General features: G+C 35.5%; 7 protein-coding genes across 8 annotated transcripts; 3 read left to right on the top strand and 4 right to left on the bottom strand.

The window, feature by feature from the left end:
* The first annotated feature begins 13,891 nt into the window (after nt 1-13,891).
* LOC132622685 (calmodulin-binding receptor kinase CaMRLK) lies at nt 13,892-18,660 on the top strand. Its single transcript, XM_060337338.1, has 2 exons — nt 13,892-15,580; nt 17,555-18,660. Exons 1-2 carry the CDS (start codon nt 13,927-13,929, stop codon nt 18,160-18,162), a joined length of 2,262 nt encoding a protein of 753 aa, XP_060193321.1. The 5' UTR covers nt 13,892-13,926; the 3' UTR covers nt 18,163-18,660.
* Nucleotides 18,661-29,778: 11,118 nt separating this feature from the next.
* LOC132621621 (uncharacterized) lies at nt 29,779-38,603 on the top strand. Its single transcript, XM_060335958.1, has 8 exons — nt 29,779-30,306; nt 31,319-31,379; nt 32,178-32,416; nt 35,557-35,758; nt 36,593-36,724; nt 36,835-36,893; nt 36,979-37,073; nt 38,016-38,603. The coding sequence occupies exons 1-8, from the start codon at nt 29,836-29,838 to the stop codon at nt 38,080-38,082; spliced, it is 1,326 nt and encodes a 441-aa protein (XP_060191941.1). The 5' UTR covers nt 29,779-29,835; the 3' UTR covers nt 38,083-38,603.
* Nucleotides 38,604-44,377: 5,774 nt separating this feature from the next.
* On the top strand, nt 44,378-48,760 carry LOC132621900 (nucleobase-ascorbate transporter 2). The gene is made up of 14 exons (XM_060336372.1): nt 44,378-44,692; nt 44,810-44,907; nt 45,497-45,673; nt 46,053-46,153; nt 46,254-46,329; nt 46,453-46,512; nt 46,750-46,934; nt 47,053-47,149; nt 47,243-47,329; nt 47,518-47,576; nt 47,657-47,748; nt 47,836-47,913; nt 48,012-48,172; nt 48,266-48,760. The coding sequence occupies exons 1-14, from the start codon at nt 44,599-44,601 to the stop codon at nt 48,476-48,478; spliced, it is 1,578 nt and encodes a 525-aa protein (XP_060192355.1). The 5' UTR covers nt 44,378-44,598; the 3' UTR covers nt 48,479-48,760.
* A 137-nt stretch (nt 48,761-48,897) lies between these two features.
* Nucleotides 48,898-52,811, bottom strand: LOC132621899 (O-fucosyltransferase 8). 2 transcript variants are annotated; one of them, XM_060336370.1, is made up of 10 exons: nt 52,271-52,811; nt 52,029-52,115; nt 51,824-51,917; nt 51,593-51,675; nt 51,107-51,195; nt 50,484-50,604; nt 50,253-50,396; nt 49,763-50,103; nt 49,432-49,672; nt 48,898-49,341 (listed from the first exon to the last, which is right to left on the bottom strand). In XM_060336370.1, the coding sequence occupies exons 1-10, from the start codon at nt 52,658-52,660 to the stop codon at nt 49,036-49,038; spliced, it is 1,896 nt and encodes a 631-aa protein (XP_060192353.1). In that variant the 5' UTR covers nt 52,661-52,811; the 3' UTR covers nt 48,898-49,035. The 2 variants fall into 2 exon arrangements, with proteins under 2 accessions (XP_060192353.1, XP_060192354.1); XM_060336371.1 differs by having other exon boundaries at nt 51,593-51,663.
* Nucleotides 52,812-53,947: 1,136 nt separating this feature from the next.
* On the bottom strand, nt 53,948-54,592 carry LOC132621902 (probable LRR receptor-like serine/threonine-protein kinase At3g47570). Its single transcript, XM_060336374.1, has one exon. The coding sequence runs from the start codon at nt 54,590-54,592 to the stop codon at nt 53,948-53,950; it is 645 nt and encodes a 214-aa protein (XP_060192357.1).
* A 12-nt stretch (nt 54,593-54,604) lies between these two features.
* On the bottom strand, nt 54,605-55,408 carry LOC132621901 (probable LRR receptor-like serine/threonine-protein kinase At3g47570). The gene has a single exon (XM_060336373.1). The coding sequence runs from the start codon at nt 55,406-55,408 to the stop codon at nt 54,605-54,607; it is 804 nt and encodes a 267-aa protein (XP_060192356.1).
* Nucleotides 55,409-55,895: 487 nt separating this feature from the next.
* LOC132624519 (receptor-like protein kinase) lies at nt 55,896-57,884 on the bottom strand. The gene is made up of 3 exons (XM_060339286.1): nt 56,969-57,884; nt 56,557-56,847; nt 55,896-56,398 (listed from the first exon to the last, which is right to left on the bottom strand). Exons 1-3 carry the CDS (start codon nt 57,882-57,884, stop codon nt 55,896-55,898), a joined length of 1,710 nt encoding a protein of 569 aa, XP_060195269.1.
* Nucleotides 57,885-71,136: the final 13,252 nt, after the last annotated feature.

Raw genomic sequence — 71,136 nt, 5'->3', positions numbered from 1 at the left:
TACCAAGATGAATTAGGTTTTTTTTTCCATCAAGAAACAGATTCTTAAGAACCTAATATAACTCAAACACATTAGCTAAGGACTACATAAATAATAGATAAGACTTATAATTCCTTCTGGCTAAGTTATTCTTATCATAACAAATTACGAACTATTTTGCTATAAATTTGTAATAACACACAATGGAGTCATTAAAACTTTATTTAACTTCTCATGTTAGGATACAAATATATCAATTAATTATTAACAATTTAATTTATTATTAATTAATATATTCCTTCAAAATTTTGCTTAATTATCTATATTCTCTATGTGTCGTATACAAAATTCACCTGCAAATAAATAAATATTATATCATAACGCATAGCAATATAATTCCTAACAGTCTCTCATTTTAGACTCTCCATTAACCATAACTAATAATTGAAATAAATATTATCTAAACACGCGGTTAATACAATGTATCTCAATAATGACTACTAAAATATTATCCAACACCAATATAATGACATTTTTCTAGAAATTAATCAAAGGTGTCTAATTTAGGTTTCTCAAGAGAAACCAGAAGGGAGCTACATTTTCTAGTCTTCATCAGATTTTTCATTCTCTTAATGGACGTCAAAGTCATGATAAAATATCTAGTTATGATTGCAGTTGCAACATGTCAACATATATTTTGAGCTAAATTATGAATTCTTTTTATTTTTTATGGATAGATCGTGAATCTTGTCTAGGTTATGATTGCAATTACAAAAGTTCAATATATAATTTTGAATTTTGTGAAGAAAAAGAAAAGGCATATTTCGAATTTGTTTTTTTTTTCCATATTTATGAATAGATCTTGAGTCCTTGATATGGCTTGTTTCATAGAGATGAAAGTAGCATTAATATACTACGTAAGTAAAGAATCGATTAAATAAGAGAACGTTGGAATTGGAACTCTATTTTTTCGGTTTATGCGAAAACGTAGAAACACAAACTTGATCTTAGCCTGCCGTGGTCATTCATAAACTTTAAGATGTTTGTATGAGGAAAACATTTTTTGTGCTCCAATTTCCTCATTTTTTGTTAGTTAAAATGTTTTGGATTTATTTTCCTTCGGAAAATAACATCTGTGGTGAGAATTTGACCCTCTAACAGCCCATCACTCGAATTGGCAATTTAAAGGTGAAAATGCGCCATAAATCGATTGCGCACTTTCTTCATTGGAGATTCAATAAATTATAGAAGACAAAAGAAAAAAGGTATATATTTCTAGAAGGGAAAATGACATAGGGTACCTACTTAAGACTCTTTATTACAAAATATATAGATAGTTTTCTTTATTTACAAAATATAAATATATTTTATGAAACATGACGGATTTTCATACATTTTTTTTCTTCTTTTTTAAATTTTTTAGGAAAATTATTTTTTTTAAATATTTTTTAAAAAAAATTAAAAAAAAGTATTTTAAAGTGTTTTTTTTTTTTTTTGCTCAAAGGCTTAAAAAATTACCTCAAATTTTTGTGTATGAAAAATGTGTGAAATGTGTATGTGTGAGCGAAATTTTTAATATAATTTTCATACGCAAAATTGTGAGCGAAAACTTTAATCCTTGAATATTGTATGAAAGTTATTACAAATGTTGTTGTAGTTGTATTAATTTTCCAGAAACCTAATATGAACTTTATGTACAAAAAATGTGAATGAAATTTTAAGTCTTGAGCGAGATATACACATTTCATATCATTCTCATGCATAAAATTTTGAGTGTAATGTTTAAGCCTTGATCGAGATATACACATTTCATACGCGAAATTTGAGCGAACTTTTTAAAACTTGAGTAAGATATACACATTTCATATACAAAAATTTGAGCGATTATTTTTAAGTCTTGAATGTTGTATCAAAGTTGTGTACAATGTTGTTGTAGTCGTATTAATTTTACAGAAATCTAACATGAATTTTATACACGAAAATGTGAGCTAAATTTTAAGCCTTGAGCCAGATAAAAATTTCATGTCGTTTTCACACACAATTTTGAGCGGATTTTTTAAGCTTTGAACGAGATATATACATTTCATAAATTTTTCATACCGTTTTCATACACTAAATTTTAAGGGAACTTTTTAAGCCTTGAGCGAGATATACACATTTCATACATAAATTTTTGAGCGAAAAAATAATTTTAAAAAAAATAAAAAATATTTTTTAAATAAATAAAAATAATATTTTAGAAAATAAAAAAAATAAAAAAAATATTTAATTTGTTTGTTTAGGGTTTGTAATGTTATGTTTTTTAAATAGAAAACTATCGTCATATTTCGTAAATATTTTTAATATAGAGAGAGAGACACATATACACACACGTACTTTACCCTTTCTAGAATTGGATGTTACTTTTATTTCAAAACCACATAATGCTGGCTCTTTTTCTTCTCCTTTGGACCTTACACCATTATGATCTGCTTCACTGCTTGGGCTCAAAAATGTTTATGGTGTGGACTGTGGAGCATTTACTTCGTTTTTTTTTGCACGGATTGGCCTTCAAAGGCGCTGGTATTTAATTTTTGGCCCTTAAGTTGCTGGTCTTTAATTTTGTCTTCACTTAAAAAATTGGCAAAAAATACCACAAGATTTTGGATTCGAACAATTGCTCAGTCAAAAATATAATAATTTTAGATGCGAAACAAGTTTCCCTTAAGGCAGAATTTGCCTTAAAAGGCAAACTTTTGCCTCAAGGCAGACTTTGCCTACTTTTGCCTCAAGGCAGAAGTTTGCAAGGCAATTTTTTTTTTCTCTTGGAATTCTATAAAAGTTAGGCTCGAATAAGCCGAGTGCTGTTACGAAATTTTGTCTTGCGATTTTTTTTTTACTGAGCCGGAATTCAAATCCAGAACTTCGGGGTATTTTAGACAAAGGATAAAAATTAAAGACTCCTCGAATAAGGACAATAGTGCAAATTGCCCTTTTTTTTACTGATCGAGGTTGCTTAACTTAAAATTGTTTCCTTATTAAGTAATTATACGATATGCCTTCAAATGAACTGGTCTTTAATTGTTGCCCTTCAAATGGGTTGGTCTTCAATTCTTGTTGTTTAAAATCATACTTATGCCTAGCAGGGGATAAAGACCAGCACAAAACAGGGTAAAATTGCAAATGACCCTTTCCTATGTATTCCAGTTTGGGAAAAGGACACTGTGTGTCCACTCAGCTAAACTAATCCCACATTTAATCACTATCTGGGCTTAATTTCACTAGGTGTCCGTTCGGCCCAAAATAATGCCAAAAAATGGCCGGTCGGCCCAAAATAATGCCAAAGCCAGCCGACCTAATAGCCTAGGCGTTTTTTTTTTTTTTTTTAAAAAGACTTTTTGTGGCGACGTCGCCACTAAAGGGCTGCTACAGCATATACACATATGTTGGAATTATATATACACTTTATATACAAGAATTATACATTTTATATACATATGCTGGAATTAATCATACATTTGTTTTACATAAATTATACGTTAATTATACATTTATTATACACATATTATGCAATAATGATATGATTTTTTTTTTTACATATACAATAGTGATACATATTATATACCACAATGATACGGTTTCTATTATACATTTTTTTATACGTATGGTACACTTTCTATACAAGACTGATACAGTTTATATACACATGCTGGAATTATATATACACTTTATATACAAAAAACGATACATATTATATATAAAAATGATATATAGCTTAGTGATTCATATTTTATACAGTTTCTATACATTGCAGATCGGTACTAATACATATTTTATACACAAATGACACATATTATATATAAAAATCACCTCAAACATTTTTGTGCTTGGGTTTTTATTTGAAAATTGCCTTATTTAAGGTTTGGCTAATGGATGAGATTAGTTTAGTGGATATAATTTGGGTTTAGAGGAATTGTGGCTAGCGGGTGGAATTAGTTTCACCCCACCGGCCAATTATGTCCTTTTCCCTTCCAGTTTTTGACGCTTCTTGTGAGTTATGGGCAATCTATAAGCAAGCCCATACTAATATTAGAATATGTTCTACAACTGTTTAGTAAAATATCAATCTTTTTATCTTTTGTAATTTATGGACATTTTGGATCACGGCTGACAATTTCCTTTGAATAAAATGAAAATTTAATAAGAAAATGTTAGACTACAGTTTAAAAATTTGTAAGTTATTACAAACGTTAGACCATAATCTAATGTTGTATGTAATATATGAGCTAACATGAGATCTGGTCTAAGATGTCCAGAAGGGTAAGTTCTCCAACGCTATATTTGCATAATTTTCTTAGAAATAAAGGATAACATTAAAAAAAATTAAAAAAAAAAAAAGAATATCTGTGTAAATCAGTTGATCCTAAGATGAATTTTTTTGTGCGGATTGCCCTTCAAATGCACTGATCTTTAATTTTCGCCCCTCAAATTGCTGGTCTTTATTTTTTGTCCTTCGCCTAATACCATGAGGTTAGAAGTTCGAACCCCGGCTCAATAAACAACAACAACAACAACAACAAAAAAACCACAAGGGAACGTTTTATAGCAAAATTAGGCCTTAAGGCAGAGTTTTGCAAAAGTCCAACTGAGTGTTAAAAAAAAAATTGCCTTAATGCAAACCCGCCTTATACCCGAAAGCAAAACTTTGCCGCAAGGTAGAGTTTGCAGTCAAATTCTACCTGACCAAGCAGAGTTTGAGTCAAGCTCTGCTGATCAGGTAGAGTTTGACTGCAAACTCTACTTAAAACTCAGCCTTGAAGGTAGCAAAACTCTGCCTTGCGCATCCAAACTCTACCTTGCGAATTTTTTTAAAATATTTTATTGAGCGGGGGTTTGAATCCGAAATCAAGGGGTTTTAGCGAAGGACGAAAATTAAAGACCACCAATTTTAGGGTCAAAAATTAAAGTCCGTCGCTGAATAAGGCCAATCATGCAAATTGTCCCCGAAGATGATTTGATTAGTGGCTCAATAAACTTTTGTAATCTGCAAGACAGCCCATCCAGACTAGAACCCATTTGTACAGACCCATTTGTACAGAAAATTATAAATGGGCTAATAACAAGAGGATTATTTGCAGTCCGTCGATATAAGCCCAAGGAATAATCATTTTTTTTTTTGTGCGGAATGTCCTTCAAAGGCACTGGTCTTTAATTTTTTACCCTCAAATTTGCAATCTTTAATTTTTGGCTTTAGCCTAAAACCCATGGGTTCGAACCCCCGCTCAGTCAAATATTAAAAAAATAAAATTGGAAGGTAGAAATTTGTAGCAAAGTTAAGCCTATTTGGGCAAAGTTAGGCCTATTCAAGCAGAAGCTAAGCGTTAAGATAAAGATTTGTAAAATTCCAACTAAGTAAAATAAATAAATAAATAAATAAGGTGCAAAACTCTGCCTTGAAAATTTAAACTCTACCTTGCAATTTTTTTTAAATTTTTGACTGAGCGGGGTCGAACCCGAAACTAAGGGATTTTTAGTGAAGGCCACAAGTTAATGACCACCAATTTGAGGGACAAAAACTAAAGCCCAGTGGCTTTGAAGGACAATCGTGCAAATTTGGGTGGTTGACAAATAAACCCAAGAATTCATACTGGGCAGATTCATATACCTAGGCCCAAGCAACAAGTTACTCGTTTCTTCTTTTTCATTTTTCCATTTAAATTAAGGATCACCTAAAACTTCTAATTTAAGTTTTTCAAACTTGTATTTTTTTCAAGTTTGAAATCTCTGTTCCTGCTCTGTTTCATTTCTTAAAGGGAGGAAGTGAATTGGCATATGCATTACCAAGATGACTCTAGTTCTATACTATGGAGTCTTAAAATCATTTATGCGGAAACAGATTGACTATCCCTCGTCAAGTTAATCAATGATGAAGATATATAATATCACTTTCTGAAAATATTATTGAAGATATTACAAATATTTGTTGGAAGCCTACAAGGTAAGTAGGTAACCATTAGACATATCTAAAAGGAGGACAAAGCAATGTACCGATTTTCTAGCAAACGATGGGCACAAACATGAAGGAGATCGCTAATCTGAAACGATGCAATCAAGGATAAGTATCTTCTCCGAACAGAATTAAATATTTCTAGTTCTTTTCAATGTATCAAAGAAAATTCACAGCAAGTGCTGGCAGTGAAAGTCATGAGTAAAAGATGATATTTTATTATTGCTTAAACAGAACACTTGAAAAAGTTAAGCACATTATAATGATGTCCGATATTTTGAAAAAATTATACCTATGATAGAAACGTATTCTATCAAACACTTTATAATATCTTCCTTTCTAATCCAAACAAAATATTGTTTTTCTCTTTCAAGTTTCTTTAGTTGGAATTAGCATATGCACAATTGTTGTACGTTGGAACATGTACACTTAGGGAATGGTGATATTGACTATTAAAAAAGCTATGTGAAAAGCTTTGCCAATAACTTAATTACGTTGCTCAATATGCACTCTGAATTGATTTCTTAATTTGACCAAAACAAATAGGATTGAGGAGCAGATGCTTATAAATCCCCTCTCAACTCAAAATGGAAAACCTAACTCCAACTTTCTTCAACTTTTCAACTGCAATTCCCCAAATCCAAAAACCAACCCCAACATTATTGCAGGTCAAAAAGGAGAAACTATAAATAAAGCAAGTCAAACATCGAATAGGAAATAGAAAAAGAAAGGAAAATAAAATTTCATCAACCAAGTGGGATAATATTTAGTGATTATGGAAGATGGTTCATTGAAAATGGAAAAGGTGAAAATAATGTTTTCATTTTCACATTCTATAGTTCCTCAAATAGTGGTAGTGGTAGCACAAATTGGTCAGCAATAGAGGGAGAAATAAAAAGGTGGGAGAATAGTGATACTGCTTCACATGAGTTTTCACTTTAAATGAAGCAATACATTTTGAGAACTCGACTAGTAAAACGGAATAAATTTATTTACACAGATTGTGCAAAAAAAAAAATTGCATCATTAGATCATGTAAGTACGGATAAATCTCTATGATAACATTAATTGGCAAGCAGATAAAAAAATAACTAATATATTATAATAGTTCAATTACATTGATCATGTAAAATATCTTTACAATGTATTAGAAATCTTTAATTTGATAATGAATTTCTGGAATAAACTGTTAGTATATAAACTAGAAACGTCATTGTGCTCTAGGAGTGTAATATAATTATAAACTGGACTATCTCTTACTTTAACAAAAAGAAAATGGAAGAAATTGTATACAAAAGGCAGAAGAAAAGTTTGAATAAACTAACTATTGGTACTACTGAAAGCAGCCAAGGGGTCATACTTGTACAACAGCGCAAACTATGAGAGAATTAGCGGCATACAATGCTCTTGAATTTATTAAAAGTACTCTAATTTTATTTTGTTAAAGCATCTGCAGTGACTCCAAATGGGGAATCCACTTTCAGGTAGATGGTTTGGTATATTTGTATTTTTTAATTATAATTCGAAAAATCTTAGTTGTCATTCCATTTGGAGGTTTAGGTTTGGCTTCACACGGGTTAGGTGAAGTCATTAGCTATTCATTATCATTCTCTCGGAAATTAATAATATAATAGGGGTTCGTTTGGTTGGGAAACAACTTATCCTGGAATAAGTTATCTCGGGATTAGTTATTCCACCTTGAAGGTGAGATAAAATAAGGCTACAATCCCGGGATAACTAATCCCGAGATTAGTTATTCCGGATTTTTATTCCAACAAAATATGAGATAAGGAAGCACTAAAATTTTATCCCGGAACTATTTTCGCTTGTCCTTCACACCAAACGACCCCTGACAGCTTATTCTTATCTAGTTTACAATAAGGCAAAACTGTGGAAATATAATCAATAATTACTCGTTGTAATTCAACTTAAGTGGACGAATTGCTTCCTTTTGTTCAAATCAATGTCATTTCTTTTGTCATTTTATGTTATACGGTTTACCACTTTATAAATTAAGCCATCATGGACTGATTCGCATCAAGCTTATCAAGATTAATAATGATAAACTTGTAAGCTTATTACTGAAACTTGTACTTGATATAATGATGTACTTGATATAATGATGAAACTTCTTTGTACGTACATGCACCTAGAGTCAAATTAATTAGAATTTGAATTTTATAAGTCTGGAAGGCTACTGAACCCAGCGATCATTTGAGTTACTGGATTCAAACTTAAACAATTTGTATAATAAGGAGATTTTTAACACTTATATACACGATTTGAGTCAAAGTTGTTGGATTCGGCTCAACGCGTATCTTAGCTTGTATATTCGCCTATGTTGCCATGCAAGTAAAATATAATTTGGAGCATAATCCATTGATTGGAGCGGTCATAGTAAATTTGAAAAATTGAAAGTAGTACTTTTTGCTATTTCTAAAGCATCAAATATTAAAACACGATTAATATTTGAGACTGGATGAAATATTAATTTTTTCCAAAGTTTTCCCCGGGTAGACCGACCTCCATCATATATTTGTTAGTAATATTCAATTCAACTTTTTTGGAGGTTTGCGTATGAACGTAAACATGGGGTTTGTAATTTACAACTACTTGTCCACTAGAGTTTTTTGGTACAACATGAGTTTGATGGAGTCAAGGTCTTTTCTCAAAAAATTGTGGCATGATTATTGTCAGTATATGCTTGACTTGTATTACTTGAATATTCTTTTGTCCATATATTTAACATCCTCTTCCAAGAAATAATCTCGCTGCCTCCTTTGTCAAATAGAGTTGCAGAGTAAAAGAAGAATAATGTGTTTTTGAAAAGTAGTAGATTCAAGTACTGACGTCTCTGATGATTAATTTGATTATTATTAACTTCAGCAGATATCACATGATCAACATTAACTAATCTTTGTTAAAGTCACACAAGAGAGTGGCTTTGAAGTGAATATAAATTCTTAAGTAATTATTAATTATTAACACCGGAAAAATTTACTCGCACCCAGAATTTATACTAAACGGATAAATGACAGACAATTCTCACATAAGATTAAGTAATATGTTATTCCACTTTAAATGTAAAACTTAAAATTAAATTAATTTGCTTGGTACTACAACTAGCTAGGAGCATACAATCAATGCATTTTAACTAAACCCAAAATTTTAGGGAGTCCGGAGCCTAAAGGGTATAAAAATACACGGTATTTACCAAAAGGGGATGCCCAAAAATTTATATACCAATCAACGAAAAATTAAAAAAAAAAAAAAATTTGAACGTATAACGTGCACTGATCCACGTTATACAATATATTTTGTATAACGTGGATCAGTCCACGTTTTATAAATATATTTTGTAAAACGTGGGTTGATCCACGTTTTACCTCAAAAGTTTTTTTTTTTTTTTTTTGCGCGAGCACTAAAAAAAAAAAATTGGTAAACTTTTTTTTTTTGTGCAACACTTAGTGTGTTTTTTCATACTTTGACCAATGATTAATCGTATGTGAAGACTCTGAAACGTCAATATTTTGGACGAACAAGAAGTATGATTCTTTTTCTCCTTTTTGATTTCTTCCTTTCTCTCTTTTGTTGCCTTTTTCAAAAATGGAATGACCGATCATGAATTCTATGACGTTTTTAAGACCTCACTAATCAGCCAACCACTTTTTCATGAAGCGCCAGGGAACCATGCATTCCTCCCGGGCTGAGCTCTCGCGTGTTCGGGATCCGATCAGATCATATAGAACCTGATATTTTTTTTCTGCGTACAATAATGTAGGCTCAATACATCAAGGATACGTAGATGTTCGGATCGTCATTTTAGGGGTTGAAAAGGTGCCCGAAGTAAGTTTTGTTTGAAAAAACTTAGTGTTTGACTGTAAGGTTATTTTAGTCAACTTTATATGTCGAGAAAATTAATCAGCTTTATTTTCAAAAATTGAAACCGCAGAAGTGAAATTGACATTCACAGATACATTACCCCGCGATTTTTACGTTGAAATCTATTGCGTATCATCATCTTATAAGTAAATAAAACTGAAAATTTCACGCCAATTTGGGGAAAAATCGAAATTGAACGGGATAAAAGGAGTTTTTTTAAAAATCGGCTCGGCGTCTGCGTAGATCTCGAAAAAATACGCAAGTTCAAAAAAACAAACGCGTAAAACGGACGTCCGAGCGCAAAGTTATGACCATCTAAAGTTTGACCACTTTACAACTAGTTTTTCTCCCTATATCTTGTAGAATTATATTTATATTCAAAATAATGTTTTGTCGTGATTAAAAAATAACACACTTAAATCAAAACCTTAAAAAACAAAACACTTAAACCTTAAACAAAACTTACTTCGGGTACCTTTTCAACCGTTAAAATGACTATCCGAACGTCTACGTATCCTTGATGTATTGAGCCTACATTATTGTACGCAGAAAAAATATCAAGTTCTATATAAAATATTGACGTTTCGGAGTCTTCACACACGACTAATCATTGGTCAAAGTATGAAAAAACACTAAGTTTTTTCAAACAAAACTTACTTCGGGCACCTTTTCAACCCCTAAAATGACGATTCGAACGTCTACGTATCCTTGATGTATTGAGCCTACATTATTGTACGCAGAAAAAAATATCAGGTTCTATATAAATTATTGACGTTTCGGAGTCTTCACACACGATTAATCATTGGTCAAAGTATGAAAAAACACACTAAGTGTTGCACAAAAAAAAAAAAGTTTACCAATTTTTTTTTTTAGTGCTCGCGCAAAAAAAAAACAAAAAACTTTAGAGGTAAAACGTGGATCAGTCCACGTTTTACAAAATATATTTGTAAAACGTGGACTGATCCACGTTATACAAAATATATTGTATAACGTGGATCAGTCCACGTTATACGTTCAAAGTATTTTTTTTTTTTTAATTTTTCGTTGATTGGCTCTGACAGCCGAAAAAAAACTTTGGGGTATATTGTGGATCAGCCCACGATATACCCCTTTTGGTATATAAATTTTTGGGCATCTCCTTTTGATAAATACCGTGTATTTTTATACCCTTTAGGCTCCGGACTCAATTTTAGGCCTGAAGTATAGATATGCATATAAGACTCGCGAAATTTAAAAAGTATTAGATTTTGAATCATAATTTTAGTATAATGGATTCAGTATATAACCCAAATATAAAATCAATCAAATTTAAATTTTGGATGACTTGGAGTATTTCTCACCAATGGCGGAGCCACATGCTCCCAAGGGGTGTCGACACCCCTTCGCCGAAAAATTACATTGTGTAAATATGAAAAAATAACTTTTTTATGTGTATATACTATGTGTTAAACCCCTTAATTTGATCGTATATTTATTTTTTTATATTTTGACACCCTTTAATAAAAATTCTAGCTCCGCCACTTTTTCTCTCATCCCATCCCTGCCTTAACAAAGAGAAAAATGAACCATGTGAATCCTTAGAAGAGAATACAATATATGATTTCCAAATAAATATTTTTATATAACTCATAATACAGTATGTAAAAAATAGAAATCACTATAAATACATTCTCTTCCGGAGAAATTAACTGCAATCGTCAGTTATAATCTTACCCTTCTTGCATGGAGTAACTTTGGCCTTCTGGTCAACAGAAAGCAGAAGATTAGCCCACAAAATGACAAATAATTGGTACAGAAGGACGTATGACAAAATAAATTCTACCCAATAAGTTCATGTATGCTTTATTATTTTATTTGGATTATTTTCTTTTGCCTAAAAATAAACGTATAACTGACTCACGAGAGAATGAATTGACATGGATTAGAAACAGGTCAAACTAGTAGGTTTCTAAGGCGCTGTTTTCACCGAACACGCGTTTTAATATTGGAGTTGAAATTTGTTAGGTCATGTGCGACTACTAAATAGTTACTTGCTAAAATACAGGCATAAAACACTGTTACCCTGCTGAATATATTCGAATTTATTACGACACATTTATTTTTAGGTCTTATTACCTCCTAAACTTATTTAAAACGGTATAATTAACTCCTCAAACGCTGATGTTCACTCTCATATGAGAGAGTGACATACACTCTCCTTGCTACATGTGTATTTATTTATTTTCTTTTTATTTTTTAATTTTTTCAGCTTATGTGTCAATTTTTTTTAAAAAAATAAAAAACTGAATTTCTTTTAAAAAATGATTTTTAAGACCCTTTTAAAAAAAAATTAAAAATTTGATTTAAAAAAAAACTGAAAACCAGGATTAAAAAAAATTAAAAAACTGAATTTTCTTTTTAAAAAAAAAGGTTTTTAAAACCAGTTTTTTTTTTTTTAAAAACCAGTTTGATTTAAAAAAAAAAAAAAAACTGAAAACATGGATTTTTTAAAATTAAAATTTTGTTTAAAAGATGATTTTTAAAAACTTTTTTTAAAAAAATCTGAAAACTTGATTTTTTTAAACCCCCCCCCCCCCCCCCCACCCCCTTTTAACAAAAGTAAAAACATGAATTTTATTAAAATATGGAAAAATGGATTTTTTTAAATATGGAAAACTTGATTATTTTTTTAAAATGTCTTAAAAAATTTTGCTTTTCATTTTCTTAGGACACTTTTATTTTTCAATAAATTCCAGAAAAAGTTTTTTTCTTGTCAAAATGTGAAAAAACTGAATTTTTATAAAATTTTGGAAAAATTAATTATTTTTTTAAATTGTGGAAAACCCATTTTTTAAAACTAGATTTATTTTCATATATAGAAAAAAATAATCAGTTTTCTAGATTTAAAATGTCCAAATTTTTAATAAGAAGACTCAATTTTCCAGATTTAGTTTCTATAAAACAGATTTTTCATATTGTTTAAAAAACAATTCAGTTTTTCATATTTTAAGAAAATACAGATTTTTAAGAACAAAATTAAGTTTTTCTGTTTTTTATGTTTCTCGCTCTCCCAAAGAGAGTGAAACACACTTTCTTTGCCACGTCAGCGTTTAGGGGGGTAATTATTCCATTTTAAATAAGTTTAGGGGGTAATAGGACCCAGGGAAAGGTAAAGTGTGTCGTAACTTAAATTAAATAAGTTAATTTTAACAACTGAAAGTTAAGATTTAACTGCATGTCATTTATTCATACTAAGTGATAAATACGTTTGTGAAAGAATAATAATTTATTATTCATTGATTAAATATAAATATCAAAATAAAAATGCACTAGTTTTACCATAGAGTATAGACATGACAATTTTACTTGATTTGCATTTTTGTAGACGCAATTTCTTTCGGCTTGCCTATCAAATTCAATAGATACCTGCGATCATCGTGAACTTTTGGGGTGTGTGTGTGTGGGGGGGGGGGGGGGGGGGGGATCTATAATCTCATAGCCAAGATTTGATTTTTAATAGGGTAATTAAGGTTGAAATTTTACTAATGTCGGAATTTCAAACTAATTCCGATCACAAGGAGAATCTTAGTAGTCCGGTTGATAGACTACTTCAAATTTAAGCTTATTGGTGCAGATTTAATTTTGTTAAAATATCCCATATTAGTGGTTTAAGGGATGAGTGGACTTCTTATATGGACTTGAACAATTCTCTTCACATAAGCTAGCTTTTGAAGTTGAGTTAAGTCCAAGATTCATTTCTTTACATAATATCAGAGCAGGACCCATCTCAATTATTATTTCCACGCATCAGATGTCTAGGCCTGGGAGTGAGGTGGGTGTTAAAATATTATATCGGTGGTTTAAGGGATGGTGAACTCCCTATATGGACTTTAGAAAAACATCCCCTCATAAATTAGTTTTTGGAGTTGAGTTAGGTTTAAGATTTTTTTTTTTAAGGAAGTGTAGTCCATTTCTTTACAAATTTCTTACTCTTATAATGTCCTTCTGTATTCCCCTTCCTACCAATCACACTACAAAAAAAAAAGTAATAGAGGAGACAGAGAAAGAGAGGACCTTTAAGAATTTGCTTAATCAAATGGATGTTTGTAAATTCTATGGTTGAACCCAAAAGGAAGTTTAGGTTCAACAAACCCTCTCACGGGTCCGGGTATATTTGTTCATCTCTCTCTCTCTCTTTCCTACTAGTATTTCTTATTTCTCTCTCCATATATAAAACCAAATTCTGTTGGACTTATTTACCTCCACTTGAAATTCCCCTTCTCCATCTACTCTTATCAAGTCTTTATGGCATTTACTTAAACTACTTCCAACTGGAAAACAAAAAGAATCCCAATCCCCACACAAAAATGAAAATCTTCTTCACACTCTTCATCTTCCTTTCTCTATTCACATTCTCAAAATCAGAATCCACTTGCAAAAACAACACAGATTTATCTCTTGTTTCCAAGGCCTTCAGCTCTGTTTATGGGTTCAACATCACTTGGTTAAGCTCAAACTGTTCTTCTCCAATAACTGAGATAAAGTTATCTTCAAGAAACCTCACTGGCACAGTCTCATGGAAGTACTTACGAAATTTGTCTCATCTTCATACTGTAGATCTCTCAAATAATTCCTTGAAGGGTTCTGTTCATTCTTTATTTTGGTCTATCTCATCTTTGGTTCAAGTCAACCTGTCAAAAAATAGGCTAGGAGGAACAATTGCTGTAACAAGGCCATCAAATATTCAAAGACTTGATCTTTCTTTCAACAGGTTCACCAACCTAGGCTCTGCTTTTTATGTGCTTAATCTTACTTCTCTTGACCTTTCACATAATGATCTCAAGAATTTGCCTTTTTGGTTTACCAACCTAACCAAGCTTGAAATTTTGAGCATTTCTAGCTGTAATATTTATGGCAATCTACAACCCATTTCACATATCAAGTCACTGAAACATTTAGATGTTTCTATCAACCACATGAATGGTACGTTTCCCAATGATTTCCCCCCTCTTTCTAGTCTTAATTTCTTGAATATCTCATTGAACAACTTTACTGGGCTAATACCCAAAGAACAGTTAGCAAAATTTGGTAACTCTTCTTTTATTCATGCTTTCGTTTCTCAAACCAAGAATTCCTCACAAGTCCACATTAAACACCATAACTTTACAACCCCACCACACAAAGTGTTGCCTATCAAACACAAACCTACCCAATCAATGAACCAAAACACCAAAACAAAAAAGCCCAAATCAAGAAAGAAAGTTCTAATCATAGCCATTTCATCTGCTTCTACATTTCTAATCTTGGCTATAGGGTCAATCATTTTGTGCCTATACAAGAAAAGAAAACAAGTTGCTAGGAAGAACAAATGGCTAATATCAAAACCAATTCAAATACCATTCAGAATGGACAAATCAGGACCATTTTCATTTGAGACGGAATCAGGAAATTTATGGGTTGCTGATATAAAAGAACCAAGTTCAGCACCAGTAGTAATGTTTGAAAAACCATTGATGAACTTGACTTTCAAGGACCTCATAGCAGCAACATCACACTTTGGGAAAGAGTCATTGTTAGCTGAAGGGAGGTGTGGGCCCGTATACAGAGCTGTACTTCCAGGTGACCTCCACGTGGCAATCAAAGTATTGGAACATGCTAGGGAAATAGGCCATGATGATGCTATTGCATTGTTTGAAGAACTCTCCAGGCTTAAGCACCCTAATCTGTTGCCTATCTCTGGTTTCTGCATTGCAGGTACAATTTCTTTTCTACCATTTCAAATTTTATAGTATTAGAGTGGTTTGGTTATTAGAGATTAGAAAAATTAACTTCAATAGTATAAAATTTGATTTTATTTTTGTATTGTGTCTGATTAGTGGCGTACTCATAGCTTTTAGTAATTGAGGTTAATATTCAAGAAGCGAACAAACTAATAATTCATTATAACAATATTATATTAAAAAGATATAGAGTCCATTTGGATTGGCTTATAAGTTGCTTATAAGCTGTTTTAAGTTTTTTTTTAGTGTTTGACTGGCCAACTTAAAGTCATTTTGTGCTTAAAATAAGCTCAAAAAAATAATTGGACTCATTTGACTTAGCTTATCTAAGAGCCCATTTGGATTGACTTATAAGTTGTTTATAAGTTGTTTTCAGTTTTTTTGAGTGTTTGGCTGGTCAGCTTAAAGTCATTATGTGCTTAAAATAAGCTCAAAAAAGTAATTGGGCCTATTTGACTTAGCTTATATAAAGCAGCTTATAAGCTGTTATAAGCCAAAAAAAAAATAAGTTAGACTACCCCAACTTATTTTTTTTTAGCTTATAAGCTGTTTGCAGCTTATAGGTATAAGCTCATCCAAACAGGCTCTAAAGCAGCTTATAAGCTCATCCAAAAAAAAAAAAGTTAGACTACTCCAATTATTTTTTTTTAACTTATAAGTCGTTTTCAGCTTATAGGCATAAGTCCATCCAAACAGGCTCATAATCTAGTCTAGACTATAAGACACACTACTTAAAATTAAAATCTTTTAGAAGTTGTGTGACTTGAGCCAGAAGATCCATTTCCTTGAGCACAACTTTCCCTCTGTCTATCAAACCTTCTTCATGTTTCTGATTTAAGTAATGTCAGTGTATACAATAATTTTGATATTATTTTATACCAGACTCAATGACTTAAACTATAGATGAGTCTCGGGGGTAAACACTTAAAATCATAACAATCTTAATTTCATCTAGTCGTCATTTATCTTAAAATCAATCGTAAAATTTAAATATTACTCCATAAAACAGTATTCTAGATGTAATGAGCCAATTTGTGAAGGAAAAATACATACACTACGTAATTAAGTGATTTGTTTATCCTTATATTTCAACTCTGCACTATGAATGGATGCACTCCCTGTATACGTGGCACTCTCCAAATATGGTACCCCCTTATTTTTTTTTGTGATATATGATATTTAAAAGAAAAAATCTAGAGGTGACCATATTGAATGTATTCACGTGGAGGATGAGAGCAGAAATAGTACAGCCAGTAGAGAGTAGTAATGAGGCAGAAATCTTTGCAACCATAGAAACGTAAGCAGTAGTTATGATTACATACGAGCAGTAAATAGGAATGCGTGAATACTTTGGATGTTAGTACTATGAGTACAAATTCAAGTTATTTATAACCTGCTTTTTAACGCTCTTGTAAATTGTGTCCATTGTTACCACAACAGAGTCAAAACTTTCAAATCTTATGCCAGATTGGGATTTGAAAACTATTGAAATGTAAACATCATTTATGATAATGCTCTTGGTAAATTGTGCCATTTTTACACGACCAAAGTCAAACTTAATCTTACTACCAGATTGGGAGTTACTACTGTTCAACCTTATTTATTATTTTGGAAGAATGTCGCTCAAATGCTATTCATAAATTAGTTTTTCTTGGAGGCCTTCTCGAATTGAAAGAAAAAAAAAACATATTTTTAATGGTAATATATGTCACCTTTTTAAAAGCATTAATGGTTTTCAATTGAAAATGCTTGAAGTTGGAAAATTATTGCATGACATGCATTGATTGATTGTAGCATCAAAGTCCTCGTCAATAATAATTTTGAGGACTCTTCTAGGAACCATAGAAAAATGCTCCATTTGAAAAGAACAAGAACAAGTATCCCAATTGATTTTTCCTTTCAATCAAATCATATGTATAGCTAATTTTAATACTACCCTTTGACGCAGGTAAAGAGAAGTTAGTGTTGTACGAGTTTATGGCCAATGGTGACCTCCACCGATGGCTACACGAGCTTCCAACTGCTGCCACTAACGTGGAAGATTGGACTACTGACACGTGGGAGCTACAGAATGGGTCCCAAATAACATCACCGGGTAAAATGGAATGGCACACGCGCCACCGCATTGCGGTGGGCGTAGCACGTGGACTAGCCTACCTACACCACGCGCAATCAAAGTCCGTGGTTCACGGGCATTTGGTACTATCAAATATTTTACTAGCTGATGACTTTGAGCCTCGAATAGCCGATTTTGGATTGAGCCAGAACCGAGCCGATGGGTCCAACGAGATGGATGTGTACGATTTTGGAATCGTATTGGTGGAGCTACTGACGGGGAAAATAGGTTCGGATGACACGATAAAATGGATGAGGAGGCTAGTGAAGGATGGACACGGAGCCGATGCGCTTGACTCGAGGCTAAGACTCGGCGGTGACTCAGTGAGTGAGATGGTTGAGTGCCTCCGAGTCGGGTACTTGTGTACGGCGGAGAATCCTAGCAAACGGCCTAGAATGCAACAAGTATTGGGTTTGCTGAAAGACGTACATACTCACTAACTCGGATCTCATCTGAGTTAACTGCCTCGGTATGTGCAATCTCTAAGAAATCCACTCTCACTGCAGCGCGTGGTTGGCACGAAGAGAAAGACTGGCTGGCACATTGAATCATTGTACTCCCATGTGTTTGATTGACCAAATGAAAAGTCTAACAGTACAAGCCACCTCTTCACTAAGGTTTCCACTTCATCGATGGCATTAAGTCACGTGCAGATCACGTGTTTTTTGGGTCAGGAAAATGCACTTCAAAGTGTAGTGAGAGGGACATGTTTTGCTTGCTTGTCTCACTTTCTTCTCCTCTTTTTATTTTTTATTTACCTTTTTATTATTGTAATTTTGTATATCAATTTAGAAGGGAAAAAAAAGAGTTTGAACAAAATTTTATGGGTAAGGCTTGGTTTTGACAGGATTTTTATATGTTTCTTTGTATTTGAAGTGGAGCAGAGAAGCCAGGGAATCCCACTTATTGCTTGTCTATTCTGAGGGGTATTAGAATCATCAACTCCTTCAGTTTTCTTTTCTTTTCAATTCCCTTCCTTTTTTTTTTACCTCTTTAGTTTAAGCTTTTCTTGTTTGTTTGTTCTTTTCCTTTTCCATTTCCATTTATGGCTTTATTCCCTTCCATTTTTTTTTATAGGAGCAGTCTTTAATTTTTTGCTAAAGAGGACAAAAGGGAGTGATGAGTATCTAATAAAGTGGTTTCGAACAATCTTTTTTAAAAGTGACCGGGTCAATTATTGAACAAATGCAGGTATCCCATGAGAACTTTTATTTTATTATTTTCATTATATTTAACCTTGCACCATTTGTATGCCACCAAGGCCGCATGGGGTGCCTTTAATCTTAAAAATAATACTCCATAATCATGGATTTGAAATATTAGTAGTCAATTTGCAGGCCAAAATTCCACCCCGTCAACTAGCCCATAATTAGTGACTATTCTATAATTTCTTTAGTAGATGTGTTTACTTCTTGTTATTCGCATAAGGCCGTGAAGAAATCGTTAACAATAAAAAGGTGAATAAAAGAGACGATACACAAATTTCTTCCCATTTCCTCGGATTTTCGTATTATACACTTAAACTTTACGGGTAACTTGGTGCTTCTCTGTATTTGTCTAAAATGCCTAATATCACATGAAACGCGGTATAAAGAGTGTATTCTCTTTTTGGTTCTCATTTTGGATTTCCCTTAGGACTGTTTCAGTCGTGGGAAAGAATTGGGATAAATAAAAATCTCTATGAGTCATATATTGAACGATAACTAAAAATATAAAAGTTAAATTCATGATTGAGGGATGGAATAAATGGAGTAAATTTTCTTTCCATTGGTTATTGTATGTTCCAATGAAGATTTGGGGGGTCTGTTTATTTGGGATGAAAATAATGAGGGAAAAGTATTTAAAAAGCAAAATCAACATGTATGTAAGCTCCATTTTCAATTGTCTCATCACTTTCAAAGGTTTGGTCCTTTAACCTTTTCACTTTTTCTTAGATTTAACATCATGGATGCCCTTGTAAAGAGAAGAAATCAATTAAAGAAAAAGGCAGAAACATCTTTTGCTCCTTATCTTATACATTGGTTTTCCCAACTAAAATTGGAGAAAATGGAGAACAATTTTATCTTTTCTTTTTTTACATGACAACAATGTTAACTTTAAAGTAAGCCAATATGATCAGTAGAAATGTGCTACCTAAACTATGGCAAAGAAATTTAGCACGGTGAAGAAGGTGAGAGGGATAGGGTTAAACTAATAATTAGTGGAGATAGTAGGAGGTGGAGGAATGAGAGTGATTAAATCACTCTAACTCATACCTATATATCTTAGTTGCTCTTAATAAAGTTAAATTAATTGTATTATACATCATACGCATCCATGGGTTTGTTGTTGGAATTCCTATATGGGTAATGCAATGGTTACAAGATAAAATGTCTTGATTCATTCCTTAGTTAAAGTGCTCAGATTCAATGGTCTCACCAAATACATACTTACCAGATGTCCTAATTCATTCCCTTGAATTAAATGGCTCGGATTCAATGACCTCATTTACTTCGTTCATATTTAATGTGGACTCTTCATTTTCTAAACGTTAGGGGATGTTTCTGATCCTAGCCTACCTATATATTTCGGTGGAGACTTCTTTTGAAAAACACCGAAAACACATCTCTTCTTCTACTTCAACGTAACCATTTTCTTCTGATCTCTGGGCAATAGTTTATGCAAACTCCAAACCTCCAGCCACTAGTGCAAGTGTTTGGAAGTGTTGTGGAACCTTGGGGAGCGAACGGGCTAAACGATTTGCACCGTAGTCGGTCTGAATCACTTTCAAGGCAGTGGCTTACCACGATGCAACGGTGATTTGATAAGTTGTTTTTTCTTGTTTTGCTGGTTCTAGATCAATACTGTTTCAAATTTTATCAACATTTGTAACTCAATTAGTTAGGTGTTGAAACCAAATAATACAAGGAACTATTAAATGCCATAGTCGAGGGTTCGAGCCCGGGATATGAAAAAATTCTTGGTAGGGAGCCCCTCCCCCCTGATAGGGCCTATGCGGAGCGAATCCGGATATAATCGGGCTCCGATGCTGATACCGAACACCAGGTGGGAAACAAAAAAAAATGCCCATAGTCGAGAAAAAGATAATAGTAGTTTGGAACCCTAAGTAATTGGTAAATTTTCTTTGGTCCATGTATATGCATGACTCAGCATAGTTAACATTCAATTAATTAAAATGAGCGTCTTTGGTCTTTTCATGTAGAAAATATGTCATATTTGACAATTTATAGAACTATACTACAGTCAAATATGGAACAACAATACAAATTTATATGACACATGAGCAATTAAGTGATGAAATAGTAAATAATTACGATAAATTTGTGTATATTCACAAAAAAAAAAATGAATCAAAAGTTCACGATTCAATTGATTGAAGGTTTAATATGCTAACCAAATATCATTGCGACTAAAATCAGAATTTACCAATAACTGAGGATAAAAAATATAATTGATCCTTAGAGGAACTATTGAAATATCAACATTGAAAAAGATCTCCTCACTCCCAAGTATTCGGGAGGGCTGGTGAGATCCAACTATACCTTTGAAAATAAAAAAAAGAGCTTCATGTGCTCTCCATAAAAAGAAAATTGGGACATGTTTGGATCTAGAAATAGGTATTGATAAGGGGAAAAAGTAATCCAACGAGCGAATAGAATGGTCCATAAACCAAACAAGAGAACAAAGTGGAAAAGAAGTTAAAACAGTCCACTGACTTGTGTGTGATGAACAACGATAAAGAAAGATGGTGATATTTACATGAAACTGCAACGGAAAAATCAAAGCAACGATGCGTGCCGTGTGGTTTTTTATTTTCTTATTTATTTTTTATATACTACAACAACAACAAATTTAATGTAATTCCACAAGTGAGGTATGCGAGAGTAGTGTGCAAGTAAACCTTATCCCTACCTGGTTGTTTTGATCCTCAACTCAAAGAAAGATGTAAAAGAAGGAAGTAGCAACAAGCACAAGCAACATCAAGATAATACAGTCTTCGAGGCCGAAGGAACAACAAGTATTAATATAAATCTAAAAATACGAAAATAAGAGTATACAAGATAATACTAATACCCTGGGAATGGAAAAGAAATACGTCCGACAACCTACTAACTTTCTACCTAACTCTCGACCTCCACACCCTCATATCTAGGATCGTGTCCTCGGTGAGCTGAAGCTGTGTCATGTCCTGCCTAATCACCTCACCCCAATACTTCTTATACCTAACTCTACCCTTGCTCAAGCCCACTACGACCAACCTCTCACACCTCCATAGCGGGGCATCTGCACATCTCCTCTTCATATGTCCGAGCCATCTCAATCTCATTTCCCGCATCTTATCCTCCATGGGGGTCACTCCCACCTTGGCCTGAATATCTTCATTTCTAATCTTATCTTTTTTTTTCTTTTCTTTTATTTAAGAGAGCCTGCTAGGAACGTGCCAAAGGTTAGTTTTTTTATCAATAATAAAAGCGAACATCAAAGAGAAGAGTACAAGCAAGGGAGGCTACACTTTACCTTGCTAATCCTAATGAGGTAACGAACCTCTACTACTTAACAAGCATGAAGAAAATAAGAACTAGAGAAAACCAGGTATTCTATGATCATCACAGAGTTTATAATACACTCTGTGATGATATTACAAAGGAGGATGCTTAAATAATGTAAAACTATAAAAGTCAAGAATAAAGTTGAGTTATCAGCCTCAAACTTCATTTTATATATGTATGAACTTAAAAATATAACTTGCCCATCTAAAGTAACCTGAAGTATTTTCTTTTTGTCTTCTTCTTCAAATTTGTCCAACAACACTTGATAGTTCATCACTTCTTGGATTTATTGGATCTTGCTAAAGTTGTTGACACTATCAGATGATTTTTCTTTGCCAACTGCATTGATAGGTGTCTCGGAATAAATTCCTCAGTCACCTTACCATCCCAACTATGCTGCCTTCTATGTGTCCTCTGTTTACTTTTGTTGCTTCCCCTTCTTTGTTTCCTAGGTTAGAGATCCCCATTCTTGGCCATCTTATCAAAGCATATGTCCAGCATATCATCCTCATCATCCCCATCGCACATGTCATCGCCCAAGTCAATATCATCTGTCGTAGTTGGACTAAGTCCTGAAACTACAGTGTCTGACTCATGGCTCTTTATCAATACTCCCATATCCTTTGTGATACTGACGAAGCTCTTCTTAGAATTATCAATTGCATTCGATGTATCCATATCATGCGAAACAAGAGCAGGAAGGATATCTTTATTAGTCAAGCTTACTTTTGTAGTGCTTAAATTAGAAGAAGTACATGTTACTGCCATAGATGAACTTGCCTTACTTGAAGGCACAAATGCAGGTGCTTGAGGACTTAACTTACTCTTAAGAGGTAAAGTCATATGCTTCTCTTCCTCAACTAAATCTGCCCACCTAGGAGCACTCCTTTCCCCTTGTTTTTCCGTAGAATTCAAGAACTCAATCCCTTGATAATCAATATTTTTCTTCATACAATGATCCAGCAAAGCATTTTGAGTTGGTAGAATTAAATTAGGATCGATGCACAATTGAACATTCCTAGTCGCACCCTTTTCCCCACCTAACGAATTACTTCGACTAGCCGAGGAAACAATACGACTTCCAACAAATTTTTTGTTTGCAATCATGATCCAATTTCTAGACGCATCATATTTTTCATTGCTGGATTTTTCAGCTTGCAAGTCACCAGGTTTTGAAGCAAACTTCTTCTTAAGACCACGAGAATTTTCAGCTTGCAAATCAGTAGATTTCTTAGTTGTTAGCTTCCCTTGTTCATCGCTGCCCCATCCAGCAAAATTGGCCTTACTCTGTACAGAATTTTCAACAGCTTCGTTGTCACCTGTAGCAATTAGTTTCTGCCCCGAATCAGCTAGCAACATATCAACCACAACTCTTGGTGTTTCCCCAATTTTATCAACGTTACTAGCTCTTAATTGCTGCCCGGAATAATCAGTAGGAGCAATCTTATCTCTTCTATTATGCCAATACATCCATCTCAGCATCCTCTTTGTTACTCTCTCATCTTCTAGACATAGGAGCTCTTGACTAGTCAACACGCAATCCAATATAACACAGTCTGTCTAACCACTACTTTGTAGAACTTACATTTAAGTCTTGCAACACATTCTTTTCACACAGAACACAAGATGTGAGCCTCCATTTGATCAACCCGCCCAAATACTATGTGTGACATCCCGGTCAATCTCCCCATTACCTTAGATTACTAACTCCATGTACTTGAAACTTCCTTTGTCCGCGGCAATTAACTTGCACTCCAAGTATTCAGTTTCGGTCCTGCTCAACTTGTAACATTTTGACTCCAGGGTCTGTCTGCAAACATCCGACCTCGCGTTAATGTCGTCTCGCGTCTTGTCAATCAGTACTATATTATCCGAGAAAACACCCTTGAATGTGTTGCGTTAGTACATCCATCACCAATGCAAATAACAATTGGCTAAGAGCGAATACCTGGTGCAACCTCATCACGACTGAGATATATATATAGTTATAATATTAGGATGAGACAGACTTACATGTGTACATGAAGTCATGGCCATTGATAATTTATATGACTAATTATATTTTGTTCGGAATTGAGGTGCAATTATAATTATTCTTATTTTGATACCTATTTTACAACATAAGACGGAAACAGTGATACATTTGTACATTCAATATTGCTTATTTGCTTTCACTCACTTTTGCTTATGTGAAAATTTGTTAATTACTTCTTTCGTTACTTGACTTGCTAGAAAGTTCATTTGTATCTGTTGTTTGTTGATGCTCTATGACACACTTTCAATATCTCAACATTGTTTTTTTTAAGTTCACTTATATTTTCTATACAAATTTTAAACACCAAAAGATTGATGGACAAGAAAAAAGGTAAATCCTCATCAGAAGAGTTAACAAGAAAACCTAAGGAGAAAGAAAACTTGTTGATGGACATACGCTTTGGAAGTATCCTATGGCAGAGTCGATGATAGGACCTCCAGTATAACTAAATTGAAACAAAGAAAATTAGCATAATCTTTATGCCAAAAAGTAGGGATGCATTGTTCGATCTGACTGATTACTTGAAAAACTTTAATCATACCACTTACATTACAAGTATTAGTAAAATATACCGGATACGGATAAACATCACAAATAGCCATTGAACAATTATTATAATTGAAAAACAGTAATTGTCTTGGAGTTTCAAAATCTACGAATAAAATTTTAGATCATTTTTAAAATTTCACTTGAAAAATTTAGAACTCAAACAATGACTATTTCTTAAAGAAGTTTAATTTTCGAATCAGTCGAAGTCTAATAGCCCTGCTAGCAAAAAGAAAAAAGAAGCATAGTGGCCCAGACCAAACAAGAAGCAAAGTGTAGAACTCCGAATTCGCGACTTTTGTAGCGCAAAAAAAAAAAATTGAACCAAACTAGCACAAAAAAAAAAAAAACATTAGTAGGTTTCACGCACGAAATTCGTGCGTGAAAGGACCAAACTGCAACAAAACAAGTTTGGACCTTTCATGCACGAATTTCGTGCGTGAAGGAGGCTTTGACCATTGAGCTTAGGGTAGATGAGCATTGAGCTCTGTGGGCAAACTTTATACTACAAAAAAAATTACTAACTACAATATATCTCAGCCCTTCATTTTCCTTTTAGCTTTAATCATGTGTGTTTGTAATGTAATGAAAAGTAATGTAATGAGAGAAATGTTTATTATCGGTGTATATAACTTAAATTGCGGAGGATATTTTGTATGTTTTCTTGGTCCTTTCACTACAACAAAATATGCTTTTAGCGGCAATTAATTTGCGGCAATAACTTAATTGCCGCTAATTATATTCTAGAATCAATTATTACCGGCAATGTCAAACTTTAGCCCTAACAATAAATGCCTCTAAAGGCTTTAGCGACCTTGGATCTAATGACATTAACCAATTGCTGGTAAATGTTTTTGTGGCAATAACTATTGCCGCTAAAAGGAAAATATATTGCCGCTAAAAGGAAAATATATTGCCACTAAAAGCCTCTATTGGTATAATATTCATTTTGAGTTTGTTCATTTGGTTATGCATAACTATAACTCCTTTATGCTTAACAGAATCAGGTGAAGTCCTTGGGTGTGTTAAATTTTGTGTTGCTCGGATTCTTAAAAAATGTCAATTCTTTAGAAGTAGTGCAGTTTTTGAGAATCAAGTAACATAAACTTAAACTAACTAGGAGGTTGCAGCAGGGGATTGTTTACTCCCTAATCTTGATTTGCGTTGAATGTATGTCTAATTTGTTGCACATGAATTAGAAGTAGCTGCTAATATAAAATGTTGCTTCTTGTCTGCAATTTCTTTTTGACATAGAAAGAAGGGACAAGATATATTGTAGTTAGTAATTTTTTTTTGTAGTATAAAGTTTGCCCACAGAGCTCAATGCTCATCTACCCTAAGCTCAATGGTCAAAGCCTCCTTCACGCACGAAATTCGTGCGTGAAAGGTCCAAAGTTCCTTTGTTCGAGTTTGATCCTTTCACGCACGAATTTCGTGCGTGAAACCTACTAATGTTCTTTTTTTTTTGGTATTAGTTTGGTTCAACTTTTCTTTTTTTGTGCTACTTAAGTCGCGGATTCGTAGAACTCCAGCCCAAAGAGAGCTGAGCCCATAAAAGTCCATCACCAAATGAAGCTTTTGTTTCTGGGAAAATTAGGTGGATTGATTAGTTTTTGGATAGTTTGGTAATATTTAGTTCCAATTTTTAATTTACTTTTGACATATTATAACGAAAAAAAAATTGTGTATAAAAATGCGCTTAACAAACCATGGTTCGAAGCTTTACGAGAAAATTTTCAACACAAAATATTAGAGTTTCAAATATGCAGTTCAAACTCCTGAAAAAATTCATGGAGTTTGAATTGTGACGGTTCAAAACTCCATGAGAACTCCAGATAAATATTCTAGAGTTTGAACTGTCACAAATTTCATGTTATTAAAGTACCATGATTTGGTCAAAGATCCTGATGATCATCTTAATTAACTGCTAAGGTAAATCTTCTGGCAACTATGCTAGAATTTTGCTTTTGATTCTGATGAAGGGTTATTTTATATACAAATTTTTAACGAGGTCAAAATTTTAATTGTAGCACCAAAATATTCTATTTGGGCAAATTATCCTTAAGAGTTTTTTCGTGCTTTATTAAAGGTGCTTTTATCCAATTTCATTTTTCTGCATAAAAACGGCTAAATGTTTTAATAATTTTGATTAAGCTAGTATTCGTACCCGCGCGATGCGCGGACAAAATTAAAGAATATTAATCATATCAAAATGTGATTTATGAGATACTTTTCACTTTTCGAGAGTCAATTTGATTAAACTTTGAAGCTAAATTGGAATAGATTAACTCAATATTTGAAAATTAATATTTTATTTGAAAACAACATGAAAAATAAGTTATAACTTTTATCATATCAATTTGGTAAAAAAATATATCTCAAGATGATGATCAAAATTCATGCAGTTTGAATGTTGGGAAGCGAAAAGTATACATAAATTGGGACAGAGGAAGTATAAACTTTTGTATCTAAATCAAGCATTCACCAAACTTACCAACTATCAACACTATGAATAATTCAAATCATCCGCGACAAATAATTTTCTTGTTCCAAACATACATTGTGAATTCGACGTTCAACCTCCATTAGCTCTTATTTGAATTAGTGATGTCCTTGAGAAAACTTCTCATCAACATGCTTGATCTCCTACTCTACCAAAACCTGGTGTTGAAAGGATAAAAAAGAAAAACATCAAGAAAGTCATTCACCTTTATATCATAATTATGCAAAACAACATAAAATCAAGAAACTACACATGTAATATAGATTATAAACACTGAAAATTTTAAGCAATGAAAAGCAAAAACAAGAAGGATATTTGGAGAGTTGGTTGATGGCATAAATAGAACGACCCCAGAAATTTATCACCTTTTTTTTGCTTAATAATTTGCACAAAAATAAATATACCATAATTATGTATCATTATTGATTGATATTCTATTATTTCATATCTTATTTAGGTGCCCGCTTCATCATTTTTGTAACTTCCACTCAAATCTTTCTTAATGAAGTTCTCCTTAAATTTCTCTTAATTTAATGTTTTGATAATATTTAACTGATTACTTAATTATCTCCACAAATTTCGGGAAGATTTTCTGGACTCGTATAAGGCATCAATTGTTTTTTCTAATTAGTGATTGTTTTTTTTTTTTTAATTTAGATAAGATATAGCAGATTAATAAGAGAGAATGCAAAATAAAAAAAAATATAAATAGAGAAAAGCCGAAAAAGGAGATAATTTTTTAACCATTTTTCCACGGAAATATATGGCTAACTACTTCAAATTCAGAATTTGAATTAAACATTTTAGAATTTATAATCAGTTACCTAAATTTTAGGGGGTATAATCAATTTTAAATTTTTATTGCATTATAAATTCATTACAAAGATAACCCAAACTACGGGATTTTTTTTGTCTAATATTCCTTATATGATGATATTTAAATTGCACATGTTTTACCTTTTAATCCAAATTCAAATTTTTTATTTCAGTTCAAATATTTGTATTAGATTTATTTTCCCTACATAGAAAGAGAAATATAGAAAAGGAAATCAATATTTATTTATAAAATTTAGTTCATCAGAGCCATAAAAGTTGTCGATTTGATTCTATTAGTACCCTAGCTTGAAAGAAAATCTTCTTCTTAAAAGGAAGCTAAAAAAAAAACTTTGACGTGTTCCATATTTTTTACTTTTAGGAAGGATAGTCATTTGATTAGTTTAAAAAAGGTAATTGTCTTTCAATTTAATTCAAATTCTATTTTTTATTTATTTATTTTAAGTTTAAATTATTTTACATCTATATATAGTATGAACTTGGTTTAAAATTCAAAGTACCATTATATTTTTTTTCCTGCTAATTACGCTAATGTTGATTCGTTCTATTATTAATAAGAAAGGTGATAAAATCTAATTGTTGATATCCCAATTTTGTTTAGACTTATCATTTTCTATATTCCTAATAGATTACTTATGCGGAAACATTCTAAAGTGAAAATATTAAACAAATGACTTTAAATCATGATTTTTTGATACATTTTAATTTTGATATTGCATTCAATTTAATCATACGGGTGCTCTTCATATGGGCTTGAATTTATCTTAATTGCATAAAGTAATACCGGACAATATTATATCTTACCATTTAAAGGAGCATTGTTGACTATAAATTAAAATCCAAGAATATCAATTAATAATTTTCTCCAATCAATACACCAAATTAGGTGAGTTCATTTAATAATGTCAATTAATTTCTTTTTAGAATTGATACAAATAGAATTTGTTGCCAAGTGACTTGTTCATATTACGCAACTTGGCTTAATATTAAGCTAGACTGCCATCCTTTTATTATAATATAGATATTATTATTATTATTATTATTATTATTATTATTATTATTATTATTATTATTATTATTATTATTATTATTATTATTACATTAACAACTCTACTACTATGTGTTGATAATATCGTATGAGTATATTAAGTAAGCTCATTATTATTTTCATTATTATTATTAACAACTCTACTACTATGTGTTGATAATATCGTATGAGTATATTAAGTAAGCTCATTATTATTTTCATTATTATTATTAACAACTACTACTACTATGTGTTGATAATATCGTATGAGTATATTACGTGAGTTTATTATTATTATTATTATTATTAATTATTAGTATTATTATTAGTAGTAGTAGATTATTAAATTAGGTAATATTTTGAACTAAAATTAATAACTTCTTTAATAATTAATGCAAATAGAATTTGTTGTCAAGTAACTTGTTCATATTACATCACTTGGCTTAATATTAAGCTAGACTACTCTCCTTATATATATTTTAGGCGTGATGAAATTTTAATTAACGATGAAACAAAAACTATTCTGCTTTCTATTTATCCACCTGTCGGCGTAGTACATTAGAGGGAAATTTAATTCTTTAAGGCAGAGTTGAAGTCGGAAAAGTTATTTCGACCCGTATGTGTCCAACCCCTAATATTTCAAAAATTGAAAATCCCCAATTCTATCAAGTTAAAACCCTAATTGAGTTAATAATAGTAACAATGACATCACAGAAGAAGGAATCGATTGCTCTGCTGTCTATCTACGGGGACGACGAAGATGACGAAATGGAAGAAGAACACGAAGAAGAAGAAGAAGCGCAAGAATACAAATCTGAATCCCAAAACGTGGCCGTTTCAATGGAGACCGAGGAGTTCCTCCAAGATGATAACAACAACAGAATAGTCGGGTCTGATTCGGGTCGGAGTTCGACTCCTTCACCACTAATTCAATATTTGACACCTAATAATAAGGTTGGGTCTACCACTGCGACGCCGTTAATGTCCGTTACTTCTCCAATGGAGTTGAATGTGAATGTGAGTAGACGAGCTAAGCTTACTATTGTTGATTATGCTCATGATGAACTTACTATGTCTCCTGACCCTGAGGTAACTCTTTTTTACCCTCTCTTTACTATTCTATTTTTTTTTTAAGGATTTTGGATACTATTAGAGTGTTATTTTTTTTTGATTAAGCACCGGGTGTCCGGGTCTCTTTGAGCCCCGACTAATCCCGGGGGTGCACAGGCCCTCGGCAAGGAGTTTCCCGCAAGTGCACCACGGGTAATTCAGGGTTTTACCCCAGTCCAATGGCCCTCAGAAATTGTTTGCACCCAGTGGGTTTCGAACTTGAGACCTTGAAAGGGAGCACCCCAAGGCTCAAGCCAATTACCACCAGGCCAACCCCTGAGGGTTCTATTAGAGTGTTATTCATCTAATGAACTTAGAGATAATGGTCAAAAACACACCTTAAGTAACACGTTTTTGCGAGTTCCCTATATGAACTATGAGGTGTTTGCGTTTGCTACGTGAACTATCGCAAACTATTTATCAAAACATACCTTGAAACTAATGACTCAGCAGCCATGTGGACGGAATTTTTGGGCGTTTGTGTTCAAACACTTGATCTAGGTAGCTTCGAGGTGTGTTTTGATAAAATATGCATGTATTAGATTTTGTATTACTAATCCCTTGTTTGCTACACTTTTTCAACCTATGTGTAATTAATACAAGTATTTGTTATACACCCTATTTGGTATTATCCTATGTATAACTAATACATAGCAAACCACGCAATTAGCGATACCAAGACTATTAATAGTACATGCATAAGCATGGTTAAAGACTGGATTGCATGCCCTTGAAGTTCCTTAAAGCTAAAGAATGTGAACGGAATTTTTTTAAACAAATAATTGTTTTTTAGAAATTATGCAATGCATGTTATTTTTCAATACACCCACTAAACAGTCGATAAGAAATAATCCCAGCATTACTAATACATCATATTCAGTACTATTCTTATACACCCTACCAAACGATCCCTTAGAGAGTTATTCATGTAATGAACTTATGATTTAGGATTTGCTGAGAGTTCTTTTTGGCTTTTGGTGGTTGAATGTAGGAAGGAGAAATAATGGCAAGTGGAAGAGTCATGTATGGAGAGGAACTTCAAACTGTTAGTGGTATGTATGCTTTGGTTTTCAATATTCAGCTTTGTCTCGTGTGCAGTTTTATTGTTATGGCCCTTTCTTGACGTCTTAGTTGAATTGGACTAAGGGTTATGCCTAGTGTGGTTTACTTTGTTCATATGGGGATTAAATTGAAGTGTTCTCGATAGTTTTTTGAGAAACTGGTACTCTTAAGTGTTCTCGATAGTCAAATATTGTATCCAACCAATTTATATCTCTCTCCCTCCATCTCAATTTGTTTGGCTATCTTTCCTAGGGATTTACACCTCTCTATTGACAAAAACTTTTTAAAATCTAAATTTCCATTTTCCCTTATTCACACACGCTTAAAAGAATTGATATGACTTGTTGTAGACTCCACTTGGTACTAAAAGAAAAGTAAGTCTAGCAAGATTCTTTGGGACAAAAGAAATTTCCACTTGACTTGTCAAAAGTCTTATTTTTTTGTTAAATCCCATGTCCGGTCAAATAATTCGGAAATAAGTTGGGACAAGGGAGTGCTTTATAAGCTTCTCCAGAAAGATACATTTTGGTTAAAAGAAATCATTTTTAGCTGGTTAGCTTGTCAGTTTGTAAGAAGTTGGCATTTACAGTTTTTTGATCCATATATTTGATATTTATCTAAAAAATGTCTTCGTATTTATTAGGTTGATGTATATATGCCGTAAGAAGCTGGATTGGCTAATGTAACTCCAATCATCAAAGTCAAAACTAAAAAGATAGCTCTGTTGTTTCCCTTACCTTATTACTTTGGGAGTTCAAACTTAAAAGTCTTACTACTTTCTTTTTCAGTTGAATCTATAGAAAAGGCTTCACCAGCTCTTCAGGTTAGAACACCTAGCACTCAAACCCCTCCTCAGTCAGCTGAACCAACTGATCCAATCGATGATACGATGGACTTTGCTGTTAATGAAGGACATGGAGAAGATGAAGAATCTGTTATGATTCCTGCAGAAGAACAAAAAGAAGTAGATCTGTTGGAGAAATTTCTTCCTCCTCCACCAAAGGAAAAGTGCTCAGATGAATTGCAAGTAAGTGGTGCCAGTAGTATTTTTCAAACGGATACTAGAAATATGCTTATCATTAAATGTTAAATGTATATGGACTATTCTGAGGTACACTGAGTTTTTTCTAATAGACCTTTAAAGTTTATGCTGTGCATCTGCAGACTTGTTTCTCTTGTGGATGTTTAGATGATATTAGTAACTTATATGTCTCTTGCATTTTATTTTTGTGGCTTTTAAAGCAAATGTGCATCCTATGCAGCGCCTTTCTGAAGTAGTTGATGAAGGAACAATTTACATGAGGACTGGCTGACCACAAATTCTGTGCTTGCTAAATCTCTCTCTCTCTCGCCTCTCATGGACTGAATATCTCATTCTCTCTCCCTCTCACTCAGACACGCATACATACACACTATGCATAAATAGTCTATCCAGTTATGTCCCGATTTTCTTCTACTTCTTGACAAACCTGGAGTGGTCTACAATAAGCTTAATTTGAAAGTCTATTATGCTTTTTGCATTGGCAAGTTCTGGAGTTTGCAAGACAGGTAGTAGACCCTGAACAGTACATGTATTTTCCTTATACAAAAAAACAGTACATGTATCTAGTGTCGTTTAGTTATTGGCCTTAAATGGAACATTGCTGCCAGTAACAAAGTAAACCGTTATTGTACTGGCCAGCCAGAAATTGCTTCGCCATTATTATACACTAAAAAGAAACTATTTTTGAAATCTGTATGAGTTGGTTCTTGATCTAAGAACATAATGGTCTTCGATTATTGAAGCTACATATGACTGTCAGGGACATGCCTAATCATAGGAATCTTGAATCACTTTATTACTGCTTGAGACTCCTGCTTACATTCCCCTAAGTAGTCAGTGATTTTGCACTGAAAGTTGGGTTACAGAGTTGTCCAGGGAAATAAGAGATGCATGCTATGGGTGTGCATTATTCAGATTAAACCGAAAAACCGATCTGAACCAAAATCTTTGGTTTTTAGTTTGATTTCGGATGAAAAATTTAATTTGGTTTTTTCTTGGTTCGGTATATGGATTTTGAGATAAAAATTGAAAAATTTGATGAAACCTAATTACTTATATAATATATGGTTTTCCATCTTTATTTAGCATTTGATTATCCTATGTTCTTAGAAAGTTAGGTTTCACAGCTTTACTTGGGCCTGAACGCTTTCTAGGTTTTTTCTGTCTTTTTTGTTTTTTTTGTTGTTGTTGTAACTAATGGATACTAATGATTGGTTTGGAAGTATGTGAGTTTTGAGATTAAGCATTTTGATGATTTTGTTTTCTATATTCCTTTTATCATATTGAGAATTTTTAAACTGAACGCTTTTTAGGTTCTTTCCGTCTTTTTTGTAACTAATGGATACTAATGATTGGTCTTGAAGTATGTGAGTTGTGAAGGTTTCACAGCTTTACTTGGGCCTGAATGCTTTCTAGGTTTTTTCTGTCTTTTTTTTGTTGTAACTAATGGATACTAATGATTGGTTTGGAAATATGTGAGTTTTGAGATTAAGCATTTTGATGATTTTGTTTTCTATATTCCTTTATCATATTGAGAATTTTTAAACTGAACGCTTTTTAGATTCTTTCCGTCTTTTTTGTAACTAATGGATACTAATGATTGGTCTTGAAGTATGTGAGTTGTGAAATTAAGCATTCTGATGATTTTGTTTTCTATATTCCTTTACCTATTGAAAAATTTTAAACTAACTTTTTGGCTTATAAGATTTGTTTTGTTAAATGAGTTTGCTTGGTAACCATCTTTAAGTATCTCTCTTCCGTCAAAAAGTTTTTGTTTTTGTGAAAGTTGTTTTATGAAATTATCTCTTTACGCAGAAAACACGTTGTTCTCGATAAGTTTATGACCTAATCTAGTTTGTAATTACTAAAATGTTCATTCAATACATTGATGCATTATGTTCAAATTTTGATATAAATACTATTTTGCTCAATCCCATATCTATTAAAACAAAATACTGTAAATCCGAAAAACCAAACCTCTATTCAAATAACTGAACTAAAAGGAGAAACACCGATCCAGACTGAACTTATTTTGGTTTAGAGTGGATTTCATTTTTCCAAAATCGAAAACCAAACGACCAGATCCAAATAGTACAAAACCAGATTGAATCTAGAACACCCTAATACGTGCTCTAGTATCATAGAATTGTTAAGGCGTTCCTAGGCTTGCTTGTCTTTCAACAGCACGCTTGCTTCTTTCTTGACCAATATGCCTTGTGGTACATTGTCTTTTTGATAAGCCTTGTTGTCCGTTGTCTTAATTGGAAATTCATAATTTCTGGAGACACTAAAGGATGGGGAAGAAGAGATGTGTAAATTGAAATATCTGGTGCCTTCTTCTAATTTAATTTGCACATTCTTGGATGGATCACTTTGTTCAATGAGTATTTTTTTTTCTGCTTAGTTGGGGATAGGTGGATATTGTGAGAAGATTACACTTCAGTGGTTTTGCCTTTCCAAGTATATGGTTAGTCAAAGTTTAGACCAGCACTTGGTAAGAAACGATGCATGTATTAGCAGAGGCGTCCAGGTAGACTCATGCGAGTGGGATGAGGGATGATGCCTTCTTAAATATAGTTAGCTTTTCAGATAAGAGGCAGTCTAACATGTTATTGACTTGTTTAATTTCTCTGGTCAATTCTCATCTGATGGTTTAACGATGACGAAATTAAGTGTTACTCTCTAAAGAGACACTCTCTTTCCTCTCTCGTGCACCATATGCTGGGATAATAAGCAGTAAGATGGTATAACCTATTAAGGATGACAATGTCTAACACCATGCATCATTTGTGACTATGTGAACCTATAAAGGTAGGCAAGCTTGCACACTTTCTCGATGAAGTTTGTATTTCCTGTAATTTCATCTCTAGATTCTTATCTCTTCAGAAACTTACAATTGTTTGTAAGAGCTGTCTGTCTTCCGTGATATATGGTTGATTTTATTGGATTATCTTGATGTTGGATGCTCTATCTTTAACTGATAGATTCTGGTGCTTAACTTGCAAATTATGTGCTCCCAACAAATGATCCCTTATAACTTCTATAGTGACTGTTGCATAGATAATTGATTTGGCTACTTTGCTTTCAATTGTTACATACTCTTTTCTTGTCAATTTATTCTGCAGGTAAGGATTATGAGATTCATTGATCTAAAGAAGACTGGCAGAAGCTTTAATTCAGAAGTACGCAACAGAAAGGAGTATCGGAATCCAGACTTCTTGCTGCATGCGGTGACTTATCAAGATATTGACCAGATAGGATCTTGCTTTAGTAAAGACGTATTTGATCCGCATGGATATGACAAAAGCGACTTCTATGATGAAATAGGTTACTAGCAATATAATTTTCCAATTTTTCTCTATCTTTCAACTAGACATATCTACTCCTGAGTCTCAAGCATTTATAAAATCTTTGATTACTTGTTAAAAAAACATATCTACTCCTGAGTGGCAGTGGTTATGGAATGTTTAAACAGTTTTTGCTACTTCCACCGCTACATTTTTGTTAACATATTAGTTCATTCTGTGAATCTGGAACAAGTATAGGACTATGACTTTTTCTGAGTTCAATCACACCTTTTTGTGGGTAGTTCTTTTGGGGTTTAAATGCTAATACTGTCAAAACGGTTAGTTTAGGCCCCTGACAGGTAACTGTTAGAAACTCTTGTAGCAGACGATATTTAGCCATTTGCATCAAACTCAAACTTCCATCCTGATTCCTGCATGGCCCCCCCTCCCCCTAACCCAGAAGCAGACACTATAAGCGTGTTCAATCAAACAGGTGATTTTTCTCCCAGACCACAGATCCCATACTACCCCCAAACTGAAAATCCATAACTCTAATTGCTACAGGAATATAGTTTATTTTGACTGTTCTCAAGGTGATACTTGAAAATACAGAGGAATCTTATGTAAAGAATGATTACTTACTGGATCTTAAAGTGCTTGTCACAAGGTTTTCGACTAATATCATACCTTTTCCTTCCAACTTATTGTTGGGATCAAATGAAAAGGATATCTATTTGTTTTGCGGTTAAGCATTGTAATTTAGTTTGTTTTAGTGTTAAAATAATTTTCCTTGATTTTATGGATAATTTCTTGTCTTTGAAGTATATCTTGAGTCCAAAAGAAATCTTGACTGGAATACTTACTTTGTAAACAGAGGCTGATACGAGGCGTGAAATGGAGAGAAGGGAGCAAGAGCGGAAGAGGAGTCCAAAAGTTGACTTCATATCGGGAGGAACACAACCTGCAGCGATGGTTCCTACACCAAAAATCAATCTACCAATTCCAGGTTATCCACCGTTCTTCTTCAAGTCAAAAATTCTGTTGACGGGTTTCAGTTGGCTATTGTTTATAAGAGTTCCCTGCATTATTCATTTGCTCTCTGCAATTCTTTTGCAGGGATGGCTCCTGTTGCTGCCCGGGATGGTAGACAGAACAAAAAGTCGAAGTGGGATAAGGTTTTCATCTGCATAGTGTCAATTAAATTGCATTTGATTGTCGCCAATGCCTTTTGTATTGTAATCCTCAATGTTACCTTTTCAGGTGGACGGTGATCGGAGAGACCCTGTTTCTGCTGTTGGTGCACATGCAGCACTTCTATCAGCGGCTAATGCTGGTGCTGGTTACACTGCATTTGCGTAAGTTCATTACAAACTCCATTTTTATCTGTATTTCTGTATTATTCTAGAATTTTCTTTCTATCACTCGATCCCCCTCTACCCTGCTGCCTACGGGATAGGAAAGCTTTTAGATCCTTAGGGTGGCTAGCTACTTCCTAGCTTTCTAATAAAAATGAGCCTCATGTATTTACCTTCTGAAAAATAAATGATGTCGAGCCATGGTGGATTTAAAAATTCAACATGTTGTTCAAGTCCCATATTGTTTTATCTTTTACATAATTGTGAGCAATGTTTCACCATAAATTCCTCCAAGATATACCTTGTTGTAAGTCTGCAAATGTTTAAATAGGTAGAGCACCTGCTTTGACCAAGATACAAGAATACTGGAAAAGGGATATTTAGCCTCCTATGTGTCTGTAGAGTGGTGCTTATTGGTTTCTTAGGAAGTACTTCTTTAGAGATATTGGAATTGGCTTGAGCCTTGGAGTGCTCCCTTTCAAGGTCTCAAGTTCGAAACCCACTGGGTGCAAACAATTTCTGAGGGCCATTGGACTGGGTAAAGTCCTGAATTACCCGTGGTGCACTTGCGGGAAACTCCTTGCCGAGGGCCTGTGCACCCCCGGGATTAGTCGGGGCTCAAAGAGCCTCGGACACCCGGTGCTTAATCAAAAAAAAGGTAGAGCACCTGCTTTGACCAAGATACAAGAATACTGGAAAAGGGATATTTAGCCTCCTATGTGTCTGTAGAGTGGTGCTTATTGGTTTCTTAGGAAGTACTTTAGAGATATTGGAATGCTCTTCTTTTCTTTTGCTGAAATCTTATCGTTATGTAGGTTGAGGCACTTTTCCTGCCTAGCTGTTGTATCTCTTAATGTTCGTAATACTGACATTTCATTTAGCGGTTGGAGTGATGTTTCATTTAGTGGATGGTGTTGTGATGGTTCATGTTCTTTTCCACAGGCAACAAAGACGCCGGGAGGCAGAAGAGAAGCTACCTAGTGACAAGAAGTTAGATAGAAGATCTTGACTATTAGTTTGACATGTTGAATCCTGAAACTATTACAGCCACAGCACCCAAGCATAGACATGGAAGTAATGCTTCTAAATGAGATTCTGAACTCGGGATCATGATCATCACCGTGTATAGACGAGCTTTAGATCTTTCTGTATTTGTAACCTTTTCCAACACATCTTGCCCTGCACAAGTATTGGCACAGACAAAGCAGCTATATCTTCGTTATAGCTATGGTGCCTCATTTAGAAAGCCAATTTACTGGCAACACGGAAGATTCCTATCTACTGTAAAATGTATACCTTGATATACCCAATTTTTATCAGTCGATCATGGTTTCAAAGTTAGGAGTGTTACCATGAAAGTCTTGGAAGAATTTGCAATATGAAACTGGGGATAGTAAATTGTATTAGTCTTCTTTTTGCCCCGTGTGTCATAGATGCAAAGTATTAAGTCTTCTTTTAGCTGTGTACTCTTTGACTAGAGTCCTAAAAGAGCCGAATATTTTCAATATACTTTCTTTGAAAAGTTGGATACCTTGTTTTCTTTATCCAGTCAAATTTCATTATTGAGCTTTCTTGTTTAGTCATTCAACCGAAAGCAAATTCCTTTTCAAAAGGAATCCTAAAGGTCAAAAGGACCCTACCTTAGTCATGTTATGTAATGTGAACTTATAAACCTAGCTTGTATTATATTGTGAGGGGAAAGAAAAGGAAAAGGAAAATTTACGTGGTACAGCTAACCTCTAAGAGAATTTACCTATGATAACTATAAACTAATTACATATCACAGCTATACTGTGTATTTAATTATCTGTCATAGCTAATTACTATCTATTCATATAGAAGGATGAAAAAAACTACCATCAGTTATTTCATACCCACACAACTCTCTCCAACAACACCGCCTCCGCTTTCGCCTCTTCTCCTTTCTCCGGCGACTCTATAACCTGCTTCATCATCTTCTTCATCAAGTAGCTGTCTCTGGTAGAGTTTGTACAGCTAGTTTCTCCGGCGTCGAATTGCCGCTTCATCGGCAACTTTTTCACTGCGGCGATGAGTTGGAGGAGATGCTTAATTTGTATTTGAATGTGTTTACACTCTACTAACCTGATTCTGCATTTTCTTCAACTTACTGCCACCAGTGAAATTAGATTTGCTCTGAAATCGCGGTTATCAGATCTGCTCCAAAATTCCCGATATCAATGGCGGAAATTAGATCTGCTCCAAAATTCCCCTTTGATTTGAATATTTTCTGATTTATCAATAATAAAGAAATAACTCTATAAACAATATCGTTTGCATGGTTCAACATCATATAAAGTTTTCAGCAATGATACGTTCTCTAGCGAAGCGGCCCAAATACATATCCGATTATACCAAATCACAAATTTTCAGTGTATATGAAATAAATGTATCCTTTGAGTGTATTCTTCATTTTCTCAATGTATATATTATTCAACAAGATTGCAATTGTATGATCTCCGGTGAAGTTTTTGCAGATCTGTATGAATACAACGTATTTTTTTTGAGTAAATACAGTGTATTTTTAAAAGGATTTGAACGTATTCTTCATTTATTTGAGTATAAATACATTCAAATAAAAGAATTTCTGAGTGTAAATACATTCAAATACAGTCTAATACATTCAAAATGATTAGTCTTCATTAATTAAAAGGATTTCTGAGTGTAAATACATTCAATTACAGTCGAATACATTCAACTTTAAGATGTCGGTGGCCACCTTGCTGATCGGAGCTCGAATACATTTAAATACAACCAAAACAAAAGGATATTTCAATATATAAATACACTAAAATACACTGCTCCATCGTGTATTTAATTGCACTGGAATACAATCATTTTGAATACACGTGTATTCAAAAAACTTAAGGTAGCATGTATTCAAATACAGTCAAATACACGTGACATCAGATAAGGTTGGATACAACTGAACAGTGTATTCAAATACACTCATATACACGCGAATTGCCTAAATGTTGCTACGAACCATAAATAAGTAAAAAGTAACTACTATTTGTTAAGAGCTTCTAAAATGCAGTTATTTGTGTAAGTTACTGCAATCTATATCTTATGTACGCATTTCAAAATTGGGTTGAATTTCAAATGCACTCTGCATATCGATCTTTTTACATTTTAAAAATTTCTGAAATTTAATCTTGAACATCCTCGTCCAGAGTTTAATCTGACATGTAAAAGTTGACAAGTTACGAGAATAATAATCGTTATGCTACGAAAGTAATTCCTAATAAATAAACTTTATTAAATTATATGGGTTTGCATCCCTTGAGACATTCTTTTCTTTAACTTAGGTTTGTCCTTTTTGTTTGGGTGAAATTTATATTGTGTATCATGTTATTCAAGAATTTACCTTGTAGTATAGTTCAAGATACATGCTAGTATAAGAAATGTTAAAGTTGATAAGGCATGAGTATGGTTTCATTTTAAAATCTCATATTCACATCAGATTTAGAGCACCTACATCTCAGAAATAAAGCATCTCTCTACTCTTCTATCTTTCTTAAAACAAATCATTTTGGAAGTACACTATACTTGTGTTTCTATTTACTAAGTTCATCAGAGGTATTTAAATTTTCAAGCATAATTTCTATAAATTTTTAATCCACGTCCTTACTTAGGCTGTTTTTTTTTTTTTTTTTTTTAGGGGTCACATCCTAAGCCCCAATGTAAAGAGCTTTTGCATTTTTAATTGGAAAAGTGTGGAGCAATTAATGGTTTCCCATGTCACACACGCACACACTTTAAAACTTCTTTAAACTTTCCTCCACATTCTTTTTGTAGGTCATGCAGTCCTATCCGTAATGAGTACATAAATTCATAAAAGCCAAATAATGATAATATTTGTACTGGGTATGACAAATGAAAGAAAGATGCGTGTTTTATATATGAATTTCTATCTAGCTATAGTTAAATGATACTATATGTATTTCAATTTAGAGTGTATTTTCTAGATTAGATGTTAGATTTTGGATAACAGTAAATGCGATTTTACTCTGTGAAATCCAAAGAAAAGATTTTCTCTTACAAGATCTTTCTCATAGGCTCTTCATAGCCTGAGAACTAAAAATCTCATACTCTTATCATCAACTACTCTTATTCATGTCATGTGACACTATTATTATTTGGCTAATCAAATAATTATTTTATTATCATTTTTAATAGTATTTTTGAATACAATTCCATGCTGTCGGAATACACATAAGAATCCAAAAAAAAAAAAAAAACCAATTTGGCAACTACTTCGCTCTAGTCATGATTGCTTTGTATACTATACTTATTTCAATTTTTCGACTCTTATTTTATTAAATGACTTACCTCAACTCTTGTCAAAGACAAGACAAATTGAAAAAAATTGACAATCCAAGCCATGCTTTTCAACGAAATATGCGTGACGAGCACCATTAGCCTAGACCAGGCAGAACCCAAAAGATGAACTACGAATGAAGAAATACATGAGAAAAAAAATATTGATTAGTGATTGGGAGATTCAATTCTTGACTAGAGGACACATCCCTCTGCCCTTCCATCTCCTATTATAGGATTGAGAATTGTCATGAACTCTGCATCTCACTAGAGAAACTTGTGAAAGTCATGTTTATCTGATTACAAGAGAGTTCATTTTATTATAATTTTCCTAGAGTTCTTGTTTGTCAAACGCATGTTTATTTTCGAGGGGTAAAACTAAGACCTCTATGTATTTAAATAATTGTCCCAAATCAAAGTTTTAGACATTAATAGAACATACGCATCAATTTCACTTCCTAAATAAATTGGACACTGAGATAGGCATGATCTGATCAGCTCTCTCTTTCCAAACATTGTTATAAGTTACTCTACTATCATATTTTATGTAATACACTTTTTTTAATTTGTTTTAAAAAAATATCATATTTCTATATTTGAAACTATTTATCTTTTTCAACCTCATTTTATTCTTAATAACATTGCTTATTCCAACCTATCCATATAAACAAGTTGAATTTTTTTTGCGAATGTGCGAAAAATATGAAAGGACATGTGAAATTCTTATTATCACATTGTTGGTCGCAAGTACTATTGGTACTACACATATTTAGTTAGTGCATCAATGTTTATTTTATTTTTTAAACTCGAATTTTGATTATACGTACATCACCAGATAGAACTAGATGGAGGAACTAAAAGTATTTTCTTATTTGTTTTAGTCATTTTAGTCTCTATAAAACCAAACCCCACCAAGAGCCTGTTTGGATGGGCTTATGCCTATAAGCTGTTTGCAGCTTATAAGCTAAAAAAAATAAGTTGGGGTAGTCTAACTTATTTTTTTTGGCTTATAAGCTGTTTTCAGCTTATAAACTGCTTTAGATAAGCTAAGTCAAATAGGCTCAATTATTTTTTTGAGCTTATTTTAAGCACAAAATGACTTTAAGCTGGCCAGCCAAACACTCAAAAAAGTTAAAAACAACTAATAAGTAACTTATAAGCAACTTATAAGCCAATCCAAACGGGCTCCAAGCTGGCTATCTTTATGAATGTTTGTTGGACTTGGAGCAAGTAATACTATTGTGATGAGGACAGAAGAGAGGAAAATCCCCCAATTTCCGCTGTTTTTGCAGGGAAAAAGTTGAAAACTTTTGAGTCCAAAAATATTAAAAATATAATGAATTATAATCTTCCAATAGGAGTGGTAAATAGGCTCGAATATCTATGCATTTTTTTGTCTTTGTACATAAAGAGAGACGTTGAAAATTTTATAAGTGGTAAAGGCCCCTTTCACACGTTGGTCTTACTCAGACACTGTTCTATTTCTGCATAAACTAAAGAATCTTTATGATGTTCTTAGATTCTATTTTCACCAATTATTTAATCTTTGTATTGCCTTTTTCTTTTCTTTCTTAAATGCAAAGATATAGAACATTTAAGAGTGTTTTGTTTCAGGTAGTTTACATCAATAGTTTATTCACGACCATATTGCACATGAAATGCAAAATTCTTTTCCTAAATAATAGCTATATATAGACTTGTATTGACTTCTCTAATTCTAACTATTACTTAACTTGGGGTATTTTTTTTTGGTCATGAACGTTCACATACTAGATTGGACAAAATACATCTCTCTCCCTCTCACTCTCACTCTCACACACACACATTATATTTATTTATTTCAATTTCAGTTGCAACCTTTAGAACTAAGTCCTTTTGAAGTTTTTTTCCTTTTCAAACGCAGCTTTTAATAAATCTTGCAAAAAATGAAACTTCCAAAAGATATTGCATGTTTTTTTTTGGGTTCAAAAACTACATCAAAGAGACAGTTAACTATAACAATTTCAAAGAATTTCAAACTCAGTTTTCGCATAAGATGAAACAATCCCCACCTTATTAATTGCTCTAACCAGAAATGGAAAACAAAGTCCAATCTTCCTATTTATCTGCAAAAAGTTATTCGAATCTAACATACATTTCACCTGAAATAGTGATAGGAGGAACATTATATTATTTTTTGAAACTCTAATTACAAATAAAATTTAGTATTGCCATTTTCGTTCATAGCCAAAATCTTATTTCACCTATCATTAGACATCTCAATCCAAGTCAAGAAAAGAGTTAGTTGACCACGGTCCACGTAAGTCAAACATTACAAGACATCCTCGTACTTGGCTGTTGCCTGAATAGTAAGTCACTATAATTTCTACCATCTATTTCCTTTTCTATCTTATGCAACAAATTCATCTATACTGAAAGAGAAATCTCTTTGATTTTCAATTTCAATTTTTTTGTCAAAATTTTCAAAACTCCCCAGATATGTCTACTGTCAACTCTTTTTTTTTTTTTTTTTTTTTTTAAATCATGTGTTCCAGTAACAACATTTTCTAAGAAGGAGTTTAATTTAAGTTCCTATGCATCGACCGTAAAATAATATTTACACAGGTATATTAATTACTCATAAGATAGTTACTGGGTAATATGGTAAAGATAGTAGCTAATTAAGTTGTCATTTAACGTATTAAAAAATTAAGACAAAGTACAAGTCTCGAGGGGTATTAATGAAGTTTGAGTTAAAAAGATGAAAAATTAAGAGGGGTTGCAGAAAAAATTATCCCCAAGCACAAACAACAGAAAGTAACGGTAACATGAGGTGTCTTTGGAAGTTCCTTAAAGGGCATTTCCGGAAATAAACAAAAAAGTTAACGGACACTCTCACAATCACAAAGACAAAACACCACTTAACAAAAAAAAAAAAAAACTTTCAAAGAGTGGGTTGCAAGTGCTACTAATTCTTTCTTTCAATCTCCCAACATATATAAACATATACACATCACATCACATCACCTTGACTTCACTCTCTATCTTTTTCTTTCTCTCTCTCCAATCACCTTTTTTTTTTTCTTGTTTACAGCTTTTGCTTTGTTATCTCATTGATTTACTAAAAACCCCACTTTCATCATTCTTGATTCATTTTTTGGATACTCATTTGAGTTTTTAGTGGAAAAAAATAGAGTGTGTTTAAGCAATGGCAGCTCCACCTAAACCTGAAGAAATTAGTCATCCTCCAATGGACCAGCTTCAAGGTTTGGAGTATTGTATTGACTCTAATCCTTCTTGGGGTATGAAAAAGTTTCAATCTTTATGAATAAAATGAGCTTGCTTTTATCATTTCTATTGTTATTATTTGGTTTATTTGTGTGTTTTGCATGAGAAGTGAGTTTGTATGTGTGAAACAGGTGAAGCTATTGCTTTGGGATTTCAGCATTACATCTTGGCATTGGGAACTGCTGTTATGATTCCTTCATTTCTTGTTCCTTTGATGGGTGGAAATGATGTAAGCTAGTGTTGCTGATTTTTTCATGTTTTTTTTTTCCTGCCTAAGTTCATGTTTTTTCATTGATTGGAAGTTGAAAATCATTTAACAAGTCCTTCATGAAAAAAAAAATCATTTTTACAAGTTAAAAGAATCAACTGAATCATTTATGGGTATTAAATTACTTAGACTTGAATTTCAATGGACTTAGCTTGGAGTAAAAACTACTCTCTTTCTGCTCATTTTGACTTGCCCACACTCCTTAAAAAATAATAAATGAAGTGCATATTTTACTAGAATACTCATATTAATGATGTATACTTTCAATGGATTTGAGAAATGATTTGGAGAATGAGTAGTTAATGTTAAGGGTAAACCAGAAAAAGAAAATTCTCTTTCCCCTTGATATGATAAAGTGGACAAGTAAAAGTCAATTTTTTTTTAGTATAGTGGACACGTAAAAGTCAACGGCAGGAGTATATTAGTATGAATTAAGAATTCCTATTGGCTTTTGGCTATAATGATCTGGAGATATATCATGGTGGTTTTTAGTATTTTCTGATTTTGGATGTTCTCTTGTTTGACGGCATTTTTGATTCTTAAATATCAGGGTGACAAAGTGAGGGTGGTGCAGACCCTGCTTTTTATTGAAGGAATCAATACACTCCTACAGACTTTATTTGGAACTCGTTTACCTACTGTAATTGGAGGGTCATGGGCTTTTGCGGTACCGATAATATCCATAATCCATGATTCATCATTGACAAGGATTACCGATCCTCATGAAGTAAGTTCTCTGAGAATAGTAGGTGGTTTTGTTGATTAAGTGTTCAGTATGATGTATGTAGTTTATCGATCGGATTTATCACAACTGTATCCTGCTGCTGATAATAATGATGTAGTCTATGAATGATTACTTAATATGCATCCATTTCCAGCAAAATTATCTCGCAAATACCTTAATCTAGATATGTGATCCTTGTGTATTTGCACTAACATTTTCTTGGATAGCCAGCAAATATATTTAACCTCCTAAGGAACCAGGGGTTTTATGAATGACTTTGTCAAGGAGTGCAAATTTAGTGACCACTTTTGTTTTATTATAAATATTCTTCCAGAGAAACCTTACATTATTCCTTACTTTTTGCTTTTTATCCTCACTCTAGAGATTCCTAAGTACGATGAGAGCAATTCAGGGAGCATTGATAGTAGCATCAAGTGTTCAGATAATTTTGGGCTATAGTCAACTCTGGGCTATTTGTTCCAGGTGCAAATTATTATCCCCAAAGATGAACTATTTGTTCACTCATAATGTACTATTTCTCATGTTTATGGCTTCAGCATACTGACTTGCTGAATGCGTACAGATTTTTCAGCCCAGTAGGAATGGTTCCGGTAATTGCTCTGGCCGGCTTTGGTCTTTTCGACAAGGGTTTCCCGCTGGTGGGTTCAAGGATATATTACCGAAAACAAAGCTTTTGTTATATTCAATTGTATCGTGCATAATGTTGTGGCTTTGTTTGCTTACGCTGACTATTGTTTTGTGCTTGTGCAACTTTATAACAGGCTGGGGAGTGTGTGGAAATCGGTGTACCTATGTTCATTTTATTTGTAATCCTCTCTCAGGTATGTCACTTTCTTTGAGGTTTACGTCTGCATTGTTTGGTCCAAAATCTAATAGTTTCCTTCTCTCTTATGTGAGCTAACATTCATATTTTTGCCAGCAATCTTCTTTTACAAAAAGGAGAATTATTAGAAGAGAGTGCTAGTTCCAAACCTTTTTTTTTCCTGTCTTTTCTTTCATATTTGTAAATGCAAGGGCACTTCAAATGGTTGCCTGATGATCATTCATTTTTTGCACAGTATTTGAAAAACTTCCAGTTCAGGCAACTGCCAGTGATGGAACGATTTGCTCTAATTATGTCAATCACGGTTATTTGGGCTTATGCACACCTCCTAACGGCTAGTGGTGCATACAGACATCACCCAGAGGCTACCCAAAAGCACTGCCGCACTGATAGAGCAAATCTCATTTCAACTGCACCATGGTTGCTATCCAATTTTACTTATTACTTTTTAGATGAATAATGTAGCATGTATATAAATGACACATTTTAGAGGCTTAAAGATTGAAGGAATTAATCTCTTCCCCATTTTGGTATTCAGGATAAAAATCCCATATCCACTTCAGTGGGGTGCTCCTACTTTTGATGCTGGTCATGCTTTTGGAATGATGGCTGCAACACTTGTCTCCTTGATTGAGGTTTTACTACTTTTATGCTCTGAGTAGAATTGATGGATTGGTCATATTTCTGCCATTTTGTACACAGCTAAGTCTTACTCTTTTTGCCTGCAGTCAACTGGAGCATATAAAGCAGCATCTCGCTTAGCAAGTGCTACACCACCCCCAGCTCATGTTCTGAGCCGTGGCATTGGCTGGCAGGTTTGTTTGTGCAGTAATTTGTAACAAACATATTATCTTGAAAGAAATTGCATGAATCCTTAATATCTATTTTATGTCAAATTCCAATAAATAGATGTCCTGTGTCGAAAAATATTGAATCATGGAAAGCTCTATATTATGTGAAGTTCAGGGGGATTTACGGACTGATGCTGAACTTTTGATTGCAGGGTATCGGTATCCTGTTTAGTGGACTTTTTGGGACAGTTACTGGATGTACCGTTTCTATGTTAGTAACTCAACTCGTCCTATATTACTTTTACGTTCCGTGTTTTTTCTCTCGGTTTAACATATCTTTTATGGTAACAGTGAGAATGTTGGACTTCTTGGAAGTACTCGTGTGGGTAGCCGAAGAGTGATCCAAATTTCAGCTGGCTTTATGATCTTCTTCTCAATGTTAGGTGAGTGAAGCCTGCTACACCTGAAAGAATCTTTCAGCTAGTCTCGACTTGGTTCCTCATAATAATCCACTATTTTAACATTTGTAGGCAAATTTGGAGCATTATTTGCATCAATACCTTTCCCAATATTCGCTGCTGTATATTGTGTCTTGTTCGGCCTTGTTGGTGAGAATCCTTAGTAACTCCACTCCTAACAACTTCTTTCTGCATATATCTTTTTCTTTTTATGTTCCCCTACTGATATATATTTCTTTTATTTCCAGCTTCTGTGGGGTTGTCATTTCTGCAGTTCACAAACATGAACTCAATGAGAAACCTCTTCATTGTTGGCGTTTCTCTCTTCCTCGGGTTGTCTATTCCCGAGTACTTCAGGGAATACACCACTGCTGCTTTGCATGGCCCTGCTCACACTAAGGCTGGATGGGTGAGTCAAGTATATTATAGTTGAGTTTCTGAACTTGTAAATTTTCTATGAAGTCATTAATGACTGATATCTGGTTCTCTTGGGAATATGCAGTTCAATGATTTTCTCAACACTATCTTTCTGTCTTCACCAACTGTGGCTTTGATGGTTTCTGTGTTTCTGGATAACACACTGGAGTACAAGGACAGTGCAAAAGATAGGGGAATGCCCTGGTGGGTGAAGTTCAGGACATTTAAGGGGGATAGCAGAAATGAAGAGTTTTACACCCTTCCTTTTAATCTTAACCGCTTCTTTCCACCTTCATGATCGTGCTAGCGATATATCTGGAGTAAAAGGAAGGAGGTGAAAGTGAAATATGAGAAGAGTTTGATCTCATCCTAGCTCAGGGTTGACCCGTATTTTGTCTCGAAGGACAGGAGATGAAAGGAAATGAAGAACTCTATATAGAAGAAAAGCAAGCAGTTATGATGAAATCCTAGGAAGTAGACATAAGTTGACATGAATATTTATTCATTTATTTGTAGTCATAAATGTCAAGGCCTATTTTGGCATAATGAAGAGATCTTAAAAGAAAGTTTTGTTTCATTTTGTTTTGTTTCATTTATATCTTTCTCTGCTCTTTTCTTGATTACCTTATCTCGCTTCCTTTTTCTCCCTAGAATTTTAATGATGGCAGAAGAAGGAAGAAGGAATTGCAACGACAAAGGTGCTTTTTATTCGCAAAAATTTCGTATGTATGCATGGACTAATCTCCTGTACTCCTGCACTTTTCCCCCTGGGATTTGATACAAAAGTGGACAAATGTTATGTACTCTTTTACTCAACAATTCAATGTTGGACAATCAATTAGACTATGACCACCCTTAATGCCTGCACATGCACTCTTTGCATCTGGGGTGTCGATAAATGCTACGTCCCAAACCTCGTACGTGCAGTCTCTGACCTTCATCAATCATCTTTCTTATCTTCCCCTCAAAACTGTGCCATCCTATGGTTTTATTTCTTGACAAAATTGCAGCAAGCCTCTTCTTGCTAGGCCTCAATGTGGGAGCATGACCACCACCATAATATGTTCTGAACCCTGACACGAGGGATGATAGCTGACTTCCTGAGTCCGTTATGGCAAATACATCAGATGTTGCACATGCTATGAAGTCTAATGCTGCAAGCTGCATTAAAAGTGATAGCTTTTGTTGTTAGAGTCACAAATAATGTGTGTGTGCGCGCGCGCCCATCCCTATAAATAAGAATCAACTTACTTGAGAAGAGAAGTTTCTAAACGGTGCTAGTTCACTTGACGTGAGAAGATTTTCCTTGGTCACTAGGTTTGGGTAGAGGGTAGTTAAAGCTTGCATCCTTGATTGACCTCCATATATGTCAGATCCAGCAAGATAGATGTATGTTCCATGTTTGAAACCGAGGCCAGCGAGAACCAATGCTGCTTCTTCTGGTGTCAATGGACATTTCCCTGTCATTCTTAGCTCCTCCGGAGAAAGAGGCCTGCAGACATCACAAAAATATGGTTAACTGAACTATCACATAGACTATGACAAACCAAATGGTGGAACTGATATACCACAGAAGCTATACTTTGATTCCTTTAGACGCTCAAGGAGTAAAGGAAAATGGGCTTCTCGATAAGTTTGCAGTTCCCTTCTCTCAGTTTCTCCACCACCAAACTCACACATTGAGTAGGCCACCATATCAATCTCAAACCTCAAATGCAAAGCAAGGTACTTGGAAGAAGGGCCTTCTGCTCCATGATGGTTAGACCCCAAGGGAACATGTGGGATTAAATTTCCAAGAAGTTGCTTATCCAATGTGCTCCTTGCAAAATCATATTTTCGAATCCGCCTAACCAGTAAAGAACCTATTTGTTGAATCTTTGGCACAAATTTTAAAGCATGGAAGTTGCACTTGCACCTTAGTCTCTGCAACAAAATACAAATTTGTACTATAAACAAGAATAAAAAAATAACATACCATCATTTGAAGCACAAACTAGACAGTAACTTGGAGATGTCACACCAAACTTACATCTACCCTATAGCCCATTGAACAATTAAAGAATGCTCTTCACCTGAAGTTCATAAGGCAACGGGTCAAAGCCGAGTCTATTTCCATATCCTAGAAAGTGAACAACTCGATTGCGTAAGAGGAGGGGAAGTATATTTTTAATGTATTCATCAGGTTTAGCCTCCTTTGAAAGATCTGCATCAGTTATCTAAGCAAGGTGAAAGGTATCATATGTTATCCTCCAAGTTAAATGCAGTTAATTATACCAACTTTCTAACTGAAGAAGAAAACGTACAAGACTTCCAGCTGCTTCCACATCTAGTAGTTTTAGATTAAGAGGGAGTTCCTTTATGATATTAACTTCATCCTTCAACATATCCATGAAATAGTCTTCTTGATATATATCCCCAAACTGGCTGCACTCACAAAAAAAAAAAAAAAAAAACGAAGGTGTGAAAGATTGTTCTTAAGCTAAGTGGTGGAAGAGGAAGGGATGTTGGCTACTGATTATTTTACTAGTAGCAAATAGCCAATGCGAAGAAGAAGAAATGCAATTGAAAAAGATGAGTCTATAGCTATCAAACCAAAGGTTTATGGCAAACCAAGAGATGGATCTTCTGTACAGAAGTTGAAGCTCAATTGACCCCAAAAGGTAAAAGAGTTCAAGTGCTATACAATTTTCTCTTCATGAAACAAAGCATTTCATAGAGCTTATATTGTAATTATTCAGTTGTTGAAACTAAAACAAAAAAAAATTCTGGAAACTCTTTGAGATGTACATCCACCTAACTCTAGATGCTCAAATAAAGTTTGGCTATCCCCACCTTTATTCTTTTGTAGGTTGTAAAACATTTTCTCATCTTTTCGTGGAATCAGAATAACTAGAGAGATAATTAGAATCAGACAAAAATATCGAACCTAGGATCCTTCCAGACATTGCTATAAAGAAACTTGGGAATGACCAAAGTGGCATTTAGGAGAGATGCAACAGCGACGGCATTGCAGATCTGCAGGCACAATAACAAAATTTCATTCCATGATCTCTTCAAGAATACGCAAACATAACAGTACTATCAAGTAGATTCAGCTCGAGATGAGCGAAGGAAAAGCCTCGTCGAGCAAGAAAGAGAGGAGTGCCCGCAAGCTAGCAAGAACGAAAGAATGAGCGAGAGCAGTGAGGCTTAAGAGAGAAAGAAAAGGGTGGATACTTTTCCGGGTAGAAGGTGACTGAACTCCGTTCGTGATCCCCCCAAGCCGGAGGCTAAGGAGAGCAGAATAAGGTGAAGGTAGATACCGCTCATCAAGAGCTTGGTTAAGTGTCCAAGACCGTATGTCTTGCTGGTTGGATCTGAATCTGTACAACTGGGTAAGAGTAAAAAGGAAAAAACAAATTTATAGACTTACAGCAACTCTTTGTTGATTTAGTCCTCCATTTGCGCTGATTAATATATAACCAGTGATGTTTCTAGGTTTCCCTGCCCTGACAACTTTAAACAATTATACCGCAATTCAACATTCAAAGGGAGAATCACACTTTCAAATATGAGAAATTGAACTGATTAAAAATGCATATAATAAACAACATAATACATGCATGAGCAAACTACACATAAGAGAAAAGAAATAGCCTATTACCATGTGGACTAGCTTTATCTGCACAAGGCTTCCAAGATGATGCCTGAGGATATGGCTCCTCCCATAACTTTGATGACTCTTGCTTAAACTCCCTCTACAGAAATTTAAAGAAAGCAAAATAATAAATAGATGTTAACATCGTCAGTTACTATGGTTTTAAATGCAATTTCCAAATGAAGTTAATCAGGTTGAGTATCACTACAACCTCTGCAAGAGAAGAATCAGCTAGATTTAGAAGCCTTTCATACAGCTTTACCGGATCTTCTTTTACTGCCCTGGGAACCATATCCACCTTCAGGTACAAAATTAGATAGCAAATTAAAATAAATCATTTCGCGAAGTTCATACAATTCTTTTAATCGTGTCTATTGGTTCCATTCAGTATACTAGGCAGTTCAGGTATAAACTGAGTGCTAAGAGATTTTTGGGATCACACAAATGTCATACCTCGGTCTTACTGGAACCTTGTAAAGAAAAATTATTCCGAAGCATCACGGGGTCAAAAATCGAGAACAGAAGAGAATCCAAAAGGTAAAGAAAGCCCATCAACAATAATGTGAAAACTATAGACCTAATATGTCTATGCAGCCACCACATTTGCCTCTTCCCAACATACACTCCTTTAGAAGGAGTGAACTTTGCAGAGTCATTTTTCAACCCTTTCGCTAAAAAAACCTTGTCCCATTTGAACTCTCCCCCTGATAACCTTCTTCCTACAGGAGGATAACCTCCGTGTTGCATATCTAAACTTCGAAATTCATGTTCTTTGACCCCAAATGATATATCTAAATCCTGGTTCTCCACTCGACGACCTCTAGGAGACCCTTGTTTTCCCATTTTCTCACAAAATTGAAAGTAACAAAGATCAGTTGCACTATCTTTCCTTTTTTCTCTTCACAATGTTTTGAATGCTAGGATATATTTTCCCAAGTATATTACTTTTGTGAAGACCCCATTTCAAGAATTGGTCTTCCATTGAAGTTTGTTGAGAAAGTTATAAGAAAATTAGATCAAACTGAAACGTCTATGCATAAATTGGAAGTAAAGCTAAAGAAACTGGTGACTGTGACATACACACACACACACACACACACAAAACCAAACCAAAACTGGGTCATCAAGAAATAACATATGAGTAAAATTTAAGGCATTAAAAAACAGTTGAATGTCAGGATAATAGTTAAAGCTGACTTTGAACAAAATACAGAAAAAGAATTGCCATTTACAACAACTACTTCCCACCAAACTGTGAGAAAGTCTGATCTTTACGTTTTTGATTTTGTGTTCTTTAATAGGGATTTTGGAAGAATTAACTAGGTAACAAAATCCTTTACATGGCATCTGGGATAGTTGTTGGCGGTGCATTTTTTTCATTCCTATAAGAAAAAGCCTACCCTTTTTAGTTCTCTTTTGATACGAGAGGGTCGTTGGTGGGGCCTTTTTAACTAACTTATGATACCAAACGGTTGGGTTGTCCCAGTGTTCTATACTTTTAAACTTATTTAAATTTTTATTAAATTTTCTTCTACCTCATTTTTTTTCTACATATTCTAAACATATCGAAAGACAAAGTTCAGTATTACTACAATAATTTTCCTATATCGATGGGCACAAAATGTGTTTTTACGCGTAAACATCATAAAGAAACGGTGTTATGCCAGAGTGTTTTCCTAATTTTTTTCTAATGAAACTAATTTGGATCATTTGTCGTTGAACACCTGAAAAGCATCCTAATAACTTAATAATTTCTTTGTCCTTTTTTTTGGTTCAAGGTGTAGCCCAACCGTCTAGGATAAAAATCAAGAGAGATCACTGTTCAAATCCACGCAAAGACAAGAAAACTAGGTGATATTTTCCAATCTACCGAAGTATTGAAGGAGAAAGTAACTAGTACTTGTGCTGGTGGAAGATAACAGGTAACCTGTGACATAGTTGAAGTGTGTGTAAGTTGACCCGTACACCACCTTTATCTATTTTTGTGGAATGGTGGCCCTAAAGAACCTCAACAAGACGTGAACTTTCTAAAGTAAGATATTGAGGCCTTCAAGACTTCATATGTTCATTAAAAATTTCATTCAACAACTTGAAAGTAATATAAAAATATACAACCATCTTCCTCAGTCCTTAGTGCATTATTACATTTTCCAACATAGTTATGATGTTCTTCAGTTGAGCAGGAACATGTTTGATATTCATTCTTTCCTCTGGCAAGTCTGCAGTGCACCTCAGAGCTAATTCCATGATGGATGATAAGCACTGAACTTTTCCTGTTTTGTTCTTTTCCTCTGGTATCATTAGCTCAGGGTCTACTATCTCATCCATTGCGTGTGGACATGATCGTCTTATCCACCCCTTCAAGCTTGAATTTTCAGCAAACATTTCATCTGTTGGCTTCTTTCTCGTAAAAGTTCCCATCAACATGATACCACAGCTATAAATGTCGCACCTTGTAGAGACCAATCCAAACTCTACATTGAAAATAAAACAAGATGTCCAGAGAATATGGCATCTTTCACATGGTTGAAATTTGAAGGAGGAATGAAGCATGTTGACATGAATGTTACCTGGTGCAATGTACCCAAAGGTTGCAAGTGTTTTGGTCTGTGCAATACTTTCTCCTACCCCTAATAACTTTGCTACGCCGAAGTCACTCACATGCGCAACCATATCTTCATCGAGCAAGACATTGCTTGGCTTTAGATCACAGTGAACAACGGGAACAAAATAGCCTTGATGGAGATAGGCTAATGCTGATCCCACATCAATCATTATGTCTACTCTCTACATGATATCTAAGGAACAATTTGCAGAATGAAGCCAATCATCTAGGCTTCCATTAGGCATGTACTCTAATACCAAGGCTTTGAAATCAACTCTGGAGCAACTATTAATGACTTTGGTCAGATTTCTGTGATGAAGGTTGCGCAAGACTTCACATTCTGTGTCAAAGCTCTTGAATGCACCTTCTGTTTGCAAGTTGAATACCTTAACGGCCACTATAGAACTCTCAAATGTTGCTTTGTAAACAGATCCATAACTTCCAGATCCGAGCAAGTTGTTCGGACTGAATCCATTGGTTGCTTGTTGAAGGTCATGGTATGAAACTCTTCCATGTATTGTGGCTGGAGAAGAATCCGCCTGATGAGTAGCAATTATTGTTTTCCTCTTTCGACTTCTAATCACCAAAAAGACGGTGAGCGTGACTGAGAGCATTATTATTGAAGCAGCCACCAGTGAGATCAGCACAATAAGAAGCACCTTCTTTTTTCTTTTCCTATGAGGAGAACTAGACCTACATGCTGGTATCTGCAACCTAGAAGCACCACATAATGCCTCATTTGAAAGGAATGAATCATAAGAGAAGTTCGAAAAAGGACCTTCAATTGGAATTTCACCACTCAATCTGTTGTAAGATACGTTGAGATAGTTCAGATTTGAAAGAGCTACCAATGATTTGAGAATGACACCAGATAGCTTGTTATGAGACAAGTCCAATGATTCCAAGGCGACCATATTCCCGAATGACTCTGGAATAGGTCCTTCTAGTCTATTTTCTGCAAAAGAAAGTTCAGCCATATTTTGCATGCCTCCAATTGTGCTTGGTATATTTCCCGAGATTTGATTCTTCGATATATTCAGCAATGTCACGACTTTCAGATTTCCAATTTATGGAGGTAGCGAGCTTTTCAAGAAATTTGAGGACATGTCAAGATGCAAGAGATCGTTGAGGTTCCACAGACTGGGAGGTATGGTAAAAGTCAATTTGTTGGAATCTAAGTAAATGTATCTAAGAGATGTAATGTTTCCTAAACATGCTGGTATAGAACAACAAAGCTTGTTATTTCCCAAGCTCAAGAACCCCAAATTCTTCAAATTGCAGGGTTCCTCAGGGATCGGTCACTTATCATTTTGTTGTCATACAGATTCAATGCTTGAAGATTCTCTAATTTCTCTATTGTTCTTGGAATGAATCCACTCAAGTAATTGCCTTGCAGAAACAAGAAAGCCAAACCACTTAAATTTCCAATTCACTGGGAATGCTGCCTTTGATTTCACTATAAGCAGCATAAACTTAGTCAAGAGAACTTGAGAGATTTCCAACAGAAGCCGGCAGATTTCCATTGAGTGGATTATAACCTATCCACAGTTGTCTTAAATGTCTGCAATTTGTCAAGGAATTGAAGAAAATCAACTCTTGAGATGAAGGTTCTTTTGTGAAATGATTGTCGTTCACGTTTAGGTACTCTAAATGTCTTAGATTACCAAATGACCTTGGAAAAGGACCAGAAAAGTTATTATATCCAATTCCCAGCCGGAAAATGTTTGAAGCATTTGAAAGAGAATGAGGGATGGATCCAGTAAGGTTATTGTATCCAAGATAAAGTTCTTCAAGATTAGGAAGACCAAGTCCTTTATCTGGTGGAAGACTTCCAGTAAAGAAGTTTCCCAAAAATGAAATCCCCCTTATGTTTGACATGTTAAATATTGTAGATGGAATAGGACCTGTTAAGAAATTGTAATGCAGATCTAATCTTCCCAAATTGAAAAGATTACCAATCTCCCTAGGTAACTCACCTGATGACAGATTAAGTACTTCATTAGGATATGAAAGGCATAGCAACATACGCCAAAATCTTGGAAAAGAAGGAAAATATGATACAAGAACCACGTTAGGAAAAGAAAAGCATAAGTATACTACTAAAAGCTTGTAAAAGAAAGTGACAAGATGATACCTATTAGGTTGTTCTCTCTTAGGAAGAGGTCAGAAAGTGAAGTGCAGTTTTCAAATTCTTTTGGAATTCTTCCACTGAATAGATTATTCCCAAGATCCATTGCTCGGAGAACAGACATGTTCAAACATAAATCCCGGGGCAATGTGCCAGAGAGCTTATTGCCATAAAGGTTGAGCAACTGAAGTGAAGTTAATTTACTTATAGAAGATGGTAAAGGACCACTTAGGCTACAGTTCTGTGCATAGAATATCTCTAGATTACGAAGATTTCCAATCTCTTCTAGAATTTCATCTGCAAATAAAATCATAAATAGAAAGTCCACTTTCAATGGAGCAATTAAGGAGCACATAAATGATTCAAGAAATAGTGTTCATGTATGCACAGAGAAGAAAAACACATATGTCTAACTCACCTTCCAAATCATTGCGACCAAGATATAAAATAGACAGCATATTCAACTTCCCAATCTTTCGAGGTATCACTCCACTGAACTTATTGAATGACAGTGACAAAATTTGAAGCTTTGAGCATTTGTCAATGCCCGAAGGAATTTGACCATCAAATTCATTGTCAGAAAGAGCAAGCACTGTAAGTTCTGGGAGATTGGAGCATATATCGACAGGAAGGTTTCCAGACAAACTATTGTTCATCAGAACCAGACGTTGTAACGATGAAATGTTGAACAGGCTAAGTGGTACAAGGCTTGTTAGCTGATTTGATCCCAAGCTCAACCATGTCAAGTTCTGAAGATTACCAATTTCATTTGGAATTTCCCCTTGTAACTGATTAAATCCCAAAACTAAACTCTCAAGCTTGGAAGCATTATAAATGGCCGGTGGAATAATACCTGTGAAACTGTTAAACGCCAGATGCAAGTGCTGGAGTTCTGGCAAAAGAGAGAACCATGAGGGAATATCTCCAGTGAACATATTAGAAGTGCCATTTATAAACTCGAATCTGTGCAGATTAGCGAACTTTCGAGGCAGAATTCCATGGAAACCGTTGCTACTGATATCGAGAGAAACCAGAAAGGACAGATTTCCCAACTGAGGAGGGATGGTGCCTATTAGTCCCATGTTGGATATATCCAAGACTATGACTCTTTGATGGCGAGAGCTGCATGTGACTCCAATCCAGTTGCAAACAGAAGTAGTTAAGGTCCAGTTGCTTGTCAAGACATCATAAGTATCAGAAGTGACATAGGATTTCAAAGCAAGTAGAGAAGCTTCATCAGTTTTGAGACTGACTTCTGCTGTCGCTGATAATACCAGAAAATGATGCAATATTGAAACTACAAGAGGGAAAAGGAAATTGGTTTTGCTCTTCATGGTTGTGTTTATGTTAGAATAGTGTGTGTGTTCCAGTAAACACCAAGGTATAAACCCCCGTTACCACTAATGTTTTTTATAAAATTGAATAAAGAATTCAAACAGTTGTTATCATTTCAGGGTCAATCAAGAGAAATAGAGGAAGTTGACAAACAATGATGATGTTAGAGTTGAAATTTAACATATTTTTCGATCGTTGAAACATAATGGACTGATTATCATTCTTGAATTCATTTGCATTTTCCTCGAAAATTCCTCAGCATATAAAAATAGAAAGTATAGAAACAGGCCAAATGATAGTCAATACTGATTGTTAATTCCTTCTTAATTTAATACTATTTGTAAGACTATAGTCACCCTTTTGGACAAACATGACATGGCTTTTCCCATTTCTTGGTTATACCTGGGTTTATTCATATGTTTAACTAAATAATTTAAATTACCCTGGTCGAAAACATTAGAATTCTTCAATCAAACCTAGAAATTTTTCAAAGAAGAGTACAGATTAACCAATGATTTAATATTATCTAATTTTCCTTAATTTACAGATAATATTAATGTAATGAACAGAAACAGCTAAGGAATAGGAGATACTAAGTCAAATTATTGGATAGAGAAGCTGAGATACAGACAATCAATTCTTGGACTTTGAACCTTAAAAAATCAGATACTAATATGAACATGTCAATGGGTGGTAATGAGCAAAATAAAGAATTTACTGAAATAGATTAAGAAATTTTTCCTACAAAGAACTGCATCATCAAGTTACAAAGTCTTCATGAAATTGTAAGTTTAATCTCTACATTACCAAATTAGGCTTTATGTAATTTTTTTATACTATGTCTCATGTCTGTTCACTCAACTTAAACTCAAAAAAAATAAAAATAAAAAATAAAAATAAATTAAAATAGCTTGTTTCATGGTAGAATACTTATTTTAGAGTTTAGGGATGACAATGGCCGGTAGATGTGGGCTCTTCCATACCCTAAGAATAGAGTACCACCAGCCACGTTTGGTTTGTATTTTTGATTCTTAATACGCACGTTTGCATTGTATCTTGGTTCTTACTATTAGTTAGATAATTGATTGAATTAATCAAAAACATTGTTAGTTACTCGAGCCAAACACTAATTTTGAGTATAAAATTGATTTAATGAGAAACTTAGGGAATGAACTTTCATAGCTTGGATTTCCGCATTCCCTACCCCAATATCTTAACCAAAAAAATAAATTAAAAAATAGAAAAAATAATATAAAACCAATCAGGCCCAAATTCATAAATAGGATCCTAATAGAAAAAGGAAAACCTGATATTAGTATATTACATAGTATTACAGAAAAGAATCTTTACTAATCCTTTTTTTTTCCTTTCGAATTTCATGTTTGCTACTTTGTGTTATTGTTAAACTTTGTCTCCCGTTATACTTTTTAGTAAACTGAATTTATTTTAAAATGTTTTCAATTTCATAAAAATATGAAGTTATTTATTACTTTTTTCTAAATCTATTCTTACTATTCCAATTACTAAAGTTAATTAAGTGAGACGTTTAAGGAAAGATAAATAGTAGTTGAGAAAAATACTCTTATGATTAAGGCTGTTAAATGTATTGTACAAAACCCTTATAAAGCAGATAATATGGAGGTAGCATATAAATGATTATCTATCTATCAATATAAGACAAAAGCATGATAGGATGACAAGTGTTATCACCAGAAAGTTTATATTTTAAAAATAAAAAAAATAAGAGAATAAATAATGAAAAAGAAAATTGATGGTCACACGTCAGGGTAATCAGCAAATAAGTAAAAAAAAATAAATCATAGAACAATCCTAAACTGATTCAATAACTGCTTTTTAAACACGTCTCCTATTAGTTATGTGGATTCTTCTTTCAGTTTTCCAATCTGTAATCTCTGCGAATAACTTCTCCTAAATAGAACAACTTTGCAAAGATGACTTCATGTTTCTTTTTCCAGAGAGTTGATTTTACGGGATGAAAGGGTAACATGTACAACTCTCACATATTTTTTTATTAAATGTATATATAGATAATTTTACTGCTTATGTTTGTTGAAATTTATGTATTGTAGTTTATCAAGTTCCTGTTGAAATTTACATGGTTCATATTCTATTTACGGCGTTTTTAATTTATCCAGTGGACACAGGAAATTCGCTTGATAATCCTACTTCTCTGTTTATCTTCATCATTCTATCTTTTTTCAGAATTTTGATAAGCCTTCATCATCTTTCTGATGTGAACTTTCTGGATAATACCAAGCATTCACGTATCGTGCTTCTGCCAAAAGCTTAATTGTTCAGGATACGGCAAATGTGTTGAGCAAACTTGGTAGCATGGACATAAATATTTCCAAATTTTAATGTCAAAGTGAAGCGTTGATGTCCTAGCAATGATGAAAAAGAATCAAATCTGCAAACAACGCTCAACAGACTGCCTGCTTTTTGCATTGTCTGCACTTCTATAGCAGCCAATGCGGAGAAAATAAATCTTTAATTTCGTTCATCTTTCAGTCTGCCAACGACCAGAAGGTAAATCTTTTCTCTAAATATTTCGGTGTTGCTATTTGTGTTCTCTAAACAAATAAACAAATTTATATTTGACATTTTAATTTTTAGACACATGAATAATGTAAAGGTTACGAAATCCATTATTGATGGCAATATATAATTGGCTTCATACTGGTGATATTGCGTGCTTATTTTGATCAAGGAAATAGCTTTATGTGATTGACCGACTAAATTAAAGAGATTATCAAATATTTGGAAGATGTTGGAGGCATTAATGTTAGTTAAAATACTCCTCTTTAGTTGTTTAATTATTGTTCCGTGCTGATTTTTTTATGATTGCAGAATATCACATTATTATACCCCTTGACAACAAAGGAGCATCCACTTTATTGTTATTCGATTGTCTCAGAGCCAGAGATGAGTAAGTTTGAGAGATTCTGGATGCATTTGTTGTCAAGTGAAATCGATATGTTCCTTCTCAAATAGTTGTGATCGATATTTTTTCTAAGCAGGTAATGGACGTTTCTAACTGTTACTAGTCTCACGAGGCCCGTGCTAAGTCCGGGCCCAACTCCAGATATAAAAAGTAATATTTTAATTAAAGAAATATAATTTATGTTGGTAATAATTAAACTTCAAATACGTATATTGTCAATATATAAAAGCAAAAGCAAAACTTTTATTTCACTCCTTTAATATCTTAACTTTCATTTTGATGAAATTATTTATTTCAAATTAAATGCGGAGCCATAATTTGAAATATATGAGTTTCGAATCCTAATTTTTTAAGTTATTTCGTTCTAAAATAATAATTTATACATATTTGATGAACTTTTAAGACAAATACAGAATTTGAACTAAAGTGCTACCGAATCCGATCAAAGCGGTAGCTTACACTCTAATTCCGCCCTACTTCAAACTCATTTGGTGTTTCAAAGATTAATTTTAGCTAATCAAACAAGAGATTTTAAAGATAACCCGATCTTAACTGATAATATTGTCTTCATTTTCAACATTATATGTCACCATTTCATAATTTTTAAAACTATCTGAAATCATTTTTGTACTAATCTTGATAAACACATATGAGCTTGTTAAAGTATAAATATAAAGTAAAAGAAATGCCAACATATGAGTAAAAGAATTTTCATTCTCAAATTTCATAATATAAATATAAAGTAAAAGAAATGCTTACATGTAAAAATTTATAATAAGCAACAAGCAGCAAGAATATCTAGCGAAGAAATGACTATTTTTTAGGTTAATAGATAAGATTAATAGAAGAAAGCAACATGGACAATATAATGCAGCGGATGGGGCTATTTCTCCCTTAATCAGGAGTCTGGGGTTCGAGCCTAAGTATGAAAAAATCCTTGGTAGAGAGCGCTTCCCCCGATTGGAGCCTATGAGATGGGAATCTGGATTAGGCGAGCTCCAATGTGGGTACTGAATACCAGATAGAAAACAGGTAAAAAAAGCAGAATATTCGATAGCTTTTAATTAATAGCCGAGTAAAATTGCGTAGTTTACATGGAACCCATTAGGATAATTGATTGAGGTAACAAAGAACTAATTCATGGGCAGAAAGAAAAATTTAGAAAGTTGTATAAGTGTCCTAATAATGGTTTGTTCTCTTTTATCCAACTGTCAAAGAAAAAACATAGTTTATACACAATAGTGATTAAATACGAAAAGACCTCAAAAAGTACAAAAACATGAAATACCAAAAGTAGCCTGTGAGGACTACAAAAATTTAACATCCTCTCTTATATATAATAGTAATGTATTTATAAAGTATTAGGATAGAAAACAAAATGAAAAACTTGCTCACTTTGATAAACTTTTTAGATATCCTTTGTTCACATGGATAAAACATCTGGCTATTCTGTTGCTAAAATTCTCTATAACTGGAGTAAGTAATTCAGTTTACTAGGATTCTATAGATTTGGATGAACTTGAAAACTGTCCTATATGTTTCAAGAGAGGGGTAGTGGTGCACTGTGACATATCTCCACACACTCATTGGGAGAGACACAGAGAGATATGCTCACTCTTTTACTTGAATGATTGGCTATTAATTTTTAAATGTTAGAGAAGTATGGCTTAATTCCTCCTTCAAAGAATTGGTGGTTCATTATTTCATTTGAACTGTTGGAGCAGTAGAAACAATAGAAAGGACCATGATGAAAACCTTATAACCTTCTAAATGAATCATATGTAGATATTTTACCAAATCAATTCTACACCATCGTGATATACTGTGTGTCATCGGCCTAATACAAAAACTTTTCCCTTCTTTAGGACCTTAAAAACAGAAGAAAGAAGGGATTAATTTCTCAACTTTTTGTTTTGCTACCTCGATATTTAAAGAGCAAAAGCAAAATTTTCTTCAGAATTCTTTCATATCAGTTTAGCCTTTATTGTTAGCAGAAAGGGTTATTCTTAAGATTTGAGTATTCTCATTCAAACTCATATAGTATTAGGAATTATTGAACTATGCGGATTGAAATTTGTAATATGCGCTACTCTAAATGCAAAGAAACAAATGAGGCAGTAATTAAGATGTAGAAAGGAGCTTGCTATTATGAATTATATATTTTGGTCATTTAGTGTGTGCACATGTTTGATCATTGACATCAGCCTACATAACTTATCTTCTATTCCTGTGCTTTGCCAATTTGACATGTCCCCACGTGTAGTAATACATTACAAAGTCATGTTTCTCTTGCCTCATCAGATAAAAATAAAAGGTTATTTCCGTGTTCTTCAGGTCTTAACAAAGTCAGTATTCGAAACTGACATGAAATAGTTCTACGAGTGTGTTTATTTCATGTGCAATTTCTTCTGTATGTATTACTCACTAATCTACTAGCTGCTAGAAGTATACTCGTGAAAATAAGCATACATGATTAGTCCATTTATCTTCTTTGGCCTTTAGCGTCAAAGCTACTGCCTACCAATGCACGGGCGGAGCCAGAAATTTAGCGAAGGGTGTGTAAATTTTCTCACTTGTGTTAAGGTTGTGCAAAATTAAATATATACTCATAATTGTATACGGTGAAAACCGGATGAGGTCCAATCCGGGGTAACCGTGGCTCGGAGGAGGAAAAGGAGGGAAAGTTCGTGTATAAGCATCGGGTTTCCGGATAAGCATTCGGATCAAAGCCGAGCGGAAGCATCATCGGTCCCGGTTTTTAAGCCACCGAAGGTTCGGATCTCTTTCCGGGGGGGTTACCGCCGGTGGCCCGGTACTCGTGAGTCCGTTGGTCCGTTATGACCGTTACTGGGGCGCAGCAGTGGTGTCACATCATGGTCGGCTACCAACTATGCTTGTGTCAGACGGCGCCGTCAGTCAGATCCCATCACATCCATACAGGGGCTGTCCTTTTATTATTATTTTATTAATTCATATTGAGGAAGACCCATGGGTTCATCACTATAAATAGGGCATTCCCTCCTCCCTTTGGGGGTTGGTTGATCTTTTATTCAAAAGAACACTTGTAACACAATACCCATATATATACAGTTCTTGCAATCTCAATATTGATATTTTCCATTGTAAGTTTGTCATCTATATCATATTTCTTCAATCAAATTGGCCATACGCGGAGTCATCTGTCACTTGCGCTCCTTGCACGCTTATCAATAAGCATTCTCATCCACGGTTTGTAATAAACATTGGGACTCAAGCACATATCCTATACTCACACACAAATTCAATTGATTACCGAATCCGGGGTAAACAGTTTGGCGCCCACCGTGGGGCAAGGATAATAGTTCTTGGTCCTGATTCTTGTCGTTCTCACCTCCAAACCGTAACACTTCCGCCCCATTTGTCTCGACAAAAACTGACTCATGGCTGATGTTGAGCAGTCCGGCCATGTCAATAATACCGAGATTGTGGCGGAAAACGAGGAAAGCGAATTACGGGGACTACCGAACCCCGCTGACCCGAACCGCGTCGACTCGAGGGAGGGCCTCAACCGACAAAACACGGTGGATCAAATTAACGCCGCCCTACCGGCAGCTGATCCCCTAAGAACTCGCAACTCCATCACATTGTCTCGGACCCAAAGCCAGAAGGAGCCGGAGGCACCAAATGACGGCATTAATTTGCGTTTGATTTTCGAAATGTTGCAGGAACAAAGAGCGGCAATCGCCGAGCAAGGGATGGCGATTGCCCGGTTGCAGAGCGGGCAGGGGGAGCCTGGGCCGGAAAAGGCCAAGGGAACAGCGGAAATCGAGAGAAGCAGGCCGCGGACAGTCGAGAGCAATGATTCCGGAGCCGGTTCTTCCACCGAGGTACTAAAGATGCTTGAAACCTTGGCGAAACGAGTGGACTCTACCGAAAAAAGGGTAGAGACTTACAATTCTCGGGTAGATCAGATACCGGGGGCTCCCCCTTTGCTGAAGGGGGCTAACTCGAAAAAATATATTCAAAGGCCTTTTCCCCCGAGTGCAGCACCCAAGTTGATCCCGAAGAGATTCAGGATGCCGGACATTCAGAAATACGACGGCACCACGGACCCGCATGAGCACGTGACCTCGTACACCTGTGCTATCAAGGGTAATGATATGGAAGAAGATGAGATAGAGTCAGTACTGTTGAAAAAATTCGGGGAGACTCTGTTAAAGGGGGCGTTGACGTGGTACGACCATCTGCCCGAGCATTCGATCACTTCTTTTGAGATGCTCGCCGATGCCTTTGTGAAAGCCCACGCCGGTGCAATAAAGGTGCAGGCCCGTAAGGCTGACATTTTCCGGATAACCCAAAGGGACGGCGAGTTATTACGGGAATTCGTCACCCGGTTCCAGAGGGAACGAATGGAGCTACCCCCGGTGCCGGAAGAGTGGGCCGCACAGGCCTTCACAAAGGGCCTCAACATGCTAAGTTCGGTGGCCTTGGCAAAATTGAAAGAGAGCTTGCTGGAATACGAGGCCGTAACATGGGCCGACGTCCACAATCGGTATGAGTCAAAGATTCGGGTGGAGGATGATCAATTCGAGTTCTCTCCGGTAAGGACCAAAATAAGTAGAGGTTTTGAGCCGCCAAAGAAGGGATACGAGGCCATGTCTGAATCATCGAAAGAAAGGTTTCGGCCATATCCCTATCCGGATAAGCCAAGTTTCAGGTCGGAAAAGGCAATAGAGAGCTCGAGCCATTTCTCAGGACGGGGCAGCAAACGAGTGGAGCGGCCATCGAACAGTTGGGGACTCTCGTTTAGGAGCGATGCCGGAAGTTCCGCCGGCAATAAAGTTCCTCCAAAAATTTCAGAATACAACTTCAACGTTAGTACTTCAGGACTTGTCTCGGCTATTGGACGTGTCCCCGATGTAAGGTGGCCTAAACCATTGAGGTCGGATCCGGGTCAGCGAGATCCGGGTGTAGTGTACGAGTATCACGGGACCCACGGGCATCGAACCGAAGATTGTCGTCAATTGAGAGACGAGGTAGCCCGGTTATTGAAAAATGGTCACCTCCGAGATCTGCTGAGCGACCGGGCCAAAAATCACTATAAGGAAAGGGAATCTTTTCAAAGGTCCGAGCCTGTCGAACCCCAGCATACGATCAACATGATAGTGGGCGGGACAGACGCCCCTCGAGGGCCGGTAATGAAACGGACGAAGATCTCTATTGTTCGTGAAAAGCGCACCCGAGGCCATTCGGCCGAGGGATCCATCTTCTTTAATGACGAAGACGCAGAGGACATCGTTCAACCCCACAATGACGCATTGGTAATCTCTATACTAGTCTTTAAAACTAAGGTTAAACGTATTCTGATTGACCCAGGTAGCTCGGCCAACATCATCCGATGAAGGGTGGTTGAACAGCTAGGACTGCTCGGCCAGATCGCACCAGTGGCCCGGGTGCTAAGCGGGTTCAATATGGCGAGCGAAACCACAAAGGGGGAAATCTCATTGCCTGTAAATGTGGGTGGCACCATTCAGCAAACGATGTTCTATGTGATCGAGGGGGACATGAAATATAATGCATTATTGGGCAGACCTTGGATACATAGCATGAGGGCGGTGCCCTCAACACTACATCAGCTATTGAAATTCCCCACGCCGGAAGGAGTGAAAACCGTCCGGGGCGAGCAGCCCGCTGCAAGGGAAATGTTTGCAGTAGAAGAAGCGGCACCTCGGCCCGAGGGGCCGGAATGGAAAAGTGCAACCGGAGGAGAGATTCCCAAATAGCAATCAAAGTGCGCCGGGTTGAACCCGGTGCATAAGGAGGAAGATTACGAGGTACCCAGATCGTTCGTCATGCCAGATGACTCGGATGCAACTCAGTCAACTGTGGAGGAATTGGAGCAGATCATCCTGTTCGAATATCTCCCGGACAGAAAGGTATACCTGGGCACGGGGCTCACCCCGGAGCTCAGGCGTCGATTAATTGAATTTCTTCGTGCTAACGCCGATTGCTTTGCATGGTCGCATATAGATATGACAGGTATATCACCAGAAATAGCAACTCACAAGCTCAGTCTGGATGGGAAGTTTACTCCGGTGAAACTGAAAAGGAGACCCATGGCGGAGGCTAAACACGCATTTGTGAAGGACGAGGTAACAAAACTTTTGAAGATAGGATCCATCCGAGAGGTAAAGTACCCGGACTGGCTGGCCAACGTTGTGGTAGTACCCAAAAAAGGTAACAAACTTCGAATGTGTGTCGACTTCAAAGATTTAAACAAGGCATGCCCGAAGGACTCGTTTCCGTTGCCTCATATCGACAGAATGATCGATGCAACGGCCGGGCATGAGATGTTGAGTTTTCTCGACGCTTACTCCGGGTATAACCAGATCCGGATGTACCCGGAGGATCAAGAGAAAACATCCTTCATCACCCGGTACGGGACCTACTGTTATAACGTCATGCCTTTCGGACTAAAAAATGCCGGTGCAACTTACCAACGCCTAGTTAATGAAATGTTCGAAGAACAGATAGGGAAAACAATGGAGGTTTACGTTGACGATATGGTTGTTAAGTCCCTGGAAACAGAGGACCATTTAAAGCATTTGCAGGAAACCTTCAATGTGCTTCGCAAATACAACATGAAGCTTAACCCGGAGAAGTGTGCATTCGGTGTAAGATCTGGCAGATTCCTAGGTTTCATGGTGTCAAACAGAGGGATCGAAATCAACCCGGACAAGATCAAAGCCATCGAAGATATCGAGGTAGTGAACAGCATAAAGGGTGTTCAGAAACTCACCGGGAGAATCGCAACACTAAGTCGCTTCATATCGAGATCCTCGGACAGGAGTCACCGGTTCTTCTCCTTGCTCAGAAAGAAGAATGATTTTATCTGGACACCGGAGTGCCAAGAAGCTCTGCAGGATCTGAAGAAGTACTTGTCTAACCCCCCTCTACTGCACACGCCGAAGGCAGGTGAGACACTATTTCTGTACCTAGCGGTCTCCAAAGTTGCGGTAAGCGGCGTTTTGGTCCGAGAAGAATCGGGTACGCAATTCCCTATCTATTACGTGAGTAGAACATTGGGGGATGCGGAGACCCGTTACCCCCATCTGGAAAAGTTGGCGTTGGCACTAGTAAGCGCCTCCAGAAAGCTTAAGCCTTACTTTCAAAGCCATCCCATATGTGTAGTAACTACTTATCCTTTGAAAAACATCATGCATAAACCCGAGTTGTCGGGTAGGCTAACGAAGTGGGCTGTAGAGGTCAGCGGCTACGACCTCGAATACAGACCCCGAACGGCCATCAAATCCCAAATCTTAGCCGATTTCATAGCAGACTTCGCCCCAGCCATGGTCCCCGAGGTCGAAAAAGAGTTCCTGCTGACCTCGGGAAAGGCCACGGGCATTTGGTCTCTGTATACGGACGGGGCTTCGAACCTTAGAGGTTCCGGGCTTGGTATTGTCCTTAGGGCCCCGGCCGGTGATGTCATTCGACATTCCATCAAAACTATCAAGCTAACTAACAATGAAGCCGAGTATGAGGCTATGATTGCAGGATTAGAATTGGCCCGGAGTATGGGGGCAGAAACTATCGAGGCAAAGTGCGACTCACTTTTGGTTGCAAACCAGGTGAATGGCACGTTTGAAGTCAAGGATGAACGGATGCAGAGGTATCTCGAGAAAACCAGAGTGATACTTCACCGATTTAAAAAATGGACCCTGCAGCATATACCGAGAGAACAGAACTGTGAGGCCGATGCATTGGCAAATTTGGGATCTGCGGTCGAAGGGGTCGAAATCAACTCCGGAGCAACGGTGCTACTGACAAGAACGGCCATAGAAAGCGGACACGCTGAAATATACTCGACAGGTCTGACTTGGGATTGGCGCAACAAATACATTGACTACTTGCGTGATGATAAGCTTCCAAGCGACCCGAAGGAGTCGCGTTCGTTACGAACAAAGGCAGCCCGATTTTGCTTAGTGGACGGCCAATTATACCGACGCTCTTTCCACGGACCCTTGGCTAAATGTTTGGGCCCTGGGGAAACGGAGTATGTGATGAGGGAAGTACATGAAGGGACCTGTGGCAATCACTCTGGTGCGGAAGCTCTGGTCCGAAAGCTGATCAGGGCCGGGTATTACTGGAATCAGATGGATGAAGACACGAGAAACTTCGTCCGAAAATGTGACGGGTGTCAGAGGCATGCCCCGATGGTTCACCGGCCCGGGGAGTCGTTGCATTCAGTGGTCTCACCATGGCCGTTCATGAAATGGGGAATGGACATCGTGGGTCCGTTACCCCGGGCACCAGGTAAGGCACACTTTATTTTATTTATGACTGACTACTTTTCTAAATGGGTCGAAGCGCAGGCCTTTGAAAAAATCAGAGAAAAGGAGGTTATCGACTTCGTTTGGGACCACATCGTCTGCCGTTTCGGCATTCCAGCCGAAATAACTTGTGATAACGGTCCTCAGTTCATGGGTAGTAAGGTCAACAGTTTCCTCGAGGGGTTGAAGATCAAGAAGATTGTGTCGACCCCATATCACCCGTGTGCAAACGGACAGGCGGAATCCACTAACAAGACAATAATCCAAAGTCTAAGGAAGCGGCTGGAAGCATCGAAGCACCGTTGGAGAGAAGTGTTGCCCGAGGTATTATGGGCTTACCGAACCACGACCAAGTCCAGCACGGGCGAGACCCCTTTCTCGTTGGTATATGGGACCGAAGCCCTTATCCCCGTCGAGGTTGGCGAGCCGACTCTCCGTTTTAGGTATGCAACCGAGGAGTTAAACGGGGAGGCCATGGTCGTAAGGCTCGACCTGGCAGATGAGATGCGCGAAAGAACATTGGTCCGAATTGCGGCTCAAAAGCAGAGGATGGAAAGGTACTACAATCGGAGAGCCAACTTTCGGCATTTCCGGGTTGGGGACTTGGTACTTCGAAAAGTCACTTTGCATACAAAAAACCCAAACGAGGGAAAGCTAGGACCAAACTGGGAAGGGCCGTACAAGGTGACCGGTGTAACAGGCAAAGGATCGTACCAGCTGGAGTCCATGGATGGACAATGCCTACGCAACAACTGGAACATAGCCCATCTGAAAAGATATTACTGCTAAGGTATGATCCTCTCATATACCTTCTGTTAACCGTATTGTCTTTTTGCAGGAAATCGAACACGACACAAAAATAGAAACTTAGGACTGAAAGCACGTGTTGCACTCTTTTCCTTAAGTGCGGTTTTGTCCCAAAATGGGTTTTCCGCCGAGGTTTTTAATGAGGCAACGAGTACAACGTGCTACGCAATAAAGGCCAAGGGCCAGAACTCGGACACCCGAGGTTGCATCTTCCGAGTGAGGGCTTGGTAACACTCACCCGACCTCGAAGCTCGGATCAGTGTTAAGGGGCCACAGTACCCACATCGAGGCATGGCACGATAAAGAGAAACAAGGGAAGAAATTCAGCATTTGCCACGGCAAAAGCATAGGCCGGCCACCGGCCACCGCCTTCGATGTAATGACCAAACGATCATAATGAATCGTGTCCCATTCAACATTTGCCACGGCAAAAGCATAGGCCGGCCACCGGCCTCCGACTTCGATGTAAGGACCAAACGATCATAATGAATCGTGTCCCATTCAACATTTGCCACGGCAAAAGTATAGGCCGGCCACCGGCCTCCGACTTCGATGTAAGGGCCAAACGATCGCAATGAATCGTGTCCCATTTAGTGTTTGCTATGGGAAAGATACAAGGAATGAAAATTCTCCTATATGTACGAACACTTGTAATACAAAAGTCATTACAATAACCAATATTTTGGCAGTGCTCAAGTTGTACGCCCAAAAAACTGGGCGAAGTGAGGTCATCTCAAATCGGCCTTAAAGATAAGTCCCACAGACAGAATTAATCAACGACCACGGATCATCTTGTCCGAAATTCGGACCAATAGTTCAAGGCAGAATAAAAACAAGCAATCAAACGAAGACACAAGAGAAGTGTAACTTTCGTATACGCAAAGGATACTTTTATAAAGAGTACATTTACATCAAAAATAAAAAAGATCCTATGCTACTCAGCACGACTAGAGTCAGAATAATCGGAATCGGTTCGTTCGGAGTCATCCGAGTCGGACCCAAGGGCACGGTTGGCCTCCTCATCCATCTCCTTGGCCTGGGTAATCAGGGCCGGAAGATCGGATAATCCGCGATCGGCCTCTTCAAGGGTGAGCCGCCGAGACTTCCACTTCTCATACTCGGCAACAATGGCAGTATGGGCCTCGGCCGTCTCCACGCCTTTCCAGGCTT

Source organism: Lycium barbarum, chromosome 12 (assembly GCF_019175385.1).
Source record: "Lycium barbarum isolate Lr01 chromosome 12, ASM1917538v2, whole genome shotgun sequence".
NCBI classification, from domain to species: Eukaryota; Viridiplantae; Streptophyta; class Magnoliopsida; order Solanales; family Solanaceae; genus Lycium; species Lycium barbarum.
This window is presented reverse-complemented; position numbering and strand designations above follow the sequence as displayed.

What these genes read in the sequence shown, in the direction of transcription:
- LOC132621901 (XM_060336373.1), bottom strand. Translation starts at nt 55,408, where the DNA reads ATGCAAAATATGGCTGAACTTTCTTTTGCAGAAAATAGACTAGAAGGA.
- LOC132621899 (XM_060336370.1), bottom strand. Translation starts at nt 52,660, where the DNA reads ATGGGAAAACAAGGGTCTCCTAGAGGTCGTCGAGTGGAGAACCAGGAT. An exon ending in TGGAAGCAGCTGGAAGTCTT is followed by an intron (nt 50,397 to 50,483) that starts GTACGTTTTCTT and finishes CACCTTGCTTAG; the next exon opens with ATAACTGATGCAGATCTTTC. An exon ending in TTAGAAACTTCTCTTCTCAA is followed by an intron (nt 49,342 to 49,431) that starts GTAAGTTGATTC and finishes CTTTTAATGCAG; the next exon opens with CTTGCAGCATTAGACTTCAT.
- LOC132624519 (XM_060339286.1), bottom strand. Translation starts at nt 57,884, where the DNA reads ATGAAGAGCAAAACCAATTTCCTTTTCCCTCTTGTAGTTTCAATATTG. An exon ending in TGGTCGCAATGATTTGGAAG is followed by an intron (nt 56,848 to 56,968) that starts GTGAGTTAGACA and finishes TTTTATTTGCAG; the next exon opens with ATGAAATTCTAGAAGAGATT. An exon ending in AAGAGAGAACAACCTAATAG is followed by an intron (nt 56,399 to 56,556) that starts GTATCATCTTGT and finishes ATCTGTCATCAG; the next exon opens with GTGAGTTACCTAGGGAGATT.
- LOC132621900 (XM_060336372.1), top strand. Translation starts at nt 44,599, where the DNA reads ATGGCAGCTCCACCTAAACCTGAAGAAATTAGTCATCCTCCAATGGAC. An exon ending in CTCATTTCAACTGCACCATG is followed by an intron (nt 46,935 to 47,052) that starts GTTGCTATCCAA and finishes TTTGGTATTCAG; the next exon opens with GATAAAAATCCCATATCCAC. An exon ending in GCCGTGGCATTGGCTGGCAG is followed by an intron (nt 47,330 to 47,517) that starts GTTTGTTTGTGC and finishes TTTTGATTGCAG; the next exon opens with GGTATCGGTATCCTGTTTAG.
- LOC132622685 (XM_060337338.1), top strand. Translation starts at nt 13,927, where the DNA reads ATGTTTGTAAATTCTATGGTTGAACCCAAAAGGAAGTTTAGGTTCAAC. An exon ending in CTCTGGTTTCTGCATTGCAG is followed by an intron (nt 15,581 to 17,554) that starts GTACAATTTCTT and finishes CCTTTGACGCAG; the next exon opens with GTAAAGAGAAGTTAGTGTTG.
- LOC132621902 (XM_060336374.1), bottom strand. Translation starts at nt 54,592, where the DNA reads ATGATTGATGTGGGATCAGCATTAGCCTATCTCCATCAAGGCTATTTT.
- LOC132621621 (XM_060335958.1), top strand. Translation starts at nt 29,836, where the DNA reads ATGTGTCCAACCCCTAATATTTCAAAAATTGAAAATCCCCAATTCTAT. An exon ending in AAAAGTCGAAGTGGGATAAG is followed by an intron (nt 36,894 to 36,978) that starts GTTTTCATCTGC and finishes TTACCTTTTCAG; the next exon opens with GTGGACGGTGATCGGAGAGA. An exon ending in GCTGGTTACACTGCATTTGC is followed by an intron (nt 37,074 to 38,015) that starts GTAAGTTCATTA and finishes TCTTTTCCACAG; the next exon opens with GCAACAAAGACGCCGGGAGG.